The sequence below is a fragment of the Elaeis guineensis genome, chromosome 2, assembly GCF_000442705.2.
Source record: "Elaeis guineensis isolate ETL-2024a chromosome 2, EG11, whole genome shotgun sequence".
In the NCBI taxonomy this organism is placed as follows: Eukaryota; Viridiplantae; Streptophyta; class Magnoliopsida; order Arecales; family Arecaceae; genus Elaeis; species Elaeis guineensis.
The window spans coordinates 106805039-106877127 of record NC_025994.2 but is presented as its reverse complement, the minus strand read 5'-3'; the positions used below and the strand labels follow the sequence as shown (position 1 = coordinate 106877127).

At 40.8% G+C, this 72089-nt stretch overlaps 4 protein-coding genes and 1 pseudogene across 16 annotated transcripts in view; 3 read left to right on the top strand and 2 right to left on the bottom strand.

Annotated features, from left to right (window-relative positions):
• The window catches only part of LOC105047041 (uncharacterized), a 30558-nt gene extending 9905 nt beyond the window's left edge, over positions 1-20653 (bottom strand). For 3 of the 4 annotated variants that reach the window (XR_012139026.1, XM_010925828.4, XM_010925836.4), the window contains exons 1-5: positions 20321-20647; positions 5092-5201; positions 4895-5005; positions 4729-4786; positions 3873-3962 (exon numbers count right to left, since the gene is read on the bottom strand). Coding sequence is in view for 3 of the 4 variants with exons in the window: in XM_010925828.4 (XP_010924130.1) it covers positions 3873-3962; positions 4729-4786; positions 4895-5005; positions 5092-5201; positions 20321-20492 (541 nt within the window). In the remaining variant the exon portion in view is untranslated. The other variant, XM_073252566.1, reaches the window with a different exon arrangement.
• Positions 20654-22964: 2311 nt separating this feature from the next.
• LOC105046991 (adrenodoxin-like protein 1, mitochondrial) lies at positions 22965-33239 on the top strand. Of its 6 annotated transcripts, none has more exons than XM_010925753.3 (8): positions 22971-23095; positions 23195-23266; positions 24641-24705; positions 30885-30952; positions 31818-31924; positions 32212-32261; positions 32351-32433; positions 32983-33239. In XM_010925753.3, the coding sequence occupies exons 2-8, from the start codon at positions 23215-23217 to the stop codon at positions 33095-33097; spliced, it is 540 nt and encodes a 179-aa protein (XP_010924055.1). In that variant the 5' UTR covers positions 22971-23095; positions 23195-23214; the 3' UTR covers positions 33098-33239. The 6 variants fall into 6 exon arrangements, with proteins under 6 accessions (XP_029121773.1, XP_010924055.1, XP_010924070.1 ...); XM_010925768.3 differs by having other exon boundaries at positions 23007-23095; positions 23205-23266; XM_010925761.2 differs by having other exon boundaries at positions 23047-23095; positions 23198-23266.
• Positions 33240-47195: 13956 nt separating this feature from the next.
• LOC109505910 (uncharacterized) lies at positions 47196-50324 on the bottom strand (annotated as a pseudogene).
• A 6329-nt stretch (positions 50325-56653) lies between these two features.
• Positions 56654-57528, top strand: LOC105046976 (uncharacterized). The gene has a single exon (XM_010925733.4). It carries the CDS (start codon positions 56753-56755, stop codon positions 57281-57283), a length of 531 nt encoding a protein of 176 aa, XP_010924035.1. The 5' UTR covers positions 56654-56752; the 3' UTR covers positions 57284-57528.
• A 3206-nt stretch (positions 57529-60734) lies between these two features.
• Positions 60735-71729, top strand: LOC105046957 (uncharacterized). 5 transcript variants are annotated; one of them, XR_012139024.1, is made up of 8 exons: positions 60735-61123; positions 64758-64886; positions 66525-66737; positions 68175-68271; positions 70457-70560; positions 70634-70823; positions 71039-71090; positions 71293-71447. XR_012139024.1 is itself a non-coding variant. In XM_073252563.1 (7 exons), exons 1-7 carry the CDS (start codon positions 60903-60905, stop codon positions 71503-71505), a joined length of 1029 nt encoding a protein of 342 aa, XP_073108664.1. In that variant the 5' UTR covers positions 60738-60902; the 3' UTR covers positions 71506-71729. The 5 variants fall into 5 exon arrangements, 4 of the variants coding, with proteins under 4 accessions (XP_073108666.1, XP_073108665.1, XP_073108664.1 ...); XM_073252563.1 differs by lacking the exon at positions 70634-70823 and having other exon boundaries at positions 60738-61123; positions 71293-71729; XM_010925714.4 differs by lacking the exon at positions 70634-70823 and having other exon boundaries at positions 60740-61123; positions 66525-66722; positions 71293-71729.
• The last annotated feature ends 360 nt before the right edge of the window (positions 71730-72089 follow it).

The following is a 72089-nucleotide window of genomic DNA, read 5'->3' as shown; positions in this document are numbered from 1 at the left end:
ACCCAATCTCAATTGGTGTAACCTCAAGATGAGCAAAGAAACAAACCCTTTTTTTTAAAAAAAAGAAGGGGTTATTAACCACAAAATGGAAATATATTGGAATGCGAGATCACAACTTAAATCCTAAAGAATGATGTGGCACAGCAACATCAACACAAATATGAAGGATCAAAAACAAAACGGATCTCCTGTATGCATACTAACAAGTGATAAAAGCCATAAAATCATAAGGTGCATGAGAAAAGTGTAATGAATTGGGATGTTGGGTAACAAACAACCACAAGTGTGAACCAATAAACCATCAACCAGCCACAAGTGGCAATGTTTAGTGGATCAGAATATGGCAGAATAAAAAGCTATTTAAAACCAGCTTTGGATGACTTTGGGAGAAAAACAGGTATTAGAAACTGAAAAAATGATATCTCCAATTGGCAAAAGAAATCAAGATCAATGCAGAAAGATGAAATTTATAAGAATTTAGCAAACAAGAATCACAATTTGGGTCTACAATCTTCACAAAACTGAAACTCAAATTGATCACAGGCGGTAATATGGTTTTTCTACAAACAGATCATATAACAGCAAGGGGCATCTCTATTAATTCTCTTAAAGAGTCTAATTTGAAAGATAAAAGTGTAGTCAATGGATACAAAAGATTTGCCCAACTTACAAGAGACAAGAAAAAATAGTTGAAGAGACAAATTGAAGAAGAGTGATAGTAGGAGATAGAGAAGGGGAAGAGATGAGAAAGAAAGGAACAAACACACTAAAATATGAATGGATCGTGTACCTTGCCGATTTGAAGCATCCATGCCTTTGAGGAATAGCAGTATAAAGTCTTCTTGGCTGTTCAGGAATGTTTTAAATAAGGAAAAAGAATAGGTTTTGCTAGGAAAGGACAAGAGGTTCTGTAGTTTAGCTAAATTTGTAGAACTCACCTTCACATTCCCTTGTCCAACCAGCAGGAAAATGTGAATTTCTCCAAATGACCAGAAGGGCCTTTTCCAAGCAATCAAAAGACCCTGGGGAGAAAAAAATTGAGAGGAGAAGAGTTCCCCAGCTCCATGCCTTTGCATAATAGCATTTAAAGGGTAAAACCATAGAGGAAAAGGGCTTCTCAACAGCCAAGCGAGGAGCTGGGAATCAGAGAAGAAAACAAAAAAAATTGAGAGGGAAATTGGAAATGGAAGAAGATAAAATGTTTGAAGGTTCACCATCTTGGCACTGGACACCATATTAGTATCGTCTTGGTACAGTGTCGGTATGCCCGGCATGGGGGTCAGTTTGGTATACCGAAACTCATTACGATCTTCATATCAAGTCTCGGTTCAAGACCAGTATGGTACATGATGTAGCATAGGGTGCAGCCAACAAGTACTATAACTAGCTAGACCATGCCAAGCATGGCAAGAGCCAGCAAATTCACAGGCGAAGACTTCCAATTGGGACATTTTCATATTTGTAGTAGATTAATTCTAGAATATTTCCTTATTATCGAGTCCTATTTTGAGTATAATTCTATATCAGGTTTAATGCCTGAATTAGGGTTAAGGAATTGTGTCCTATAATCTAATACATCGGAGGTAGCCTTTTGACATGTCGATATAATTTTTCAAGAGAATTTCCTTCACCATGTCAATCCAATTTACTTCTATTTGAGTGTTAATTTTTGAAGTGCAACCTCATTGATCAAATCACCCGTTCTTCCTTTCCCGCGATGTTAGTATGCTCAGTACAGGATAGCATACACTGATACAACAAACCTTGGTCTGAAGTATAATCCGATGACTACACCACGGCCTCAAAGACAGAATCGACATAATGATGAGAAAAAGAGGGGTCGCCTGTTCTTCCAATTGGACAATTGGACAACCCCTGTTTCAGGCAATGGAGGCTGTGAGTGTTGATTTAAAATTTGAATGGAGCATGGACTTTGTTATTGTGCCATTATGTAAACAGATTCCTTTTTACATATATGTAAAACATACATAAATCTATTATTGTATCCTAGCCATATCATATCTTCTTTTTTTCCCCAAGTCTGTTAAACTAAATATTCATGTCGACTGAAATCGGATAGGATACCAGCATATCCATATTATCTAACAAATACAAATATGGAAATGAATATTATTCGGATGTAAAAATTCATATCCATATTTGTTTTAAACGAATACAGATACAATTCGAATACTAGAAGTATGGATATAATTATAGATATAAATTAGATAATGTAACTTCATGACTACAGAATCAAAGATATTACTAAATAGATGATAAATCAAGATAATAGCATGCTTCTATTGTTGTATATTTCTTAAAAAAAAATAATAAGTGCTATATAAAGTTATATAGGGTTATAGATAGATTCGGATATTCTAATACGGATCAGATAGTTGTCTATCTATATCCATTTTTCTTTGGCAGATATGGATACGGATACGTATATTAGTATGACCTTCAAATTTCTATCCATATCTGGATTGATTCAGATACAAAAATAAATCCGAACGGATATTATCCATACCACTTTCACCCCTAATGTCATGCAAAGATCCCTACGATGCATCTATTTCCATGCTTCATAGGCATGCATTCCACCGTACCAGAATTCACCATCGAGTCTTCAGTTGGACTATCTCAATTGAACAATTAACCAGAGGAATTGAACTTTATTCATGATGTTTACTAGCAACAACGCTTAACATATGATCAAATTTCCAATTAAGTAATTTCCTAGAATATATGTATATTTTTGATCCAACTCACTTGGCTAAAAAATCAAGTTAATATGACTAAATTTTAGTGCAAAAGAAAAGATCGGAAGAGTTTCTGGAAAAGAGCAATTCTCCTACCCACCCCGAAAGAAAAAACCTAAACTCTAAATAGGTTAAGTATATCCAATTATATAGATGCAGTAAATGTTACATTGGTGCCATTTGAATAACCCCACAACATAATATGTATTGTATGGTAAATATGGAACATGCGGGGCCCCATATCCTTGTCTAGAGCCCACCTATTAATGATTGGGTTTCTGGTAACTAAGCTATGTTGTAGCCTTGTAGGTCCCCTGCTAGACAAATATTCAGTTATTATGTTGCTGCATCTCTTCTATTTCTCTTGAAATACTGACCACATAGGTACAGGACCACAATGGGTCGCAAATCCATGTGACCCTCTTCTTGCCTCTTTCCGTTTTTACCCTCACACTCAATCTATATCTCCTCCAGTTTTTCTGCATTCATTATTTTCTCTTCTTATACTTTTTATCCCCATAAGGATATTGATACGGTGCTGTATATGCAGTATTAGTATACCTTTAAAGCATTCCTGGTATCAATCCATACTACTCTTCTTGAATCAAATCTATATTAAGAAACCAATATTCAAGATCTCCAGGAAATGAACACATGCAGAACCATGTAAACAGGATTTCTGGCAAATCATACTAAGAATCAGCATCATTTATCATGTGTTTCACTACATAATTATTATGCATTAAATGCCCCTCAAGTTTCTTGGGAACCCAAAATAGGCAGTTACGAAAACTTGTTTCTCAAAACTTGTGGTAGCATGAGAAACATGTAGGATGGTAGTTATGCCATAAAACTTTATCATTGTGATATGCCTTCATAAATAAACAATCGTAATAGATTCATATGCACCTCTAATCAATTATAGGACTGCAAATTTTACTAACGATTTATACCTCAGCTTGTTTATGTTAATCCATGATTTTAAAATATAACAACATAATTCTTTCCATGCTAAAGGGTGTTCAACTGTTGATCACAGCTTGAGTGCCACCTGCAAATTAAAACATCTCCAAAGTAATATTTTCTTTGGATCAAGTAGAAATAGAATCTTACACCAAGAATTCCCATCCTTGATATCTAACATAACTGCTTCTTTGGCATGCTTAATGCTTTCTTCGACTAATTGTGCTTGATCTTCAGTGCCTACACAAAAAATACTAAACATATTATAACAGAAAATATTCAATAAGGATTGTTTAATGTAAATATAGTAAGAAAAGACAACAGTCTTGCATGAAATAAGTGCATCAAGAAATGTTCAAAAAATCAGTTTCTGCTTCATCAGAGTGAAATGAATGTTGGTTTCAGCTCCAGACCAGTACTTTCTTGAAAATTTTGGAAAACAGAAATATTAAAACTAAACTTAGGAAAAAACCAGAAAAATTAAAACGACCATACCTAGAAACATTTATAATAATTTAGATATTGTTTCAGGGCATATTTCAGTATTTTGAACCTTTGGATGTATCATTCTGATGGTTATGCATAGAGACAGTCAGAGAATTATCCTTAAACAAATGACGTTAAAGCAATATTCAAAGTATAAGATATCATTTTATTGTTTGATTTCAATCTGTGGAGGACATTCTATATATGCCAGTGAAAATTAGATGTCATGTTGCCATGCTTCTAAATATTCCCAATACATAGTATCTAAATTTGATCTCCAGAAAATGCTTCCAAGATTGAAAGAAATAAAGAAAAGGTTAAAAATTGGCATAAATAACTCATATATACAATGAGTTTCTCTGAAGCTATGAATCACGGGATTGCAGTCAAAACTGAAATTTTTACTTCTCCTTTTCAAGTTCTGATTCAAATTCCAAACTACATTCTCAGTACATTTAGCTCAAATAAGTTAGGAACTTGAAATGTTTAAAGAATTGTAATATCAATGCATTTTCCTCACCTTGAGCCATCTTTCTTTCTAGCATGGACAGCTGAGAAAGTATTTTTTTGTTTGCACCCTGCAAAATTTTTGTATAGTCACGGTACACAATTTTTGAATACCAAAATATGTAACTAGTAGATTCAACTAAAGTTCTGAAGAGTAAGGTATATTGATTTTAAATTACCTTGCTTAGTGCTAAAGAAAAACAGTTCCTTGCTGAAGGCAGATCTCCCTTCTTCCAAATGCAATTACCTAAGCATAACCATGCATCTGCAAGAGATGGGTTCAACTTGACCTGAAACAATCGATCACTGATTTCAAAACATAGTCAAAGCTTAAAAAGATGTTACTGAAAAAAGAAAAAGATTTGTTGTAACATACAGCTTTTGACAGATGGTCTTCTGCTTCTTTGTGATAATCAGGAAACACATCCAGTATTTTTCCCCTCAAAAATTCATAAACTGCACGTTGCAATGGTGACTTCCTTTGTTCTGTGTGAGATAATTTGGAAACAAATACAAGAGAAATACACCTCATTGCTTCAGAAAGACGTTATGAAATTGCAACAGAACCCTCACAGCAACTAAGCACATTGAATTTCATGTGTAGAGTTCAGTTAAGCACATCAAACACACTATATGCAAGTAAATGGTCAACTTGATGATAGAGAGAGGTGATTGCAATGAAGTCACACTACATTCATGTTACATCAATCTTGTGCAGTCCCATCTAGCATAAATAAAGAAGGGTAAATAACAGTTTGGGACAAAATGTCTAAATGATATCATCCAACGCAACCAAGAGAAAGACATTCATCTTACTTTGATGTTCCATGACAGCATATCTATCACTTTACTGAACTGATCCCTCCAAAATCACCAGTTTTATATGAAGAGAACAATTTGTAGACATTCTTAGATACATCCATAACACACATTGTTGGGATAATTCAATCTACTTCCCTGATTCACAGTCGGCCGATCGGATATCTACTGATTATGGACGACGAACCATCAAAGCTACATCATAAAACAAGTTCCGCCTCAATTACAACACATCATCCGACTTTCAATCGGCCTGATAGGCACAGACCACCAACTATCAGTCAGTAGGCCGACCAATAGTTGGCTATTCTCGACTTTCCAGACAAATACAATTCAACCATGGCAACTTAACCGACTTCATGACCGATGACCATCGATATATCAGAGTTACCGACCGATGGTCATTCGGGTTTCTACAATTGCCGACATACAGTCGACATACTCAGACTACCGACGTATATTCAGTATACCGAAAACCGTCAGCGTAGAAAGCGCATGATGGCCACATACTATGATCAGTAGTAGGTATAACCGTCCATCCCACGATCACATAGTGCCGAAATAAGCGAGACCTATGTGTCTAACCGTTACAAGCAGTTATCAACAACTCGTCTATAAAAAAAGATAAATGAACAGCATTGGTAAGATACTTCTGGGCTAAGACTCTGCCTCTCTGAAAATTTTATCTGTTGTTCACCACTCCTCACTGACTTAAGCATCAGAGGATCCCTGCTGAACACAATTTCGATCGGTGCGGACTTCTTTTGCAGATGTTTTTCTCCGACAACAAGTACAACAGGAGATTGGCCGCAACAGATTGACACGTTAGGTAGGAGAAATAACAAGAAATCATGGCAAAAACTAGAGCTCAAAACAACTCCATAGGATCTGCAAGACAATCTTCCTGTTGGAAAAAGGACAGGGAAAGAAACCTAGAAGAAGGAAAAAAAAAGGAAAACTTGACCTGGAACTAGAGGACAATGTGGAGATTGTGGAAATACAAAGAGGACTTGAAGAACCCTAAAGCTCTCGGCACCCAAGATAAAATCCTCAGTTGCAGGAGAAGATGGCAAATACAGAAATGAAAAATCCAAATGAAAACGATATTGTATATATAGGGCCCATCAACGGTCGAAATGAAATTGTTCAAATCAAGATTGCTCCAGATTTCGATATGTGGCTACATCAAAATTGACTATCGATCGGACGGTTCGACACACCTACCACCAGATCATGCCACCTCACCTCTATCCGCGTGAACGGCTCGGAACCAATGACATCCGGATACGTTGTCGAAATCGACTAGTCAGAATCAAATCAACCGGATTCTCCGGATGCCAAATCATCTTCTCGAATCGACATCCTAATGATGAGGTCACGATTATCGAAACGACAAAACGGCTAGAGACTCTTCATTTTTTTGAAGAAATCATGAATGTTTGTAGTCAAATCGAAGCTCGAGACAGCACGTGATAACTCCCTTCGTCCAACGTGTCAAGCCACGTGCCAATCCACATGTCAAACCACTTTGAACTTGAGAGTGGGAGGCAACTATTGGGATGATTCAATCTGCTTCTCCGATTCATAATCGGCCGATCAGATATCTACCGATTATGGATGACGAACCATCAAAACTACATCATAGAATAAGTTCCGTCTTAATTACAACACATCATCCAACTTTCAATCGGCCTGATAGGCACAGACCACCGACTATCAATCAGTAGGCCGACCAACAGTCGGTTATTCTCGACTTCCCAAACAAATACAATTCAACCATGGCAACTTAACCGACTTCATGACTGATGACCATCAGTATATCAGAGTTACCGATCAATGGTCATTTGGATTTCTATAATTACCGACATACAGTCGACACACTCAGACTACCGATATATAGTCGGTATACCAAAAATCGCCAGCGCAGAAAGCACATGATGACCACATACCATGATCAGTAGTAGGTATAACCGTCCATCCCACGATCATAGTGCCGAAATAAGCGAGACCCACGTGTCTAACCGTTACAAACGGTTACCAACAACTCGTCTATAAAAGGAGGTAAATGAATAGTATTGGTAAGATACTTCTAGGCTAAGACTCTGCCTCTCTAAAAATTTTATCTGCTGTTCACCATTCTTCACTGACTTAAGCATCGAAGGATTCCTGTCGGACACAATTCCGATCAGTGTGAACTTCTTTTGCACGTGTTCTTTTTCGACAACGGGTGCAACAGGGGATTGGCCGCAACACACATAATGCTAAAACTGGTAAACTTTACTATTCCTACATCCAATGCATGTCACTTCATTACTAACCAAGAAAACAGTGCCACAATCACCATTCCCACTGATGCAAAATGAAAGGAAACATTCATGCGACTTGTGGTAGGAGGTGATGGATGATGGCCACCAGATACACCATTTCTCAAACACCCTGTCTGGTCATGCTATAATAGAATACTGAAAGACTAACTGTCATGATAACCCCATGAATGAAACATAAGGCAGGTCGATCTAACATTAAGCAAACAATTACTATAATTTATAAATTCCTTAATTATGTCTTTCCTCCATATTAAGTTAGTATGTTCTAAAATAAAGATTACTTTACCTAAATAATGCAAATAAAAAAAAATTTAATCAAATGATGCATCTTTGAACTTATTTACCAAACTGATGTAAAAGGTAAAAATCTCATTTGGAACGACGTTTTCTGCTAAAAAAATATCATTCCAAATGGTATTTTTTGGCCCAGTCAACCATCCTTCCGCAGCCTACATGGAACCTAAAAAAAAATTTTAAAAAATGTTTTGAAAGCGCCATTAAACCAAACGCTCGTTCCCGAAAGCACTTTTTTCGGTGGGAGATAGAAGTCGGACGGGCGGGCGTTGGTTTAACGATACTTTCAAAAGTGCCATTTCAAATGGTACTTTCAAATTTTTTTTTTTTTGTTGGTTCCATGTTGGCTGTGGAGGGGTAGCTGACTCAGCAAAAAAATGCCATTTAGAATGGCATTTTCTCAGGCAGAAAATGCCATTCCAAATGACGTTTTACCTTTTGCATTAGTTTGGTAAATAAGTTCAAAGATGATTTTGTTGGGATAAACCGACCGACCCCTGTACACCGACTTACCTTCGGACCGATCCGACCGACGCCCGACTCTACCGACTGGACCGACGGACGACTCCGATGACGACTCCAACGATGACTGCCGACAATAGCTGCCGACAATATCCGACCGAAGGTATGTCGGCCGAACAGACCCATACTATTCCCGACCGGCCAAGCGGCCGAACCCAAATCACCAACTCACTGTCGGGGGTGGCAGCCGACGTCCGACTTCCACAAGGCACCAGACCAGCCGACAGTGTCTCCGGGTCATCACCCGACGTCCCGACAGCCGAATACCGACATATAGTCGACCAGCCCATCCAAACGTCGTACGACCGCTATGGGCAGTTGTCCTGTCAAGGACATACGGTATGGCTGCCCTGGAGCATTGTCCTGCCAAGGACATAGATTAATCCCAGTGACTTGACAACCCACGACGATTTGACAGTCCCAACGATTTGACGACTCCCCAGTTGTCTGCACCTTTAATGACGGGATCATACCGCATTCTACTATAAAATGGGGTAAGGCAATAGTCTTGGTAAGTTTTGAGCAAGCTTCCTCAAGCTCTCTGAAGCGCCTCTAAGCTCTTGAGCTCTCTCTCTCTCCCGTTGAGCCCCTGATTTTTCACTGTTGCCTAGTCTCCTCTCTGACTTGATCGTCGGAGGATCCCTGCCGGAGGCATCTCCGGTCTGTGAGAACTTTTCTTGCAGGTGCGCGACACCGACGATCGGGGGATTGGCCGCAACAGATTTGGCGTGCCAGGTAGGAATATTCGACAGAGATAAGACAGCGAGTTCCACAGAGCTTAAAAAAAAAATCTCTCGAGATGACAAAAATCAAGGCTCAGCGATCGAGAGCTATCGGATCGGCGAGGTGCTCTTCCCGTCGGGAAGAGGCCCCTCCTTCACCTTCCATGGCGGAGCCCAGCTCTCCGCATCCGGTGGTAACTATGGAGGCGCAAATCGCGGCGATCATGCGGCAAATGACCGTTATGACGGATGCGGTCAAAAACCTCCAACAGCAACCGACTCAGTTGCCGCAACCGCCGGCGGAACAACCGACGGCGCACTCTATGCCGTCCAGAAGCAGCCACCGACGTCCGCGTCAACTTCCGTCTCCTCCTCAAGAGCAGCCGTCTCAGCACTCCCATCGAGAAGGGGCGAGGCGGCCACGGTGCGACACCCACCGGTCTCGACGTCCTTCTCCTTCTCAGCTGGAGCGGGCAAGGAAGGAGAAGCGGCCGCAGACACTGTCCACCTCACTCTCAAGTTCGTCGGGAGATTCGACCCCTGGGGTTTCACAACACCGACGGTTGGACGACTACGAACGTAAGTTCGAAAAAATTGACCGTCGGCTTGCCCAACTCCAGTGGATGGTCAGAAGTCTTCGAATGACGTCGACTTCCGGACCACCCAACCTCTCTCCCGATTTGTCCTCGACGAACCGATCCCTAGTCGGTTCAAGATGCCTCACGTGGAGCCTTACGACGGCTCCACCGACCCAGTTGACCATCTAGAGAGCTACAAGGCTCTCATGACAATTCAGGGGGCAACCGATGCCCTCCTCTGCATCGGCTTTTCCGCCACGCTTCGTAAAGCTGCCAGGGCCTGGTACTCCGACTTCCGCTTAGGGAGTATCCACTCCTTCGGGCAGCTCGAGCATTCTTTCGTGGCCCATTTCAGCACCAGCCGAAAACCGCCACGAATCTCGGACAGTCTTTTCTCCCTCAAATAGGGAGAAAACGAAACGCTCCGACACTTTGTGGCCCGATTCAATGCGGCCACACTTGAGGTCCGGGACCTCAATGAAGACATGGCTATCTCGGCCATAAAGAGGGGGCTAAGGGGGTCCCAGTTCATGTATTCCTTGGACAATACCATCCCCCGAACATATGCCGAATTACTGGAGCGCGCGTACAAATACATGCGCGCGGACGAAAGAGCTTCCGACCGATGCCTGACCGAGGACGCGGGCCAGAAGGAGAAGCGGAAGAAAAATTGGGCTGCTACTGAACCCAGCAGGCCCCCGACTGATAAACGGGTCTCGCCCCGACGATGGAGTCCGAGATCGCCCTGACGCCGGAATTTGAGACCAACGCATCGCAGGTATGACTCCTACACCCTTCTCTCCGCTCCTCGCGCGCAGATCCTGATGGAGATCGAAAGAGCGGAATATCTGTGACGGCCTCCGCCTCTGAAGGCAAAAGGCCTCGATCGGAGAAGGTACTGTCGGTTCCCTCGGAGCCACGGTCACACCACCGAGCAATGCATCCAACTCAAGGATGAAATAGAGGCTCTCATACGACGAGGGTATCTCGAAAAGTATCGAAGGAACCCGTCGGCTCGGCTCCTTCCCGACCGACAACCCCAACCGACTGAAGAGGCAGCAAATAATCAGCCTACGGCTGGGGTCATCAACATGATCTCTAGACGACTGGATCGGGGGACGACTGCTAAAGGGGAGTCGACAAAGAGGCCACGCCAGGACGATGTAATCATCTTTACAGATGAGGATGCTCGGGGAATCCAAACTCTCCATGATGATACTGTTGTTGTCTCGACGATGATAGTGAACTATGATGTAAAAAGGATTCTTGTTGATAATGGAAGCTCGACTAATGTTTTGTTTTACTCGGCCTTTTCTCGAATGCGACTGTCGACCGACCAACTCAGGAGAGTCTCTACGCCCCTAGTGGGTTTTGCCGGGGAAGCCATCCCGGTGGAAGGAGAAATTACTCTTCCTGTGACAGCTGGGGCCGAACCGCGATAAAGCACCGTCCACATGACATTCACGGTCGCCCAAGTACCTTCGACCTACAATGCCATACTTGGAAGATCCGGACTAAACGCCCTCAGGGCGATAGTCTCGACATACCACTTGCTGGTCCGGTTCCCAACTAAAAACGGAGCCGGAGAAATGCGCGGGGATCAATAGCTCGTCCGACGATGCTTCCAAATCTCTACTCAAAGCAATAAATCGAAGGACTCCCTAACGGTCGACAAGCTGGACCAACGGGAAGAGGAGCGGGGTGATCGGCTGAACAGCTGATTTTCTTCCCGATGGCAAAGAATCCTGAACAGGTCGTCTGGATCGGGTCGCAGCTGTCCGATCCGAAGCGACAGCAGTTGATAAAGCTGTTGAAAGCTAACGCCGACATATTCGCTTGGTCGGCAGCGGATATGTCCGGCATACCTCCGAAAACAATAACTCACCGACTCAACATCGCCCCTGGTGCGAAGCTGGTGAGACAGAAGAAACGGGCTTTCGCCTCCGAAAGACAGAAGGCCATCGATGAGGAAGTGGACAAGCTACTCAAGGCGAGCTTCATCAGAGAAACCACATATCCCAATTGGCTCGCAAATGTCGTTATGATGAAGAAAGCTAACGAAAAGTGGAGGATCTGTATCGACTACACCGACTTGAATCGGGCCTGTCCGAAGGACAGCTTTCCACTGCCGAAGATCGACCAACTGGTGGATGCGACGTCCGGTCATCGACTGCTCAGCTTCATGGATGCCTTCGCCGGATATAACCAAATCCGGATGGCACCCGAGGACGAAGAGCATACGGCCTTCGTGACCGCCAAGGACCTTTACTGCTACAAAGTGATACCCTTCGGTCTGAAGAATGCCGGAGCCACCTACCAATGTCTCGTCAATAAGATCTTCAAAGATCAAATCGGGCGCAACATGAAGGTGTACGTGGACGACATGCTGGTAAAGAGCGCACAGGCTTCAGATCATGTCCAAGACTTGGAAGAAATCTTTCGCACTCTTCGACGACATCGGATGAAACTAAATCCGACTAAGTGCACCTTCGGGGTAGCTTCGGAGAAGTTCCTCGGGTTCCTCATTTCTCAACGCGAAATCGAGGCCAACCCCGAGAAGATAAAGGCGATCATCGACATGCGGCACCCGAACACAAAAAAAAAAGTGCAGCAGCTCAATGGAAAGATCATCGCACTCAGCCGATTCATCTCTCGGTCGGCTGAGAGGTGCCTCCCGTTCTTCAAAATTCTGAGGCAGACGAAGGACTTCTCTTGGCCGAATGAGTGCCGGCAAGCCTTCGAAGATTTGAAGTACCTGGCTTCTCCGCCCCTGCTTGCAAAGCCAGAGGTCGGAGAAATATTGTACCTGTATTTGGCCACCGCCCCAGAGGCTGTTAGTTCGGTACTCGTCCGGGAGAACGAGAGTCGAACTCACCAGCCCGTATATTATATCAGCAAAGTGCTCCACGGGGCTGAAACTCGGTATTCAAGGGCGAAGAAGATGATATTTGCCTTAGTCATATCCGCGCAACGACTCCGTCCGTATTTTCAAGCACACACCGTCGTGGTCCTCACCGACCAACCCCTGAGGGCGATCCTCCACCGCCCCGACACATCAGGACGACTGGCGAAATAGACGGTGAGGTTGAGCGAGTTTGACATCCAGTACCGACCGTGACCTGCTTTGAAAGTCCAAGTCCTGGCCGATTTTATTGCGGAATGCCCGACAGCCGACCAAATGTCGGAAGGCGGGGGAGCTCCAAAGAAGCTGCGACCTCTGAATATGACCCCAGGTCAACCTGGGTGTTACACATAGATGGAGCTTCCAATGCCCAAGGGAGTGGGGCCGGGTTCCTGCTCACCAACTCGGAGGGAGTGGTTACCGAGTACGCCCTTCGATTCAACTTCAAAGCTTCCAATAATCAAGCCGAGTATGAAGCGCTTCTCGCTGGCTTGAGAGTGGTGAAGGAGCTCGGGATCAAGTCTTCTCCGACTCCCAGCTGATTGTGGGGCAAGTCAAAGGTGAATTCGAAGCGCGAGACCCGACCATGACGAAATATCTCCAGAAGGTGAGAGATCTCGTGGCACACCTCAAGTATTTCGAGATCTCCCACATTCTCAGGTCGGAGAATGCTCGGGCCGACGCACTCTCCAGGCTTGCGACGTCCGCCTACGGCACCTTGGGCCGAACTTTCGTGGAGAGTCTCGAGCAATCGAGCATCGACAGGGCTAAGGAAGGTACTCCAACTGACGACCGAGCCAAGCTGGATGGACCCGATCGTTCAGTATCTGACTGATGGAACCAGCCCCGAAGATCCCGCGGAAGTCAAGCGACTCCGGTGAGCGGCCTCCTAGTATGTAATGATGGACGGACGACTCTACAAAAGGTCGTTCTCCCTTCCCTTGCTACAGTGCCTGAGACCGACGGATGCGGACTACGCACTCAGAGAGATACATGAAGAGATCTACGGGAGTCACCTGGGGGACAAATCCTTGGCCTACAAAGTCCTGCAGCGAGGTTACTACTGGCCCACCATGAAGAAAGATGCGACTGACTTGGTTCGGAGGTGTGAGCCGTGTTAGAAGTACGCCAACTTACAACACCGGCCCGCCAACCAACTGACTTCCATTGTCGCCCCATGGCCCTTCGCCCAGTGGGGGATCAACATACTTGGCCCTTTCCCTCCGGCGTCTGGCCAAAGAAAATTTATAGTTGTCGCAATCGACTACTTCACCAAGTGGATGGAGGCCGAACCCCTGGCGCAAATCACTGAGCGCAAGATGGAAGACTTTGTCCAGAAATCTATCATCTCTAGGTTCGGACTACCACACACCATCATCACCGACAATGGGCGACAGTTCGACAACAATGATTTCAGAGAGTTCTATGCGAGATTTCATATCACGCACAAGCTGACCTCGGTCGGCCATCCGCAATCCAACAGGAAAGTCAAAGTAACCAACCGAACCATTCTACATGGGTTGAAGACTCGACTGAATGAAGCCAGAGGCCTCTGGGTCGAAGAGTTGCACTCGATCCTGTGGGCATACCGAACGACACCCCGGGTCCCGACCGGAGAATCTCCTTTCAATTTGGCCTATGGGACGGAGGCAATGATCCCACTAGAGATCGGACTGCCATCGACTAGAGTTGAGCAATACTGTGAACCGGGCAACTCCGAGTGTCGGAGAGCTGATTTGGACCTCCTGCCCGAGCTCCGACGCGAGGTTCAACTCCGCATGGCTTCCTACCGACAAAGAGTGACCCGATACTACAACACTAAAGTTAGGCCAAAGTCTTTCAGACCCGGAAACCTGGTTCTAAGGAAGGCGGAAATCTCGAAGCCTCAGGATCAAGGGAAACTATCCCCAAACTGGGAAGGACCCTACAAGATAGCAGACATCTGCAGGCCGGGCGCCTACCGACTTAAAACCCTGAAAGGGACGGCCATTCCCCGGACTTGGAATGCTGACAACCTGAAATTGTATTATCAATGAATTCTGTATGCCCTTGCTCAGAATACAATACAATTTCAAAACTCCAGAGTCTACAAAGTTTGGCTCTCCGCTGAGGGTCGGCCCTCGCCAGAAGTACGAGCCTCGACGCCCCGACTTGGGCCCAACGACTCGATCGCCGAATCTACGACTCGATTGCTGACTTTATGCCGAGTCTACGACTCGATTGCCGACTCTACGCCGAGTCTACGACTCGATCGCCGACTCTACGACTCGATCGTCGACGACACATGACTCTTACGAGAATCGTTCTGTCTACACTAATGGAAGGCCAGCACTAACGATGAAATCTCTCTAAATTGAAGCCGCGCTCCTTCCACAGTCGACTCTCGAGCAACGCGGCTGGCTAACTTGCCGACTTAGCTTTGATTAAGAAGGGCAAGACGCCAAGACAACCGCGACGTACCCGTCCGACTAAGGTACGGGCAACGGATATTCGACTTACGACATGCCGACTTAGTTACGACCGGTCGAAGGATATTCGGCTTGCCACCGTTTATCACGCACCGCGACGTACCCGCCCGACCAAGATCCGGACAACGGATATTCGACTTACGACACACCGACTTGGTTATGACCGGTCGAAGGATATTCGGCTTAAAACCGTTTACCATGCATCCCGACGTGCATGCCCGACCAAGGACCGGACAACGGATATTCGACTTGTCATCGTTATCCTATCCGAATACGTCGGACACTACTCGACTATCGGACTCTACGGAATGATCGTGTCGACGAGCTACGTTCGGTGATTGGCCGACACTCGGCCTGACGTACACGCCCGACCAAGGTCCAGGCAGCGGACACTCGACCTACAATCGGTACGGCTCTCGACCATCGGATCCTACGCTATCTGTATGACGGTCGGGATGCCGGCCTGCGATTGGGGCTTGCGCTATCCTTGGCACGGCGCACGCTACTGACTACTTTGATCGGCTATGCTAGATCCTACCGAACGTCCTAACGAGGTATGTCAGAGCTACGACCTATATTCTCATGGATGGCTCGGCAAATCAAACACATTGAACCGCACGCGGGGAAAAGTGTGAAAAGTCTTTGATTTTGTTAAGTTGAAATGACTTACAAAACTGGGCCGAAGTTCGATTACAAAATTGGGACGAAGCCCGATTACAAATATCAAAGACTAAGCAGAAAGAAAAGAATACAAAGATAACAGAGCAGATACTCCGACTATTCGTCGGTGTCGACTTCTTGCACCGGGTAGAGTTCAAGAGCAACCGGCGTGCCCGCTCGGGTCGGGGAGGGATCGGAGGTTGTAGCTGCCTCACCTTCGGCAACTCGTTCCGTCAGCAGTGGGTCGGCCTCTTCCTCTGCGGCTTGGTCCTCCGACCCTGGGGGACGATGCCGCTCAGGTCGAGCTCCGGATGCAGACTCTGAATCGCATCCCGGGCGTCCTCGTACCCCACCCGATAGGAGGCGAAGCCGCTCTCGAGGAGCTCCTCCCGATACTCGTCCGAGCCACGAAAGTCCTCCACCGCCCGGATCAGCGCCTCCTTGGCCGACTCCGCCTTCGCTATGTCGGCGTCAGCTTGGGCGGAGGACAAGTTCTCTTCAGCCTTAGCCAGGTTCTCCAAGCTAATGCGAAGCTGTTCGCGCTCGGCCTCGAGCTCCCTGACGCAGCCATCCCGCTCACGCCGCAGTCGGTGAACGGAGCGGGTCTTGCGCTGGATCTGCTCGCGAGCCGACTGAAGTTCGGCCTCCGAGGCAGCTAGGCCGTTGGTGAGTCGGGAGATCTCCTCCTCGAGCCTAGCCTCACGGTCGACCGACAACTTCAGCTGGTCCACCAGCGTCGCCTTCTCCACTTCGACGGTTTCGGCCCGATTCTTCCAGACCGCCTGGACGTCGCCGAACCTCCGATACCCGGCCTCCAGCTCGGATATGCTGTAGATCAGCTGCAAATAGAAGGCCGATCGTCAAAAAAATAAAATGATAAAAATAACAATGAAGGGGAAAGGAAAAGAAGAACTCACCTGGATCATGGTCGGGTAAAAGGCAGAAAGCATGTCGGACACCGGCCGATCCTTCAAGAGCTCCCGATCGGCCGGGAGGATGGTCGCCTGACACAACCTCCTAGCCAAATTGTGGTTGGCCAGGGCCGACGCTCCTTCGGAAACCTGAACGTCGGACGATGCGACGCGGCCCGCCGATCTTGTGTCGTCCGTCGGTGCCATCGGTGCCTTCCCCCGATCGGTCACCCAGGCTCGAAGGTCGGAGAGAGACGGAAAGCTCGAGCTCGACTGGGTCCCTCCCGAGGGCACGACGGGGGCCGCAGCAGGTCGTTCGGGCTCACGTACTTCGGTCCGAACCTCTTCCGTGGGTGGGGGAGCCGACACTCCTTCGGCTGCCCCCTCAGCCGCCCCTTCCTCGGACGGCGCCTCGAGTGGCACCGCCGGCGCCGACAGGACGATGACCGACTCGTAGCCCGATGCATGTTTGGTGTCAGGCTGCGCTGCCGCCGTCGTAATGTCGGTCGGCGATGATATCTGAGGCCTCTTGGGAGGCCGCGAAGGTCCGGTCCCAGGCGCCGGTCTCTTCCTCGCCGTATGTTGCCGAATATCGGCATCCGTTAGCCTCACTCTCGGCGGCATGCCTGCAATTTCAACAAAGGATCAGCACAAGTCCAAAGATGGATAAAAAAGACAAAAAACGACCAACAGACCGAACTGTACCTAAACGGGGAACCGAACTCAGGCCGGCGTCGTACAAAGCTTGCTCGGTGACGAGCTCCCTCTGCTTCGGCACCGACACATCCTTCAGTCGGTGAAAGTCCTCTCGGTCTCCAGCCTCCACCCGACTGTTTTCGTTCGGCTGAGTCCAAGGATCGTCCCAGCGAAAAGGAAACCCCCAAGGTAGCGAAGAAGAAGCAAAGAAAAATTGGTTCTTCCACCCGTAGATCGACGATGGAAGACCGGTAATGAACGAAAGACCCTTCCGGAGATTGAAGAACCACCACCCTCGAGCTTTCGGGTGGGGTTGGAGGATGAAGAACGCCCGGAAGAGAGAAATGCGGGGAAAGGTCGGCAAAAGCCGACACAACAAAGCAAAACTGATTATTAATCAGACTGAGTTCGGCGCCAGTTGCGCCGGACAGAGCCCGTAATAATCCAAGACGTTCCGGACAAACTCCGAAATCAGGAAGCGAAGAGCTGCCCGAAGGTCCTCAACATAAAAGGCCACCTGGCTCGGAGGCAGGTTGTTATTCGACCCTCAGCTCCAAGGGCGAAAAGTTCGAACTGCTCCGGGATACCGTACTGCTCCCTGAGCCGTTCGACGTTTGCCCCCGAAAGTGAAGAAGCCTCCACCTCCGAGGTCGATCGAGAATCGTCGATCGGGTTCTCCGACTGACTTCCTCGAGGAGAGGTTCTAGCCATAACGCTAGCCCCAGAAAGGAGAACAAAAAGAAAATGACAAAGGAGAAAGGATGCAAGGAGACAGGAACGAAAAAACTTCAAGAAGAGTTTTCAAAGGAAGAGGATGGAAACAACTACCTGGAACTGGGGGACAACTCGAAAGAGCCTCAGCGTCAGGAACAGATTTGCAGCAAAAAGTAAAGTTTTGGATGTAAGTGGCCGCATATATATATAAGGCCCTTCAACGGTCGAGATGAAAGCGCGCCGAACGAGAGTTTCCCGGATGTCGACACGTGGCAGCACCTGGACCCTTTCTCGGTCCGACGGTTCGACGCACCTGCCCCCAGATCAAGCCACGTCGCCTCCATCCGCGTGAACGGTTCCGGCCCAATAGCCTCCTGACATGTGGCGGAAAAATCGCGTCTCGGGATTCATTAACCGACGGCAGTTCGCATTCCCAAAGAGACGGCGGTTCGTGTTCCCAAGGAGACAGCAGTTCGCATTCCCAAGGAGACGGTAGTTCGCATTCCCAAGAAGATGGTGGTTCGCGTTCCCAATGAGATGTCCGACATCGGATCGTTCATTGGTACGGTCGTCAGAGTCAGAGCATGACGTGATGGAAAACCACTCCTTTCGTCCGAAGCCGTCGTCCACATGGAAACGCTGGCCAATACGACATCCAACTCAGGAGTGGGGGGGCAACTGTTGGGATATACCGACCGACCTCTGTATGCCGACTTACTCTCGGACCGGTCTGACCGACGCCAGACTCTACCGACCGGACCGACGGACGACTCCGACGATGACTGCCGACAATATCCGATCGAAGGTATGTCGGTCGAACAGATCCATACTATTTCTGATCGGCCAAGCGACCGAGCCCAAATCACCGACTCACTATCGGGAGTGGCAGCCGACGTCCGACTTCCACAAGGCACCAGACCAGCCGATGGTGTCTTCGGATCATCATCCGACGTCTCGACAGCCGAATACCGACATATAATCGACCAGCCCACCCAAACACCGTACGACCGCTATAGACAGTTGTCCTGTCAAGGACATGCGGTATAGCCGTCTTAGAACATTGTCCTATCAAGGACATGGATTAATCCCAATAACTTGACAACCCACGACGATTTGACAGCCCCCGACGATTTGACGACTCTCCAGTTGTTTGCACCTTTAATGACGGGATCATACCGCATTCTACTATAAAATGGGGTAAGACAACAGTCTTGGTAAGTTTTGAGCAAGCTTCCTCAAGCTTTCTGAAGCACCTCTAAGCTCTTGAGCTCTCTCTTTCTCTCTCCCGCTGAACCCCTAATTTTTCACTGTTATCTAATCTCCTCTCTGACTTGACCGTCGGAGGGTCCCCGCCGGAGGCATCTCCGGTCTGTGAGGACTTTTTTTGCAGGTGCGCGACACCGGCGATTAGACGACGGGGGATTGGCCGCAACAGATTTATTTAGATAAAAAAAAATTATTTGCATTATTTAGGTAAAGTACTCCTAAAATAAATCCTACTTAATATCCATTTTATTTTTCCAACAAAACCTTCAAAATCCCAATAGGATCAATTTTTCTGCTCATCAAAATGTTCCGGTACCATTAAACTGTATTGTAATTCTTCAATTCTAAAATCTGGCATTCTCCTAAATTTTTCCCAAATTCTGCCAGATCACAAAATTTCTGTCCTTGGTGAATGCCCCCTTATTTCAAGATCAGAATCACAATTCTTGGCCAACCAGAAAACGACAATTCAAATGGAATCTTCACCTGATTTATCGTTCAAGGATCAAGATTTCATTTCACGTTCGATGTTCAAGATTTGGGGTTACTAACAGAACCTTACGCACATTAGCCACCAAACAAATAAGAAACGAACTCTATTTGCTGATCTAACTGTCTAAACACGTCTAGCGATCGATTTCGATTACGGCGCATGACAACGGAACATGTAAAGATCTTAGAGGGAGAGGGAGAGGGAGAGGGGAAGAAATGGGATTTGAAGCGTACCGGGGGGGACGGAGTCGACGATGCTGAGAGCAGCGTCGGCTAGGGCTTGAAGCCTCGAGATCTTCTCCGCCGGGTCCTGGGGGAAGTAGGTGTCGCGGACGCGGTAGAGCTCGTCGGCCGCGTTCGCCGCTACCGCGATCGCCGGGCTTTCTTGGCCTTCGCCGCCGCTCATCTCCTCCGGCGGGAAGGAGAGGTGGAGAAAAGAAGAAGAAAAGGAAAGAAGCGAGAGGGGTGGAGAGAACAGGAAGGAAGTCGCCGGCTAACGGCAAAGTCCAAGAGCAGTGCCAGACACTGGTAGATTAACAGAGACAGAGAACATTATGTCCCCTTGGTTTTCATGCTTTTATATTAAAATAGCGGCTGTTATAACATTACAAATGAACCGTTTTAATGTTTCTTGGTTCCGTTTATCCTGTACACAAGAACAAGTAATACATAAATAACGGCCGTTATTTAACCATTGGCCTTTCGTTCGTTTTATAGTGGGAAGAGATAACGGTTGTTATTTGTCATTTACATTGTTTTCTTAAATATTTTTTTTCCAAAATTTGGTCGTTTACTCTAATTTTCCTTCCAAATGTGTCCCATAAAATAATAATAATAACAATAATAATAATATAATGACTAAAATGGTTTGGTGTTCTTTCATTCTTCTTCATTATTTTTATTACGATATATGGGTAATGGCCATCATGCATTATTTTAATATGGGATAGTTTCAAGTCATGCATTATATGACCATTGATGGCCATTACAATTTTATAATGGTTAATAACAATTTTGGTGGGGTTACAAAAATATTGGTTTAAAATTTTGATCATGAATAATTAGGTAAAGCATTGCTATATGGGATTAAGTATTGTGAGGCTCTTTTATTCATAAGCTATGAAAGAATGAAATAGAAAACTTGCGTTGTCAATCCTATTAGGACATCTTAAATTTTCTCAATTCGAAAGTATGTATGAATAATTAATATGAGCAAAATCCATTTGCAATCAGTACTTATATAAAAAGAGAAGTAAATCAGGTTATGGACCTTATAAATATTGGTACAAATTTTTTCTCTTTTTAGATGATGTAGCTCCGACTTTTCATCAAATTTCATATATTTTGTCACTATGAGTAAGCTAATTATCTCAATTTGTCATTTGTAACTATCATTTTCTTTGTTTGTAATCAGATTTGCTATGCAACCAAAACAAGCGTACTATCATGAAAAGACACATAATATGGATGCTCATCGGCATGGTATATTAGAAGTCCAAGGCTTTCATTCATATAAATTTAATTGTAATCCTTAGTATATAGGTTTTTTTTAATAAATAATTATAAAATATATTTCTCTTGTAAAGCATATTTTATTTATTAAAAAAAGGTGGAAATTGTTTTGGAATTTTTATTTTTCATGTCCAGCAACTTGCTAGTTTTCGCAAAATAAGTTAGAAACAGCCCCTTTTTTTTTTTGATTTAGGAAACCAAATAGTTTGCAATAAAGATCTCATAATTCAACATGCTTTGCTTGCTAGACTCATGATTTTTTCATTGTATATGGTGGATTAATATAAGATCTATATAAGTCCCTATTGAAACAGTCCTACGATGGAGAAATTTACAAGCACATTACTTAGCTATTGCACCTTATCATGGTGAGCACGCACACATGTAGATCATGCATTAAAAACATCGTGCATAGCGTTCCATACTCCACTGATTCAATAGTATTTCTTTGTCTTTTACCTTGCTTGTCTTCTTTATCTATTATTATACTATTATTATACAGACTCCCCTCTTGAAGTCTCTTCAAGACCATTTCTTTTCCATCATGTGTGGAGCACATGCAAAATTTTAGGGCCTTCTAAAGTTTTAATTTGCATATGAGTTACAACCATCGCTTATTGCACAATAACGTCTTGGTTGAGAGTTTAGGAAAGAAAAAAAAAATATTAGTAAAAAAAAAAGAAAGTAAGTATATTATTTTTCTCTTAATTGAAAGTTTAAAGAAAGAAAAGAAAATAATTTCTTTCATTCTTGATTGGGAGTAGAAAAGAAAAAAAAAAATAAAACTTTACAATTTTTTTTTATTATTATATCTTTAAAAGAAACCAACAAACTTAAGAAAAGATCCAAAAAAAAATTTTTTTTTAATTTTTTTTAATTTTTTTTTGTTTTCGTAGATTTTTCTTATCCATGAAAATCTTAATCATATGGAAGATTTAGGTAGAATGGTTGAAATAAGTCTTAGGATTGAAATATAATATTAATTTTATTTTTTATCATTAAAAGGGTAGGATAGAAATTATAAAAGATTCATTAACTCTCAAATTTTTTCTCTCCAATTCCGTTTGATTCAGAGAAGAAAAAGATGATGAATTTTAAAAATTTATATTTCTTTGGTTGTTCTATTTTTTTTTTATTTTTTTGATAAAAATTTTTCAATCAAAAAAAATAATAATTTTTTTTTTCTCCCTTATTTTTCCCACCCAATTAAGGCGTAACTTTCATGTATCTAAACGCTTGCTTTCAATAAAACCACATACCGAAATCTCGGTACATGATTGCGGTCTGTCGAGATCACGGTTGACGCTTTTAAAATAGAAAAATTGGTTCATCAAGAACCGATATTTAGCATCTTCCCGATATTTTTGCAAGCCGAAATTTCGGCCGACACGTAAACATCGAATACATCTCGACATCCCTCTCGGTCATCATAAAATTCTGGCTTCTTCTTCTCCCCGCAAGGGTGGAGTTTCTTTCAGCAGAAGGGAAAAAGAACGGGTAAATTCTTCTCCTTCGCTCATCCTTAGGTTCGAGTACTCCTTCTAGTAATACTTCAAGATTATCCTGCTCTAATGAAAGAAAGAAATTAAATTCCAGAAGTTGGCAGGTCCAATCCGATGTTTCTGTCGAGACTCTCACGGCTCGGTCTCCGGATTGCAAAAGACTCAGGTTTCATCTTTTTTCCACAACTTAGAATCGTTGTTGGTTTATGATAAAAGTGAGATGCATGGTAGCTAGGTTTATTGGATTGGTGTGCCTGTGAAAAACTTTGGAATATGGTAAAAATTCGGGTGGTAAATAATTTTTAAGAGCCTGCTTAGAATTTTGTTATTTATGTTTTCGTTTCGCTACAAATGAGCGAAAATGGATGAGTTAGTGAAATACCAAATGGAAATTGATGTGCTATTCCTTGATTTTGTTTTCACTCTTTCTTGAAAGCAACATGTCTTTGATACCAAAATCCCTAATATTCTACAAACAATTTCATTTCAGGGAACAGAAGAGTTTCATCATATATGTTGCTCGCTTTACTTCATTTTTCTTCTTCGATTTTTTGAAACAAAAACAGAAAACAAAGACCCTAAAATTGTGGACATTTGATGTCGGGTAATAGGTGTAGGTATGTGCTACAGTTATGTCTATATCAATGAATCGCCAATGCTGTTTATACAGAAATTTTTTCTGGATGCTGACAAAACCTTAATATAAAATTACAATATCACAACCTTTGACTCTTAATACTTTATGGGTCCAAGTGGTGAAACAAGTTGACGAGGCCTCGGGTCTATCTAAAACTTCGAAAATTAATTTTCTTCTTTAAGTGCAAGGACGATCATTTCCTAGTTGTTGGATAATTGATTGCTTTGAGATTAATGGTAATGCCAAAGAACTCTGATCCTATATTTTGAATCTTCTTGTCTCACTTAGGTTGCCAATAAATCAATGAAGAATCCATATGAAGAACAATGTGTTTTATAGTCATTTTATTGTGATATTTAAGATGTATAAACCCTTTAGGTTCAAAGTTTTCCATGAATCTCATATACTTAATGTCTACCATTGGATGAGTTATGGATGCTGACATGATTTTAACACAGATTCACTTGTAATCTGCAGCTTTCAATAATCTTTGGGCTCCTTGACACACAATAAGTTTATTAAGTTTGCAGTCTATCTCAACCTTTGGACCTTAATTTTCTACTCTCAGCCTAAGGGCAATTATTTCCTACTTGTTCACTGATTAATTTCTTTCAATTTAATGATAATACCATGGAACTTCCATCTTGTATGTGAAATTTCTCTTCGTATTTATGTCTCCATTACATTGAACTAGGACCTGCTGGAGTTACAAAGTGCTTTATACGTATTTTATTGTATTATTTAAGATGTACAGACCCTTTAGCATAAAAAATGCTTCCATGAATCCCCCATTTCTTTACAGTTGGCTTTATGCGTTATTCGGTGCTGTACGCCCTTGACTTCTTGCCATGTGTTATTAGCTCTCTTTGAGATTTTGTTTCAAATATGCCTTCTTTTTTGCAGGTCAGTTTTCTGCAACTAAAAGAGGCTACTTTAGTAGGCATTTCAGTCACAATTTACACCTCGTGGTTAGTTGCTTTTCTTCCTGTCCCATAACTTTTCCCATCTAAAATGCGGGCCATATTTTGAAGTCGAAAATGTTTCATATGACAACTTTGTATCATTTTCTTTTCACCTTTTTCACCGCTATTTTGAATTATCAAAAATATTTCGCAACTAATTGGCCTTCTTCTGCTTCTTTTTTTTTTCTTTTTAGCTGTTTCTTGAAGAATAGGTTGCATTAGTGAGATTTTTCCCCGCTGCCAAGGCTATAGATAATATCTCATGTTATTTGTGCAAAAAAATTACGTAACATGTGTTAGGATTTGACGTCTCGAGCTTCGGTCCACATTGAGCCTACATTGAGGTTCGCGATGAAAAACGGAGTCCAACGAGATCAAGATCACCTCAAACGGAGCTCGGACAGAGGAGATACGCATGTTTGAAGTCTGCACGGAACTCGAGGTGGCGGAGGACCGCCAGCAACCGACGGTTGGCGGCGGGCCGGCAGAGTGGCAGTGGCGTGGCCGCGCATGGCGGGGCGTGGCCCAAGCGCGGCTAGCATATGGGTTGGGTGCGGCCCAGCAAGCGGACCCGACCCAGGCCCGGGCACACGGGGCGCGACCCAGGCCCAGGCGCACTGCGCGGGCGCGGCCCAGGCCCACGCGCGCCCTGGGAGCCCATTTTTCCGGTCCACCGTGGACCGGGCGGTGCATCTGGAGGTCTGTGGATCGCGTGGGCGTTTCTCATGCATTTCGTGCGTTCCACGATACTATTCTGTATACCGATATTGATCGGACGGCTCTAGGAGGCATGCGGTGTTGATCCGATGGTTCAGGAACTTATTTGGGCTTGATTAGGAGTTCTAATGCTAATCTAACTGGGTTTAAGGCCTTTAAAAGGCCTTGATGCCCGACAGAGAAGTGTGTGGTGGTTTGGTTTTCACGGAGGAGAACCTTGTGGCTTGGTGACGTCGCGTGGTGTGGAAAACCCAAACCCGTGAAGAAGAGAGAGACACGATGCTGAGAGGAGAAAGAGCAGGAGGCTCTTTGACAGCGGGCCGCGATCGCTTCAGGGGTTCAGGAGGGGCTTCCTTAAGAGAGAGCTTTTGTTAGGGAGAACTTCCTGTGAGGGAGAAATTGGGTATACGAGGCTTGAGGGTGAGATCTCCTCTTGTAATATTTCTTTTTTATTGTGAAGTTTGCATGTCCCGTGGAGGCGAGTCTTTTTTTGACTGATCCACGTATTTTGATTGTTTTCTGTTTTATTTTTTCTTTCTTCCTGCTGCATCGTGTAATATCGAAAAGATCTTGGAAGGTGGTGTCCTGGCCAGACATCCATCCAACAAGTGGTATCAGAGCAAGGCAGTACAAGGACGCAGATTGCAGCAGTGGTGAGCAAGACTGAAGATGGAGAAGACGGGATCAATCAAGATGGAGATCAACAAGTTTGATGGAAAGAGCAATTTCTCCTTGTGGCAGGCAAGGATGAAGGACGTGCTCATCCAGCAAGGATTGATCGATGCTCTCTTGTGCGAGAAGAAGCCGACCATCATGGAGGTGGGGGATTGAAAACGGCTATAGACGCAGGCGGTGAGTAACATCCGCATGTACCTAGCGGATAAGGTGGTGATCCATGTGCTTAGCGAGACTTTTCCGATGGTGCTGTGGTCGAAGCTCGAAGAGTTGTACATGACGAAGTCTCTCACCAACACTCTTTTTCTCTGGAGGCAGTTTTACCAGCTGCGGATGGTTGAGGGACAGAGTGTGCAGGAGCATCTAAGTCATTTTCAGAAGATCCTCACCGACCTCTTCAGTGTTGGTGAGAATGTTGAGGAGAAAATCAGGACGCTGGTTTTGCTAGCGTCGCTTTCACCTTCGTACGAGTTTTTGATGACTGCTTTTCTAGTAGGGAAGAGTACCATCAAGATGGACGAGGTCACTGCGGCGATACTTCAAAACGAGGTTCTCAGGAGGGAGAACTCGATTTCGAGCTCAGATGACGGTAGCTCAGCATTAGTGGCTTCTGGAGGAGTAGAAGGTGGTAGATGGAGCGACAGAAAATCACGACGAGGGCGGTCCAAGTGCAGAAGGGACTTGAGCAAAATCAGATGTTACCGGTGTGACGAGTTGAGGCATCTAGTCAGAGATTGCTCTCAACTCAAAGATCGGACTATGACTGCTATAGCGAGAGTCAGTAGCTATTCAGAGAGAGATGTCATGGAGATATCTAACGAGGTATCTACTTTTTCTCAGTAGTGGATTTTAGATTCTGCATGCACCTATCATGTATGTTGTAGAGAGGAGCAGTTTGACTTATTGGAGAACAGTAAAGGCACTATTTATCTGTCGGATGGATCGAGCTGTGCGATCGGAGATATCGGGATGATCAGCTAGAGGACACATGATGGTGCAGTGAGGAGATTGGGGGAGGTCCGATACATATCCGATTTCAGACGGAATCTTATCTCACTGATTAGACTGGATTCGAGAGACTACAGGATGGTAGCTGGTGGAAGAATCCTGAAGGTGCTACGCGACGATAGGATTGCTCTGGAGTAGAAGAAGGGGAGGAGAGGACATTATTACCTGATGGGGAGTCCAGTGCGAGGTGGAGCTTCAGGAGCCAGATGGAGCTCAGAATGAGGTAGAGCTCCAGGTGGAGGTGGATCGAGCACGAGATAGGAGACTCGGGAGGAGAAAAAGCGACGTCGCAAGGTGAGATTTCTATTGTCGCAAGATGATGCCTCGAGTAGGTCTCAGGTCAGGAGAAGTACAGCATTTGACGGAGATGGGATCGAGCAGCCTGACTCGACTCCCATGTTTGCCCATCCATGATCAACAGGCGATTGTTCCAGGGCATGGGGGCGAGGAGATCCAGAAGCTCTCGAAATTAGGAGGAGACCGAATATTGAGTCGAGGCGGAGATTGTTAAGATTTGATGTCTCGAAATTCGATCCACATTGAGCCCACAGCGAGGTCCGTGATGAAAAACGAAGTCCAATGAGATCAAGATCACCTCAAATGGAGCTCGAACGGAGGAGATACGCGCGTTTGAAGTCCACATGGAACCCGAGGTGGCGGAGGACTGCCAACGGCCGGCGGTGGGCCGGCGGAGCGGCGGCAGCGCGGCCGCGCGCAGTGGTGCGTGGGCCAGCGGGCGGGCCCGGCCCAGGCCTAGGCGCGCGGGGCGCGTGGGCCGGCCCCGACCATACTCCCAGGAAATGTTCGAGCGACCTTCAACAAAAGGGTATCTGTATCCGAAACCGACACAGGTGGGTAGGTAGAGAATATCTAGGAGCGCGAGACAATTCTCTCTAAGGAACTCGGCAAAATAGCCCCGTAACTTCGAGAGAAGGGGTGCCTTGGCTAGATAAGCATCCTGTAGTAAGAGTAAGTTATGAACCCTGTAGACCATCCCCATGGAGGCGGTGAAGGGAGAGCCCCAATTGGTAGAAGAAAACCCACAACCCCTTTGGGTTATCCTGCGTTTGGAAAAAGAAGATTTTATCATTAAGATCTATCTGATTAAGATCTATCGGGTCGAAATAACTAAAAACTCCGAATTGAAATGGTAATATTACTGAATCGTCAGAACTATTTCGATATCTCATTTCCTACTACTTCCTCTCGAACCATACTATAATAAGTATTATTATAATATTTGATCAGATCATTGAATCATTTATTTTTCTTGAAATCTCTTTAATTCTTATTTCTACACATGTCCCTCATCTCCTAATTCCTTCCATTCTACCAATGAATTATCTATAATAATTCGCAAATCTGAATCCGCCGTGCAGGGAGCCCGTTTGCCCAGTCCACCGTGGACTGGACGGTGCACAGAGGAGCGCGTGGATCGCAGAGCCATTTTCCATCCATTTCTCGTGGTCTACGGCACTATTCCATGGATCGGAGCGCGATCCAACGATGTGGGTTAATCCCAGACTTGATCCAATGGTTTGGGACTTATTTTGAGCTTGATTAGGAGTCCTAAACCTAATCTAACACAGGTTTAAGGCCTTTAAAAGGCCCTGATGCCCAACAGAGAGGTGTGTGGTGGCTTGGTTTTTACGGGAGAGAACCTTTTGGCCTGGTGACGTTGCGCGGTGTGGAAAACCCGAACCCGTGAAGAAGAGAGAGGGACGCGACGCTGAGAGGAGAAGGAGCAGGAGGCTCCTGGACAGCGGACAACAGTCGCTTCAGGGATTCAGAGAGGTCTTCCTAGAGAGAGTTTTTGTGAGGGAGAACTTCCTGTAAGGGAGAAATTGGGTGTACGAGGGTTAAGGGTGAGATCTCCTCTTGTAATATTTATTTTTCATAGTGAAGTTTGTATGTCCCGTGGAGGCGAGCCTTTTTTTGGCTGATCCACGTATTTTGATTGTTTTCTGTTTTGTTTCTTCTTTCTTCCTACTGCATCGCGCAATATTGAAAAAATTTTGGGAGGTGGTGTCCTGGCCAGACATCCACCCAACAATATGCACTTATTATAAAGCAGAGCAACTTGGAGTTATCACTTGGAATGCAAGCTTTCATTGAGTAGCTATAGTATTCGAGTGCAAGCCTTTTTGAAACTGAAAGTGGGAGGTTTAGTAACAGTATGCAAAAAGATTGTTGAATCCACCATGTCATGTACAGCTAAGGCTTGACCAAATTTTAACATAATTTACATGCTGATATGCTTGTCTCCACTTGTATTTGTTAGGGATGCAAGTTTGCTCGATACAATTTAGAAGTTCTAGAAAGAGGTGGTTTAAATGGTTTCTCTTTGTGGTGTGGTGAGATTTCTGGATGGAGTTTAGTCTTTAAAAAAAGAGTTTTACATATTCATTTTTCCATTTTGAAGAAACTAAAATAGATGTGAATGTGCTAGTTTATTGGGTTTTAATGATAAGAATAGGCCCTATTGCTCCAGGAGAAAGATGTCTTGCAGCCAACTATTAGCAGTGATGAAAAGGCCATGACATTTATGACTGTTGTTAGTTCAGTTGAAAGGAGAAAGTTAGGTCGGACAAGAAAGAGATGGAAGAAAGAATAAGACAATGAGAAAATTTTTAGATAGGAGAGAAATTAAAAGAAAAAAGAGAAAGGAGAATTGATATGAGGACGCATAAAGAAACAATAGAGGAAGTACCATAAAGATTCAGCCATGCTACTGTAGCAATATGGCATTTTATCAGGACCTCCTTTCCAGCCAAACCTGTGCTTAACCAAATCAGCGGCAGCCTACCCCTTTTCCTGATTTCCTAAGTGGTGGGCCCCACCAGCATTGTTATTTGATAAGTCACTGATATGATGCTTCATTTGTATTAGGCTCTGTTCTTGCAACTAAGAGAGCATGATGGATTTCTATGAAATGCCCAAATATTTGGATTGAGGTATCATGAAATAGGTTGAAATGAGTAACTGTTTGATGGTTGCTAACTAAGGAAAAAAAACTTAATGCAACTTATTTCAAATAAGGAGGATGCCTTAATTTAAACATTTCCTTCATGATCTTGAAATGACAATCTAATCATAAAAAAACTGTGCTGCTTTCCTCCGTTCCAGGACAAGTTTTCTTGCAGTGCAGAGATAGATGTAGTAGTGCCCAACTCTTGCTGTGCAATCCACTAGCGTTCTTAAATCTTAATGCACTTACAACTGGCAGCTCAAGAGTTTGGAATTTACATTTTTGCTTGTGGAATTTACATGGTAATCTTCTTTTTGCTTGGGAATGCATTTTCATAGTGGTCAAATCAGAAAGGGATGTGTCAATTTGATTAAAAATCTTACAAATTCTGTGATGTTCTCCAGACGGTGATGTTCTTGGTTTTGTAAATAGACATATGGGGTGCACCTTTCCCGGTTCTTATTATTGATTGCTATTGCTATTTCATCTGTACAATTTGCCTAATACATTTTATTGATGTTGCATTAAATGTCAAACTGCGGTCACCATCTTTTATCACATCAAGCAACTCTCATCATTTCGTTGCATCAATTTGTAAGACTGTGCCCTTTTTAAGTCATAATGTATGCTAGATTTTCCATGACATAATTATTACTATTCTGCAGCAGATTGTTCTTTCATTTATATGCCACAGATGTATAAGAAAATCTCTCTGTTGAGATCTTATATGCACTTTTCTTAAGCTCCTTGTTTTGAAAAATATTTGGATAGTGCTCTAGGTTTTAATCACTGAGACTATTTATTTGCCATTCTCCAGAATAACTGTTCTTTTTCTACTACAACCATTGGTAACGTGCATGAGGAAGGGAGTGAGCAGAAAGAAACGTAAGTTCTTAATCTAGTCTATCATTGACTGATATAAAAAATATATCTTCTGTATTTTGGGATGTAAAGGCTTGATGATGTTCACATGCATTTTGGTTGGTAGCTGTCTTCATAAGCATGCAATGCTATCTTCTGACATATGCATAGAAATTCCTATGCTGCTGTTGGATTTGCTATTTGCATCCTTGTAAAACCATTCTATTCACTTGTATATGGTCTAGTCCAATGAAAAGCAAGGACCAGGAGTTACACCCTACTTGGCAAAGTAATACATTCCAGAGACAGCATCAGCAGTAGATCCAGGACCATCTGAGAATTTCTATGCTCACGCCCTAAAAATAGCATTGTCCCTTTGTAAGTCTGACTTATGCCATCCTTCCGATGTATTAGTTACTATTCTGGCATATCTCTGCTATCAAGTGTTCGAAACCTCGGAATGTTTATGTTTTGATTGTCACCTCTTAATAGGAAGCATGATTCCAAAACTTTTAATTTGTGTTTGTCTTTATTGATGGAGACCTTAAAACCTGAATATGTGCATTCTATTTGCCACTGTCGACATTCTCGCTGAATGCGACATCCTGCATGTTTAGCATTTGGCCTACCTCTGTATGTAGCAAATGAGGTCACCATTTTTAAAAACTTCAGCACAATTTTGGTTGTTCTCAGCATTCTATTATTGTCTATATTCATTTGATCGCTCTGAGAAAAGTGTCTATTTATTTACAGGTCTTTAAAACAGTTGAGACTGATGCCTTTCTTATAGTTTGTGAAGTAATGACAGATATAACTTCTTTCATTATTCAGACACTTCTGGTCTATCATTTAGGAGGACTTTCTTTATCATCTTTAGTTAATTATGCAGAATATCTGTGACATTTGTCAACAAAGATGGAGAAGAGAAGCTTATCAAGGTTCCTATTGGAATGTCGATGTTGGAAGCTGCTCACCAAAATGACATAGATTTAGAAGGTGAATATCTTGTCACAGTTGGACGATCAATTGCTATTTGCAACTTGTCATTTTTGTGATAACATTACTGAGTAGATTCTTAATCAATAGTTTTGAGTGAAAATCGGTATTCTAAATTTCTTTGAGGATTGAGAACAGTCATGTCCACATGATTATATCAATTCTCTAGTGCCTTTAAGAATCGATTAGATAAATGGATCATGAACTTGGAAGAATGAGCATGAAGTGTGTTGTTTAGTTTGTATACTTCACAGTTTCAGTAACATCTCCTGCTACTGTGATGTCAGGGGCTTGCGAGGGCTCGCTTGCATGTTCAACCTGTCATGTGATAGTAATGGTATGACAGGCATATTATTCATCTTGTATTTTTAGCTTTGAGATAGCTTATAGACTAGATATGGTGTCTGACTAGCAAATTGTTTATAGGATGTGGATTATTACAAGAAGTTGGAAGAGCCAACTGATGAAGAAAATGACATGTTGGACCTTGCATTTGGACTTACAGAAACGTAAACATCTCCCTTTGCCATGCCCTTTTGGTTCTTATCTATATTATTAATTAAATTGAACTCCTGAACTTTTGAGGCTCTGCTCCAGGTCGTCAGTCTCCACATTTTGTGCCTCACACATGCCAAATCCCAAACAAATTATATTTTAAACATGCTTTTGGCATCATGTCATTCCTCACCGCAGTTGGGTGATTCTTTGGATGTTCCAGCTCCAATCAGATACTTGCCATGCACTATTTGCAAATATGTTAAAATACATGAGTTGATTTCTATCCAACTCAATTTCGGAACTTCCCCAAATATTGGAAAAAAAGTACATGGATGACAATGCAATCTGCTTCTTATGTGTTTTAGTCATGGACCGATTTTTTTTTTTTTTAAAAAGGAAATGGAGAATGAAACAAGACAGAGGAAAAGGAAATTAGTTTTGATGCATAGTTGATTTTATTCCAGATTTTAAGTGTGTGATGGAAATGAATTTTGTTTTATTTGGGGCCCCAGCAATTTACTGTCTTAAATGTTTATGTGATTTTGGACCCTTTATTGCAGGTCTCGCCTTGGTTGTCAAGTAATTGCAAAGCCTGAACTTGATGGAATGCGCTTAGCACTGCCGGCAGCGACACGAAACTTTGCTGTTGATGGGTTTAAACCAAAACCACACTGAGTGTAATGTGTATCTTACCTTGCAGAGTGCAAAGGGGTTGCTATTCAACCTCAGTTTTGTAGCATATGCCAGCATGTATAATTCATACATCAAGATCGTGAAATAAAAAAGGCTTCGCCGCATCCATGCCATTATTATACAATAGTTGATCATTTTTTTCATATTATGTGGTGAGGACTTGTTGACAAATTTAAGTTGGAGACTGGCTCTATGCTCAGGGAGTGAGGCTGCCCATCGGTAACCAAGCGTGATTCCTTTATTTGCTCTCTCTTTTCTCTTTTGTTGTTCTGGCTCTTCTTGCTGCTTCAATTTCTGTTAATGACTACTAAATCACATCCATTGACCTCCTTCTCGAAATCCTATAAGACCATACCAGCTAACATGTGCATAACTCAGTGAAGCCATGAGGAGATGTAATGTGCTTCACAAGTATTAGATTGCAGTCTTTTTCTTTTTGAGAAACAGTGGACCAGTCTTAAAAAATTAGTGATTTCGCATGGATTACATGCATCTGTGTTTGTATTTAATGTTGCCTCATATCATTAGCCCATCAAGGAATCCCTTCACTGTTGTCGCCTGCTGTGGTTTCTTAACTTCTAAAAGCTATTGCTTGTATCTTTAAGAGGAACTAATACATCTGTTTTTTTTTTGGGTAAAGGAACTAATACATCTTAGGAGTTAGGAACTGACCTAAAAGAAGGAAAAATTTAAGTGTTGTGCATTTGTGCTGGATGCTTTTATAAACTCGTGACTTTAACTTGAAATATGTATGTCAGATAGGAACCTGATAATATTACAAAAATATCTGTGGCACCTTGCTCAATGCACATCTTATAACCAGAGTTCTAAATCACATTATTTTAAAACATTTGTATCTTGAGGTTTGTAAACTCTAAAGGATCTGATAAGCATCACATATATAGGAGCTTTGGGCTTAGTGTATAGGTCGTCTAAGATTCTACTGCAATCCCAATCGGTGCTGCTGAATGACACATGTTCCTTATTAAAATGTTCGACAAGAATAAATCTTGAAAAATAATAGACAAGATGCTAGTTAAAGTATCCAACACAGGGTTACAATTAATTAAGAATTAAATATAATACTATAGAACAATGGGGAGACATGAAACATGCTGTTCAAAATTCAAAAACCACACAAACAAATGGCACAACAAAATGTACTCTGGCTTCATAATTGGACTCAATCTAAAAATTTTGTTTGAGACCTTGTAAGTATTTTAAAATAGCATGCTGCAATATTTGCCCAATAATCCTCCAGAAATGGTGTGAACCCAGTTTGGGTAGATGATCTATTGGAGGTCTAAGTGCCAGTATTTTTTTTTTGGGTAGAAACCGTAAGCCTTCATTAAACCAAATAAGCAGCAACAAGTTTCATTACAACAGCAGCCTGTAGAGGGTTTAGACAAAACATAGTCCAACCAAAAAGAAATATACATAAGATGAACCAGCTACTCTGTAATACTTGCGAAGGTAAACCAAAATAGAAAAGATACAAAGTGTGAAGTTCTAATTTTTTGACATAAAAAGAAGTAAAAATAAGCTCTACAAAAGAAGTGTGAGTATCTGCAATGCATGACCCTTGGATAGTTGAATGGAGTGTGTTATGAAGTACTTCTTTGTTGCAGGCAAGTGTGAGGAACCAATACCCATCAAACCTGAAACCCAATAGATTGTAGAAAGAGATATAATACCATTCTATAAGTCCATGCTCCATATACCTGTGTAGTGTTTCACAGACATCCATGAAGGTGTATGAAGGAATTAAAGCATATCCATGAACCTGTATCGATCTCCAGAATTATGTACAGAACCATATAGGAATATGCATTTGCTGCTGAAGTATGTGTGGTCTATATAACTTGAAAGCAAGTTTTTGAGCTAAAGCCTCAAGTAAGTAAAGTAAATTAAATATGTGCCCCTTCCCATCAGTATCAACTATCATTGAGACATCATTTGGGATATAGTAATAACAGCAGCAAAGGTCAAGTAGGGAGCAACTCCCATCAGTAATGAAGATATGAGTTACATCATTTAGGAGGTAAAGTGAATGCCAATTTAGTTGCCAAAGCTTTTGAAAGAAGTATCTTGTAAAGTATATCCCAGCAGGTCGGACATCATTTATAAGGGAGCAAACCACTATGTACGCATATAAAAACCATCCCGAAAACGTCCAGACAGAAAGAAGACCATATTTGCAGCAGTGCATGTGACGAAAAATCTGTGAAGCAGTGAAAGAGATAGGCTGCAAAAGATGTAGCCCATGTAACCCCTGTACATTAATCCAGAATTGCAGCAGCATGAAGATTCGTACCAGGTAAGAATGCACATTATTCATTAAGGATAAACAAAAGCAACCCTTGAGCATAGGCATTGATATGTATCCCAGGTCGTTGAACAGTATGAAAGATCTCTGTAAAGAATAATGCAACTGATGGTAGTGAAACAAATGAACCCAGGTAGAAATCATGAAATAAAGAACAGGGACGGAACAGTTTAACACAGGAGAAGTATGTATAGAAAGATCGAAGGGAAAGATCCTAACTGCAGTCATGCCAAACGCCAGTACCCTGCACAAAGAAATAGAGAAATAGTTAGTGAAAACACTCAGAACTTTTTCCACTTTTTCCTTTTTCCTTTCTTTTTTCTTTGTTTCTTTTTTCCATTTTTTTTTTGGATCTCCTCTCATTTTTTTCCTCTTGAACAGTGTTTGCTGTACGTATATTTTTGATTTCATCATCTGAATACCTTTCTGAGATGCACCATCCATAACATGAAGGAAGAGATGACACTGAAACATATGAGTCCAGATAAACCTCATGATATAAGGAGAAAATACCGAACAGTTTAACCCAGAAAAGATGAGTGTAGCGGGTTTAAATGAAAAGAACAAAATTTTGAACATGAAGAACAAAGATACTCTGCACCAAGAAATAAGGAACAGGTTAGTAATGACACTCAAATTTTTTATATTTTCCCTTTCTCCCTTCATTTTTCCTTTTTTGTTTCTTTTTCATCTTTTGGTTAACTTCTTTTTTCCATATTTCTTTTTGATCTTTTTTCTCATTTTTTCCCTTCTTTATCAATCTTTGTTGTACACATTTCATCATCATAACTGCCCACTCAAATGCACCATCAATACAGAATATAATCCAGGAGAAACGGCAATCATACATCATACCAGCAGATCGAACCATAGATTTAAAGCAGTGATCAGATTGAAGGAGTGCAAAAAGCTTCTTCGAGCTGAGATAGAGAATGAAGGCATTAACCAAACGAAAATTTCAATACGAGTGTTAGATGCCATGCCTCGGAAGTCCAACAGAATATGCATCAGCAGCCAGAATATGAGTAAATGACGGGTACATATGCAATTGAGCAGTAGAGATAAAAAGATCGCCACCAAGATCTTGGTTAGCAACCCAGTCTGCAGCTCGGTTTCTTTTTCTAAAAATATGAGACAAGAAAAATTCATGGAAGGATGCCAGCCAGAGGCGAATGTCCTGCATCCAAGGAGAGAGGGAGTTCCTATTGTCCGATAGATGACGGATCCAATTTAACACCACTATCGAATCATCTTGGATACATACATTTCGGGCTATCATTTGAGTAACTAGATAGTGAAGACCCAGCCACACGCCAATCATCCCAGCATAAGGGATCGAAGAAAAGCTGAGCCTTTTACCACCAGCAACCAACAACAAATTATTATGATCTCTAATGACATACCTTGCAGTAGCATTATTGGATCTCATTGCGCCATCAAAGTTTAACATGAGTGTCCCAAGGATAGGGGGCCTCCAAGAAATCAAGTCGTAAGAAAGATAATGCTGATTTTTCAGCACAGAAAGACCCCAGTTCCTCGATGGAAAAGTAACAGTAGAAGATGATGATGATGGCACACTAACGTCTGTGGAGATAGACATACATTGTCAAAAAAGATCAATAGGTTGGGAAAATTTTGCTTGAAACAGTCTTTCATTCTTGTTCTATCAAAGAAGGGAGACCATGAATGCTAGGATAGCTTTCCCCTTCATACCTTAAAAGGAACTTGAGAGGAGAGTTATAAGCATTGTTAAAGAAGAAGGGATTGGACAACAACAATTAAGGTTTAACAAGGTCCAACAATGTTTAGCAAAAATACAGTCAACGAAAACATGCTGACAATTTTCAACATATCCTAGGCATAAATCACACTCAATAGAATCAAATTGAATAATACCTCAGTAAAGCAAAAGTTCTTTTGTTGGCGGACGTTGCCAAACCAATTTTCAAATAAGAAAACTTAACCTCATCGGGATGGGAAGGTGCCATACCCAAGAAAAATTGTACATAAATGGCTGTAAGTAAGACGCATTAAACACCCTAGCAACATCCGTCGAAGTGATGGAGAGAGCCTTTGAATGAGTCCATCCTAGCTGATCAGCTCAATGTCCATGTGTAATAGGCATGGAGAGAATTGTAATTATCATATCATCGTTGCAGAATCTGGCCAACAAAGATGCATTCCAAATATTATCAAGCATTATCAGATCAGCAGCAGTATACTAAGCCAAGTCATGATGAACATTGATAAAAGAAGACCAACAACTAAGCGGCACACTTGAGATCCAAGGATCATTTCAAACATTGACCGACAAATCATTCCCAATCAACCAAATAAATTGATTTTGAATTTTGGAGCCAACAGCATATATTTTACACCAGATAGGAGTACATTTAGGAGGTGGTTTATAGTGGATCCAAGAATGATTGAATCAGTATTTAGCAAAAACCAGCTGAGCCCATAAAGAGTTCTGATTAAGAACAAGGTTAGCTGCCAACTTTTCGAACAAAACAATTTGACGTTGGTGAAGAGATTGAAGACCAAGTCCACCTATAACTTTCGAGGTATAAATAGTCTCCTAAGATATCAAGTGAAGTTGATGCTGGTGTAAAGCATGACCCCAAAGGAAAGAGCGAAACTCATGCTCAAACAAATCCACAATAGAAACAGGGATGGTAGTTATAGACATTATGTACAGAGGAATGAATGCAAGAACTGATTATAATAAAGTAAATCACCCAGCGAAGGAGAGATCTCTCCATTTCTATGATTGAATTTTAGAAAAAAATTATCAGATAAAGATTTAAGATCCACAAGGCGAAGTTTAGTAGTAGAGATTGGAACACCAAAATATTTTCAAATATCCCTTTTCTGGGACATTCCAAAAATTGAAATTATAGTATGCTTGATATTTGGTGAAACAGAAGGACTGATTATAATAAAAAATTTACTAAAATTAACAGACTGTCCTGAATAATGGCAATAAGAGTCCAAAAGAAGTTTTAAATAAATCACATCACGAATCGTAATACGAGCAATTAATAGACAATCATTAGCATAGAATAAGTGGGAGATTTGAGGTCCACAACAAGAAGGCTTATAAGGGTGAAGAAGCTTAGTTTGAACTACAGAGTGTAAAATAATAGAGATCTTAGAGCATAACACAAACAAGAATAGTGATAATGGATAACCCTGATGAAGACCGCACCCTGCAATAAACCATTCAATAGGGGCCCATTGATAACGAGAGCAAAATGAGGGTTTAAAACACAAACCAAATCCAAGCAATGAATAGATCATGAAAGTTAAAAGATTTAAGGATCCAAAAATGAAAACTCTATTGAATTTTATCATAAGCTTTCTCCATATCCATTTTAACCATAAAAAGCCCTTTAGCCGACGAAGCATGAACTAAAGAGTATGTAACTTCTTGCGCAATAAGAATATTTTCCACAATACTTCTTCCCGCAACAAAAGCATCTTGGGTAGGAGAAGTGATATTAGGGATTAAGGATTTGATTTGATTTAGTAAAACCTGGGCCATAATCTTATAAGTTGTATTGCAGAGACTGATCAGACGAAAATCAGCAGGAACCATTGGGTTTTTAGATTTAGGAACCAAAGTAATAAAGGTATCTTTCTAGGATGGTATCAAAGTAGATGTACGAAAAAATATTGAATATCCCTTATGACATCCTGACCCACAATTTGCCAGTAGTCTTAAAAAAAAGAGACAGAAAATCCATCAAGTCCAAGAGCTTTATCAGGGTTTATAGATCGAACAGCATGAATAATTTCATCCTTCGAGATCTGAAAAATTAGAGATTCTTTTTGAGCATGAGACAAAATATGGGGTATGCACGAAAGCCAAGAGTCATCAGCAAATTGGTTACTTATCTATTACAATCGAAAATGTTGAAGCAAATCATCTCGAATAAGATTTTCATCAAACACCCAGTGGCCAACCTTACTCTTAAGAGACAGTATACGATTCTGATATCTCCTAATAAGGATAGCTTTATGAAAGAATTTAGTATTCCTATCGCCCTCCCGAAGCCACCTCACACGAGATTTCTGTTACCAAAACAACTCTTGTATAGATAAATTTTGATTATAATCATGAAGAAGTTTAAGCAGGAGAGAATGATCAGCTTGAGAAAGAGGACCCACTTGAGATTCAAGCTGCTGCAATGAAAGGATACTATCATAAAGCACAACACCATTCCTAAACAAGTTACCAACTTTATACTTATTCCAATAATAGATCCTTTTTTTAATTTATTAAGGAAAAAAATTAAGCACTCATCAGGCAGCAAGGAGTTAGCCCCAACCCAAGAAGTTTGAATCAATCATTGAAAACTAGGACAAAGCTTTCAAAAGTTATGATACCAAAAAGGAGGACAGGACCTAGACAAAGAGGCTTGAATCAGAAGCATTAGAGGACAATGATCAGATGCAAATCTGGCCAAATGTTGAAGACGTGATTCGGGAAAAGTTTGCAGTCAATCATCATATACAAAGGTCCAATTCAAACGTTGCCAAACTCTGGAAGAACCAGATTGATTATTACACCAAGTAAATCTAGGACTCTCATAACCCAGATCGATTAAACTAATTGCAGATATAAACCCTCAAAATTTTCTAACGTCTCTATTCATATGAAAAGATTTACCACCCAACTTATAATGAGGAGATAAAATACAGTTGAAATCATTCAAAATTAGAGTAGAAATATGTAAGTTTAAAACCTGAGAGATAGCATGCCAAAGAGAACGGTGAGTAGGGCTATGAGTGCTAGCATACACTACACCAAGAATTCAAGGTGAAGATCCAGATTGAGAAATGACACAAAAACTGACCTGTCTATCCTTATGAACAAAAGAAACAGCCTCAATATTTCGATACCAGGTCACTATAATTCTTCCAAATAAACCCTCTGAAGGAACCATATAAATCTTCCAAAAACAACCAAAACTATGCTGAACTCGTTCCATGGAGTTCAGCCCAAAGATGAATTTTCATAAAACCCCATATATCCGGTTCATAAGTACGAAGCAAAGACTTAGAATACTTGATAAAAGATGGCTTTGTAGCCCCTTTACAATTCCAAACAAGCACTCTCATTATGAAATAGATGGATGTTCCCCATGCTCCCCTGGCATAGGGTTGCTGGTCAACAAATGATCAGTAGATTTCTCATTACTTTTAGATGAAGAGCCTTTAGCATCCAATGTAGTTGTAAGCTGATTTAGGATTTCATCATGTGTAACAGTAAACTTAGTAACATTGGATGTAGACATGGGCAAAGCCTCCCCAACTGGAATGGCAATCGATGGAAGGCCATCCAGCTGATTAGGGTTAGCCAAAATCGATCGCCAAACTTTCTTAATGGCAGGATCCCTTGTGCATAAAACCAAAGCCTTTGTATCATTCCCTGTCAATTTTGCCTGGGGTTGCTTCTCTTTGATAATTACTTTTGATTGCAGAGATGAGTCAAAATTAAGAGATCATGTTATTGATGGCACCTTTACCGATGACCACTTTCGCTTCCCTTTTTGTCCCCCACGATCTCCTGCCCCCATAGGATCAAGCACTTGTAGCTTTATTGGAACAGTATTAGAATGAATTAAATCATGTGTGTCAGTTAGAGTATCAAACTTTGAACCACTTGTTGAGCCTACAGGAACTTGCTTTACTTGACGATTTGAGGCAGTCTTTTTAGGGGTAATCCATGTATCATCTGAAGAACCCACTTGAGGTGATGTAGCAGTTGTCTCAGTGGTTACTTTTCGTTGATTGGGGCTTGCAATTGGGACCCTTGCAGCCCTAATCTAAAGACCAAAAATAGGATTTTTATGGGAGGAGGTTTTATCCTTATATCGGGCATAATTGCGAAGAAGAGATCCTATATATCCACATCCATAACATATATCTGAAAGGTCTTCATGTACGAACTATTGCCAGACAACTTGATTATTTATAAGCAGTTTTGTACCAAGACAAACTGGACAGCCCAAATCCATTTGGATACAAACCCTAGCAAATTCCGAATGCGAGGAATTTACTGTCTGGGGATCAAGGAACTTCAGTTTACCAGCTTTAGAGGCTATCTTCAAGATCATATCCCTTTTCCAGACATTCAAAGGTAGATCTGGTAAATGAAGCCACACATTTATCTTTTGAATGTAGTCCTTTGATGGCTTGAAAGTTGGCCTCCAAGTTTTCAGGGCCAATAACTCTCCAGCCAGAGTCCAGGGTCTTTTTTCTAAAATTCTACCCCAAACCTGCTCAGATGGTAAGGAGAAAAGTAAGAAGCTCTTAGATAGAAGACTTACCTGAAAATCTTCCTCGATTAGCCACCTCTTTTTCATCTCATGCTAGACGAAATTAATTGTGAAGCCTGATCTAAGGAGCTTTCCAATCATGGCAGCTTGAAATTTTTGAGCAATCCTCTACGTTCTTCCTCAGAGAAGACTAACCAAGTCGTTGAAGCATGCCTTTAAAGCCGAGATGTCCTCTTCAGAAGGTTTAGGCATCTCCCAACGAAATTGACGGTGGCCTTGTACAACTTGATCCCAAGATCTGTCTTGTTCCAAACTATGGTCAATAGGAGAAACAAAGGCTCGATGAGATGGAGCCGAGTCCACCCCCTTTTCTATCACAAACGCACCATTCGAGGGCCGAGACCCACCATTTGATGAAACATGCAACAGAGAATCCCTATGGGACCTTGTCTGCAACGATCTCTCTTTCGAAGAAGGGTTTGACAAAATCCTAGCTTCCTTCCCTTTGCCATCCAAACCATGTGAGGGGCTAAACCCACCAGCCAGTGATTCGACCGATGCTAGATTCGTCGGAGATCTTGTTGGAGACGATCGCCCTTTTGGAGAAAGGTTGGACGAAATCCTACCTTTCTCTTTCTCACTATCACTCAGAACACTCATGTCACTCAGAACATCTAAGTCTAAGTGCCAGTTTTGCCGTGAGAGTTCCGAACAAGAATATATGAGTTGAATAAGTTCCAGGGATATTGAAGGAGATGATGCAATTTCATTTTAGCTAAGTGCTCGAAATCATGACAATTCAAGCCATTTCCATTTGACAAATACCTTCATAAAAATTTCATGATTGATATTGAATTTTTTTTTTAAAAGACGCATATCAGCAACATATTCAGGCAAATCCATCATATTATACGCAATGAAACCATCAATTTTTTCCATTGGACTGCAAATGCAATAGCATGTGCCCATCAGATTGAGTCCTCTCTCGAAACTTCGAAATCAAATGCATGGTATTAATGCACCCACTAGATTGAATACTCTCTCGAAACTTCGAAATCAAATGCATGATATTAATGCACCATGCACCCATTGGATTGAGTCCTCTCTCGAAACCTCGAGATCAAATGCAAGGTATAAATACACCCATCGGATCGAGTCCTCTCTCGAAACTTCGAAATCAAATGCATGGTATTAATGCATCCATCGGATTGAATCCCCTCTCGAAACTTTGAAATCAAGTGCATTGCATTAATATAAAATTTATTTGAAAATTTTTCTAAAACTTTGAGTTCATAAATAGAAAGCATTTGTGGAAAATAATCATCACAAACATTATATTTTTATATATTCATCAAAATTTTCAAATAAAACAAATGGAACTGCTAATTTTATAGCCCACAAGTGCATTGATGTGCGACCATTGGATTGGATCATCCCTCACACCTTCAAAACTGAGCACATAATATTGACATAAAACCAAATCCGAGATCCTTCTAGAAACTGAAGGTTCATGAACATGAATTAAATGAGGGACATATCATGAGCTTATAAAAGGCCATGGAGGAGGAATCGCAGCCTACCCAGAGCCATTCACAAAGTGATATCCCCTATGAGATCAAGAGAGTCCCCACCATGCCCTTCAAAGCCATCAAATGGGATGCCTTTGATGCCTGCACTATGACTCTATGAGTTCCATACCACCCATACCTAGGTTCTACTCCGTGCGGCCTCCCACAAGCGGCGTTATCATCCTCTCATAGCCTTCGAGAGGGTGGATTGTCGGCTCCATCTGTAGAACAAGAAGGGGGAATCGGCGATACCCCCAACGAAATCTACAGTGAAGGAGACGGGAGGTGCTGCTATCAGCAGCAGGAGCTCTTGGGGACGCCCATGGCATGCCAAATCTGCCAACAACACCTCCATGAGGCTACCGGCGCTTCCAAGTGCCTCCACAGTCTCCCCTGCTTCTTTTGATCATCCAGGAGTCTTTGCCACCATCACCAGGTGGGCCATGTGGCGGGCGATGGTTGGTCATGTTCTGGGCGGCACAAGAATAGCAACTTATATTTTCGCTGGGTACCTGCCGGACCTGAACCATGCTCGGAACTGGAGGGGGCTACGGCTCGCGGCTTGGCAAGAGTTTAAGGAAGCCATTGTGGAGGCGCAAGATTGGAGCCATGATCGACTTGGCACCGGTTTTCTTTAGAGAAAAAAAAACTATGTATTAATAAGATTTATACTTGGTATATGTATTTCAAATGGCAATTTTGATTTTAAATATAATGTTTTACATGCAAATGGATGTGTATTTCTGAAAATGAAGGAAAAAATATATAAATATCTCATTTTTTTTAATCTTGTTGGTGAAATTTATTTTTATTTCATGGGCACAAAGATGTAAAACTATGTACGATATAAGATTGTGTAGGCTAACGGGTCGGCCACCAGAAAACTGGAGAGAAAAGAGAGTATGAAAATAAATAAAATAAAAAAAATCACAAGAATGTTTGTGCAAAAATTTTGCTATCAGTCATCATAGTATGAATGGCCTTGATTGATTTTTCTGACCGAAAGATGAAATGCAGTGGTAATGCACTAGGCTCTTCAGCACCTCCTGCCGTCTGATCCTCCGCTTTCATATTTTCTCCACCATCGATTCTCTCAAAATCCTTTCGTGGATCGCACGGGCACTTCATCAACGTGAAACTTTCTAACCCACTTATTTTCCTTTGCCTCTGTGCCGCCGCATTAATCCTTCCCATCTCCGGCCTCGATCCCACCGACGACCGTGGGGGACAAACCCTAACCTTGGGTCGCATCCTTCTGCTGAAGTTTTTAAAGCCTAACAGATTTCAATCTGATCAGCATGATATAATTAAGAGCTTTAGGGTAAGTGGTTCGGTCGTTTGAGATTCTACTATAATGGATTGGAGAATGTCAGTGTTGCGGAACGACACATTTCTCATTAAAATACATGACAAGAATAAAATTTGAAAAATAATAGACAAAATACTAGTTAAAGTATCCAACACAAGGTTACATTAATCAAGAGTAAAGTATAATACCATAAAACAAAAGGAAGACATCAAACATGTTGCTCAAAATTCAAAACCCATCCAAACAAATGGCATAACAATATGTATTCTGGCTTCATCATAGGATTCAATCTAAAAATTTTATTTTATACCTTGCATGTATTTTAAAATTGGATATTGCTACGTTTACACTATAATTCCCCGGAACTGGTGTAAACCCAATCTGGGCGGTGATCTGTTGGAGGTCCAAACGCCAGTTTTGCCCTCGGAGTTGGGGAGAAAAAAAGTTGTGGGCTTATTAGGTTGATTAGATTCAAAATCCCATGCGATTCATAGGTCAGACCAATACAATCATTGAAAATATTAGATTATAGATAGGACTAGGCTTATATTTATAAATATTCAAGATTACTTTTTGAATAAATTGATTCCAATCTCGTAGGAAGAAACATAGGCTTAGCTACTCAAAAGATAGTCTTACCTACTTGTAAACATAAGCCTGACTGAGCCTATAGTCCAATTCTTTTGGTAATTGTACTAGCCAGACCAAGGAATCATATAGGATATTGGGTCCAAACAGCTTAATAGGTACTGAATAAGTTTTAGGAAGAATATAGGGAGATGAATCGATTCTATTTAAGTGATCTAAGTCATGACAAGCCATTTCCTTTAGACAAATGTCTTCATAAAAAGTCCATGCTTGTCACCGGATTTTTTTTTTTTGGAAAATGATACATATAAGTAACACATTCATGCAAATCCATCATATCATGCAAGACGAACCCATCAATTTTTCCATTGGTTGCTGCAACAGTGTGTGGCCATCAGATTGAGTCATCTCTCAAAACTTCGAAATCAAATGCATGCTATTAATGCACCTGTCCAATTGAGCCTCCTCTAGAAACTTTGAAAGCAGATGCATGGCATTAATATAAAATTGATTTGAAAGTCTTTCCTAAAATTTTGCATTCATGAATGGGGAACATTTGTTGAAGATAATCATCACGAATATTATTTTTTATATATTCATCAAAATTTTTGAATAAAATAAATGAAATGGCTCCTTGTAATGTTAACAAATGCATTGAAGTGCGGCCATCGGATTGAATTATCTTTCAAACCTTCAAAACTGAGCACACAACATCGATATAAAACTTGTTGATGCAGAAATCGATCTCAAGATTAGATTTGACTGGAGTTGGATGGTGACGGCCGGACGGCAACTATAAAATCTGCAAGAAAAATATTCGATCAAAGATGACTTCGACGGAGACTCTCCGATGTTCAAGTAAAAAATCTAACAACAGAAAAGAAGGAGTGGAGAGAGAAGATTTCATACTTTGAGGATCCCTATAGATCTTTATTTATAGACGGAGGCTGAAAAACCGTAAAGACGAAAAAGAATCAAACGGTTAACCTTGACTTATCCGGAAAGATGTGGCTATTATTCTTTTCTTATTTGGAGAGATATTTTTGTTATTTCTTCCTTATCTTTTCTGTGACCAGCTATCATATCGGGATCATTTGAATTTTGAAAGAGAATCAAATAGGATCAGCTTCTTGCTATATCGACTAGCATCAAGGATCGGTGAAGATGAATTGTCGAAGTAAGGACCGCAACTAAAGATTTGGATCAGTAGCTGGAGCAAATAAATCAAAAGAATTTGGTGGGGCTCGAGGTATCTTTGTAAGTTTCACGTCTTCGATCAATACGAAATTATTTCCAACAAAACTGAAAGAGAGATCCTTTTCGAAACTGAAGCTTCATGAATATAAACTAATTGAGGGACACATACAATGAGCTTTATAAAAGGACACGGAGGAATCATGGCCTATCCAGAGCCATTCACAATGTGATATTCGCCGTGAGATTAACGGACTCCCCACAATGCCCTTGGAGGGAAAAATATTCGTTGCAACAGTGATACAATATCATATGGGTCACAAACTAATAAAAATCTCTATATTTCATCGATTCTAATATATTTTATTGATTCTTGTGATTGATACCCATGCTATCCCTTTGTATTTCACTGATTTCTGACTTCTTATTGGTTTGTTGCAAATATGACATGGTATCAACGTTGCAACGAATATTTTGTTCCTTGGAGGGCCTCTGAGATGTGCAGAGCCGTCAAAGAAGATGCCTTTGATGCCTGCACCATAAGTCCCATGTATACCATCCATACCTAAATACTATTTTGAGCGGCCTCGTCCAAGCAGTGTTGTCATCCTGTCATGGCCTTCGAGGGGGTGGATTGCCATCTCCACCTCTAGTATTAAAAGGGGGAACCGGTGATGCCCCCAACGAAATCAGTGTAGAAGATAGGAAGCACCACCATCAGCGAGGCCCTCGTTACTGCCACCATCTCCAGAGGTGGTGGTGAAAGTCAGGCAGGAGTCCTTGGGGATGTGCATGACGTGCCAAACTGACATCACCCCTCCATGAGATCTGTGCCTCCATGCTCTCCACTGCTTCTTGGATCTAGTCTCATCTCTTCTATGGCCAGCGCCTCCTCCCAACTAATTGGATCACCACCTTCTTCTTGAAAGCTTTTGTTACCATCACCAAAAGCAAGCCTTGTGGTGGACGATGTTCTGACCGACACAAAAACAGCATCTTATGTTTTCGCTATGCGCACAATGGATCTGAACCACACTGATCAGAAATTGAGAGGGCTACAAGCAAAACTGACGGCTTGGCAAGAGTTCAAGGGAAGCCATCCTAGCTGCGCAAGACTGGAGTCATGATTGACTTGGCACGAGTTTTCTTTAGAAAAAAATTACACGTTAATGACGTTTATACTTTGCATATGTATTTCAAATGACAATTTTGATTTTACATACACAAGTTGTAAAGTTTTACATGCAAATGGATGTGTGGTTCTGAAATTTTTTTTTTTTTTTTTAAATAAAAATTTTATTTTTTTTATCATGCCGATGAAATTCATTTTGATCTATGAATCATCTGTAGGACAGTGCGCAGGGACGGCAAACCTATACAACACAAGACAGTGCAGCCCAATTAACAAGCCACGGCAGGCTAGGAAATTAGAGAAGAGAGAAGGTGGAAAACAAATAAAATAAGGGATTTGTTGTGGTGTTTTCTAAAATTTTTGCGGAAATTTCTGCCAGTACTCGTCATAGAATGAACACTTCCGATTTCTTTCAAGAGAACTGGTTATAACCGGTCGAACGTAGAAAGCCTTGCAAGTAGCCAGAAATATAATTTAGGAGAAATTATTGCAAGGACCAGGTGCAGATGGACCAAGGCAAAGCGCAGAGCATATGGACGGTGCATGGCGCACCATCGGGAAGGGATGACGTGGCGTGTTATCCACCGTGGGATTGGCATTGTCCTTTGGACCTCGTACAGGAAATAGTTAGACAAAACCTGGGAATGGTATATATAGTTTTGCGGCTTTCGGGGATCACAATTGAATATCACGTGAATTAATTAATTTCGCTGCGGAATGCACGGGTGAAGCGTATTTGGCGAGGCAGCACGCCTGCAAGCTCTCGAGCTCCTCCGGCCCTCCGATCCCCTTCTCCCATATCTTCTCCACCACTGATTCTTTCAAATACTTCCGCGGATCCCACGAGCACTTCACCACCGCGAAACTCTCCAGCACACTTTTTCTCCTCCGCCTCGCCCTCCTCCACGCCGCCGCCATCGCCCTGATCTTGCCCATCGATGCCACCGGCGGCAGCGGGGAAAAACCCCAACCTTGGGCCGGATCCTCCCGACGAAGAACTTCCGCGCCTCTATGCCGCCACGATTCTACTACGTCGGATCAGGTTTCCTGGCCAGAGGAGGCTTCCTTTTCGGCGCCGGAAGCCCCTTCGTTTCCTTCGAATCCCTGCCGCGTTCTCTTCCCGCCTTGCTCCTCCTCCTCCTCCTCCTCCTCCTCCTCCGCTGCCGCCACCGGCGCACCCTCGCGGTGTCGCCTCAAACTCCTCGAGAAAGGGATCAGGTGGCCCACAGGCTGCGACTTGGCGACGTGCAAATCCGATCGCGGGTCGGAGAATAAAGGTTGCGGCCTGAACTCGGGCTGGCCCACCGTGTTATGCCGGGCGGATCGGGCGATTCCTGCAGGTGACTCGTCCCGTCTCGAGCGAGAAGGCGATTCCACCGTGTTATGCCGGGCGGATCGGCGGCGGGGGCCGTTGCCGGCGTCGTGGAAGGAGGCGAAGAATCGGGCGATTAGGTGGTCGAGGACGGCGGGGCAGAAGGAGAGATCAAGTATGACTAACAAAAAGTGAAAAAACACTTTTCTATCTGATTAAAATTTTCAAATAAAAAATTTATAAAAAATATATTTTTAAATAATTTTTTAACTATCAAAAAATTTATGATTAAAAATGAATATTCCTTCCAACACAATGCTCTAAATCTTTCTCCATCGTGATCTAAGATCAAAAATATTTTCAACAATTAGTTATTATAATTTTTATTTATAAATAAAAATAATATATAAAATAAGATAAATTTTTTTTATTAAAAATAGAATAGGTAGTTTACAAGATATTTTCAAAAAAATATATATTCAATTAAATATAAATTATTTTAAAATCAGTTATTTTTGGCAACCAAACATGTTAAAATTAATTTTTTAAATTTTAGCTTGATGTGATATTTATAACAATTGAATGTAATTGTCCATCGGAAACTAATTAATTAGTTTTGGACTACGCACTCATAGCTTTCAGATAAGTAAATAGGTTACTTAAAGATATATTTGATTCGAGATTGAAATAAAAATTCAAATAGATTAGGATGAGAATCAGAATGGATCATACTTTTTGACATTTTTGGCCCACAATGAATCGAGTAGCTGATTGGAGCATTTTTAAAAAATCAATTAAATAGAAAAATATTTTTAAAAATTTAACTTTTAAAATAAATTTGAGAGAATCTGATTTGAATATTTGGAGCACAGTCAGAATTGAATTTTAAAAAATTAATATATTTTTATTTTTTAAAATAAAAAAATATAATTTATTCTAATCAAATAATTAGATTAGGAGCCACCCATTTAATTTTTATTGTATAGGCCAACTCCTTCCAAACAAGCAGTTCTACTGCAATTAATTCGTGGATGCCAGTGCTTTGGAATAATACAAGTTCCTCGGTAAAATGCATGACAAAAATAAATGTTGAAAATAATATATAAGATCCTATTTAAATTATCCAACACGGGTTAATCCTACGGAACAAACGGAAGATATGAATCATGTTGTTCAAAATTCCAAACCCGCACAAACAAATGACATAATAATTTGTATTATGGCTTCATCGTTGGACTTAATTTAAAATTTTGATTTTATTCCTTTTATGTATTTTAAAGTAGGATACTGCTACATTTACCTCTCATAATCCCCCGGAAGTGGTGAAAACCCAGTTTGGGTAGGTGATTTGTTAGGGGACTAAATGGCAGTTTTGCCGTGAGAGTGCAGACAAAAATATAAGTCGAATAAGTTTCAGGCAGATTGCATGGAGACGAAGCAATTTCCTTTAAGCTGAGTTCATGACAATTCAAGCCGTTTCTGACAAGTATCTTCATGAAATTCCATACTTGATGCCAGTTTTCCTTTGTAAATGATACATATAAGTAATATATTTATGCAAAACCATCATGTAATATGAAATAAACCCACTAGCTTTTACCACTCGCTGCTATAATAGTGTGCGCCCATCAGATTTGAGTCCTCTCTCGAAACTTCGAAATCAAATGCATGGAATTAAGATGCTTGTGGGACTGAGTCTTATCTTGAAACTTCGAAATCAAATGGATGGCGTTAATATAAAATCAATTTGAAAGTCTTTCCTAAACCTTCGATTTCATTAATGGAAAGTATTTGTTGAAAATAATCATCACTAATATTATATTTTCATGTGTTCATCAATTTTTCAAATACAGCAAATGAAACATCTCATTTTACCATCAACAATTGTATTGATATGCGACCACCGGATTGGATAAACTTTCAAAACTTACCGAAGGCGAGATCGATCCTTCTGGAAACTGAAGGTTCATACTTCATGAACATGAACTAAATGAACGATATGTGATGAGCTTATAGAAGGCCATAGAGGAATCATGTTCTACTCAAAGCCATTTACAATGTGATAATACCCATGAGATTAAGAGAGTCCCCACCATGCCCTTTGAGGGCCTTTGAGATCTGCAGAGCCCTCAAGTGGGATGCCTTTGATGCTAGCACCATGAGTTCCATACCACCCATACCTAAGTTCTGCTCCAAGTAGCCTCCTCTAGAGCAGTGTCATCCTATCTTGGCCTCTGAGTGGGTGGATTCTCATTTCCATCTCTAGAACTGGAAGGCGGCACCGATGATACCCCCAACGAAACATAAGAGTGCAGAAGGTGGCAAGCTCTGCCATCAATGAGACCCTTAATCTTAACCACACTCGGAAGCCAAGAGGACTACAAAAGAGTAGGAAAACAAATGGAATAATGGATTTGTTATGGTGTTTTCTGAAAGTTTTGTAGAATTTTTTTCTGTTATTATAACGAATGATCCTGATATTTTTTCATGGCAACCGATTGTAGGTGAAAAGTCCAAGTATGAATAGTAAGTACAATAATTTGGGTAAAAAATTTGGAGATAATAGGTGTAACTTTTACAACTTCCAATTACGGCAAGGGTGGTAAGGTTCTTGGTCTGGTATCATGCCAACATGTTTTAGATGCAGATGGCAACGGGTCAAGTAAGGATCGGATCAGTCAATATTTATATTTATTCTATAATAAAAAAAATTTATATCCATTTCCGTCGGCATTCATCTTAGACCTATTCGGATCGAATCAAATAGAGATGCGAGTCGGATCGGATCGAATAAAGAAGAGGTGTTGGATTGTATCGGATATATATAATTATTATAAAATAACTATAATTTTGAAAGAGAAATATATATTAAGATTATATCATATTAGATTCGAAGCAGGACATATCATTATCTGTATTCAGTCTAAATCTATATCGAATATTTTTTTAGAATTCATATCTATTCTGGATTCTAATTGAATTGTGTAAAACTCATCTATTCAAATCGATTGGATTGGATACTCGAAGGATCCTTAGCTCTAGGACTCCTCTGGCCATCTGATCCCATTTCCCATCATCAACTCCCTCAAATCTTTCCATGGATCGCATGAGCACTTCACCATCGCTAATTAAGCTCTCTCTCACCCACTGTTTTTCCCCCACCTCTACCCTCCTCCACGCTGCCCGCCACCTTAATCCTTCATATCTCGAGCCTCGATGTCACCGGTGGCCATGGGGGACAAGCCATAACTTTGGCCTAGATCCTTCTCATTGAAGAAGTTCCACGCCTCTCTGCCACCACGATTCTACTCCATCCGATCAGAATTCGTGGCCAAAGGTGGCTTCATCCTCAGCATCGGAAGCCCCTTCATTTCCTTCGAAGCCCCGCCGTATTCTCTTCTTGCCTTGCTCCTCCTCCTCTACTACCAGTAGAGGTGGAATAGTCCTGACGGCCTGTCAGAGGTCTGTGGCTTGGCTTGCTATCGGCCTGGTCTAACTTATTTATCTAAATTAGCCAGACGTAGACTTTTAAAAATATCTGTTTAAATAAATAGGCCAGGTCTAAAATTTCAAAGCCTGGTCTAAAAGCCTGCAGGTTGGCCTATATAAATTTTACAAACACGCGCACACACACATATATATATAACTTATTTATTCAATATTCAGGTGCAATTGTGCAAGTGCTTTAGCTTTTTATCGAGAAAATAATTTTTTAGTTAGTTATGTATATTTTGGCTATTGGCAATGTGTGACAGCATGAGTCTTTGCTTTGGTTATTTAGTTATGTATAAGAGTAGCATAGTAAAAAAAAGGAAAAAATCTTTAGCTTTTTATTATGAAAATGGTTCTTCAGATACTACTTTCTACTTTCCATTTGGTTCAAGTTATATTTCCTATAATTTGAGGCCTATTAGAGATAGAAAATTATTATGTTTGATAGGCCTTTGGGCCTGTATTGAGGTCTTAAAGGTCTACGCCTGTATTGAGGCCTTGACTGTTGATCTATTTAAAGGCTTTAATATTTATAGGCCTTGAAATAGGCTTTCAAGCTAGGCTAAATTTTTTTATTTTACAAAATAGATCAGGTTGAGTCTCGTTTTAAACCTGAACCAATCCAATAGGCCAGGCTCAGGCTAGTATTTTATAATACAAGCCTGGCCTATTTCCACCCCTAGCTGCCAGCGCACCCATAGGGGATAGCTCTCGGACTTCTTGCTCTCTAAAGGGGGCTCGAGATTGTGGGACCATCACCTAGAAGACCTTCTCGAGAAGGGGATCAAGTGGCCTAGCGACTGCGACTCAACGATGTGTAATTCTGATCGGCCTGAACTCGAGTTGGCCCATCGACTAGTCTTATCTCAAGAGAGCAGGCTATCATCTCTCCAATGGATTGCCAATGGGCGAGTGTGCCGGTGTCATAGAAAGATGCGAGGAATCAGGCGATTAGGTTGTCAAAGAGAAGGCAGCTGTGACGGAAAGGAGACAGATGCAGTGCTTCGCTTCGGCTTGGAGGACGGGGGCTGGGGCTTGGAACTCGAATTCCTACATCAAGCAAGAATGCCAATGGGTTCATTGGGTAAAATGCAACCTTTCTTGGTAATTGTTTATCATTTTTTTTTTCTCCTTCTTTTTGAAGGAAAAAGTGCACTATATAGTTTTATTAGATTTGAAGATTTTTCTATAGTGGGCCTAAGGATATTTGAGTCTTTTTATATGTTTATCCTTAGCCACGATTTTTTTCCCCTTCTTTTTGAAGGAAAAAGTGCACTATATAGTTTTATTAGATTTGAGGATTTTTCTACTGTGGGCCTAACGGTATTTGAGTCCTTTTATATGTCCTATCCTTAGCCATCCAATTGAATGTGGATGATTTAGATTTGCCCATCGGTGACTGATTGCAGTTAGTTAAACACGTGGTTGGGGTGGTAAGTATATCGACCTTTAAGATTGTTTTAGTATTGAAGGGGATAACAAATCCAATAATTCTGTTGAACTTCATGGCTTTTTCTTGAACACCATTTTCCTCGGGCCTTATTTGCCAATGCTCTAGGAGGCTTGTAAAGGGGGAAAGAAGAGGAGCAGTATTGTCGCATAAGTGATGGACGGTGGCTGCATCGTCATTGGAGAGGAAGGGCAAGGAGGAGGCAAGCGAGATGGAGGAAGAGGCGGCAGTGCTAGAGAGGGAGTGGAGGTGGCGAAAAAGGCAAATAGATAGAAAGCTCTTACCAAGATTAATATGCTGCAAGATCTACTTGCTAGAGAAGGGTAGAGAGAGAGAAGACGTTGCTCCCAACCTACCATCATTGAGCTTGCGCTCTTATCCTATTCTCTTATGAATATCTATCATTAATGTGCGATGAAGTTATGATTCGAGGATCTCACAATCCTCAACTTCCTAATACACAAGCAAATTTTTATTGGTTTTCTTGTCCGCCACCTCCACTCCTTTTCTGATGTCGTCGCCTCTTTCTTTTTCTCATCCTTCCTTTCTAGTACCGCCACCCACCATCTACTTTTAGAGCACAATAGGGCATTAAGGCTAAGATAGGAGAAAATAATAAAATAATATTTTTAGATAGAGTAATAAAAATAAAATCTCCTACTAACCTACTAACCTACTAAAAATGAAATCTCCTAAATAACCTCATTTATTGGATGGTAGAAATGTCTCCCATTTTTTTATAAAAAAATTGTAAGGGAAAGTACCATAGCATCTCCTTTTTAACTTGGTATGATATTCATGATAATTGACCGCAACTTTCCCTCACAAATTGATTAGCTAGCTTTGGACCATAAATACATAGCTAAGATGAACTTGATTGCATTCGATCTAGGTGCAATAGTCCAATTGACGGACTCAAAGCCATGTTCAATTTAAATCTAAGTCTAGCTAAACCAAGTGTAGTGCAACTTCCTTGCAACCTTGGTCAATATTAACCATTATATATTATAATGGCACGGAACACCTTATAATAGTTGGATTGTAATGGCATTAGAAATATCTAAGATGTAAAGACGTTGCTTTGTATGTGGATAACATTATTATACCACACATATTATAACATTCAATTAGTCATAAATGTGAAATTGTGCTAATTCAAAACCTTGATATGAATATATGTAGCATTATAGATGAAAACTAACTACACTAAATTCCTTCTCATCATGATCAAACATCTAAGCTTTATGGTCTTGAACATATTAATAATTTGATTAATTTGTAGCTGACATTTGTGTCTAGTGGGGCAAGTCACAGTTAAATTTATATAATTATATCCTTCAGATGAGAGCAATAATAAGTGAATGAAGCTGATAGAAATTTAGCATGAATACTGGGTAATAACCCAGTGATCGCTCGGATGGTTATATTTTGGTCTTGGGCATCAAATTATGGTGGTCCCTCGGGGTCATGCTTTCAAGTTAAAGCAACCGAATCAAGGATGCTCTCCTCCCTGCGGTCTGCGGAAAAGAACCCAACGGCCAGCAGAACACCCGTGATCCCAGTTATCGTCTGAGCAACAACAATGAGTGACTCGTCAAAGTGTCATCCACTCGGCTTAAGAGATCTAGCATGAAATATCGACGTTTTCTCTTTAAAAACAACGAAAAAGTTCCAGAAACATCGCTTTAGATATTACCAAAAAAAAAAAACATCGCTTTCTTCGCTTTAATGAGTAATAAATATTAAGACACAGGCGGATGAGATGGTGGAGCGTTTGTTGGTAAGTCAATTAGCGGGTGATTGAATCATGGACTTGCCATGTCAATTGTCAACCACTAGTAATTAAGTCAAAACCTTCGTATTCATGAGTGTTTACTGTTGATCTCTAGATTTTGCATTAACAAGTCAAAGTTTTCATATTACTTATCTAATTTCACCAATAAGCTATCTATCAATCAATATTTATATAAACATCCATATTCTTCAACTTTGTTAATATCCTGAGCAATCATATGCTCAGGAAAAAAAAAAAAAAATCAATACAAGAATACTAAATATGACTTACGCAACATACATCATAGTTTAACATTACATGCAAAGTACATAATCGTTGCAATCAACAAATATTTTTTTTTCTTTCAAAGTCGGCTTAGGAGATAATTCAACTTAGATAAGAAAGATGATTTCTCGCTCATCAATGTATTGCATGGTCCAAACACAAATTATGCAACAAACTCATCTTCCACTCCAACTACTTCACACATTTTACTTCCAATTAGTTACTTGAATACTTGATCCCTCACAAGCCAGCAAGATTTCACTAAAAACTCTTAAATAACACCTCAATTTCTCACTTCCATTTCGTCTCTCAGAAAGATACCTACAGACAAACACGTCAACATACTTTTTTTTTTTCTTTTTCACACGTGTTTCGGCTTTTCCTCCTACCGTCGCCGCCCTGGCGCCCGCCAACCCGGAACCGCGGTGGGCTCCACGCGTAATACCAACCATGCGGTCCGCCCAGCCTCCAGCAGGATCCATTCGAGAGGGGGCTGCATCTTTCCGCGAAAAAGGGTTTCGACTTGTTTCTCCCGAGTCCACCGTTGGATCACCCGTCGCACATATCTCGAAACACTCCGAGCGCGTCATTCATCTGCCTACACGGTTGTCACAGCAATCAGTGGATGATCCAACGGTGGATCCGCGCGAAGGAAGGTGAGACTCTCTCTCGTTCGAAAGTTCCAACCCCGACCCGACCCGACCCATTCCCCCTTTCCCATTTCTCCTACGCGTAACCATGCGTCCACGCAAGCTCCAACGTGAACCTTTCCTCCTTTCCCTTCTTTCTTATTCTCCTACGCGTATCCTGCCAGCTGACCGCCCTTGCCTTTAAACCAATCCCAAATCTCTCCATCTCTTGCTCTCTCTTCCACACGAATCTTGGCTACTTCCTTAATTTCATCTTCTTCTTTGGACCTCCCAATGGGCAACTACATCTCCTGCGCCATCTCCGCCGTTCCCGGCGGCAGATCAAGAGCCATCAAGGTTATCCTGCCAAGCGGCGACGTCCGGCGTATCGTGGACGGGACGGCAAACGTGGCCGAGCTCATGCTCGACACCCCCGGCCACTTCCTCGTGAACTCGCGCTCCATGCAGCTCGGTCGGCGCTTCGCAGCGCTCTCCGCCGACGAGGACCTGGAGATGGGTGAAGTTTTCGTCATGATGCCTATGAAGAGACTCAACTCTATCGTAATGGCGGCTGATATGGCCAGATTGTTTCTGGCTGCTAATAAAGAAGTCCGGAAGTCGAGAGTCCTGCCGGAGTCTTCCTCCTCCTCCTCCTCGCAAGGGTCGCCGGCGAATCCAGTGGTAGGGCCGGAGTTGGATGATGCGGGCAACGACGTTAATCCGATGGCGATGGGGACAGGGGAGTTTAAGTACAGGTTGAGCATGCGCCGGTCGAGGAAACCGACGTTGGAGACGATCGCAGAGGAGGCCATCGGCTCAAGATGAGAATTATATGGTGCCTCTTTATCATGAGTTTTTAGTGATCAAGGGGAAGAAGATTTCAGACGTAGCCTCTCTCTTTTTTTTTTTTTTTAAGATTATTTAGTTGGTCAGTGATGGGGTGATTCTGTGACATGGTCTTATTCCTTTTTTTTTTTTTTTTTTTGGGTAAGTGACATAGTCATATTCCTTAAAATCACCATATATATACATCCAATGAATATTCTAAAAAGATTTGGTATTTTTTCTAATGGACTTGGAACTTTGCGATTTGAGAATGACGTTGTTAGCATCTTAGAATGGTCAGAAAATTAAATAAATGTGGTATATTACCAATTTGCTGGACATTTTCCTCAACGGCGTAAATTAATTAAGGGTGAAATGACCTCCTAAAATATCTCGCAGGCTTATTCTGTGCGCTGCCCCTTGCGCGTATTGAAAGTTTCAGCTTTTTTCCCGAACAAGAGTTCGTATATTTGAAAAGGAAAAAAGATACATATATTTTGAGTATTTTAAGATTATTGGTGTAGATTTTTATGTCTGAACTAAGATATTTTCTCGTATATTGAATGAATTGATGCGAAGAATTTTATCCAAAAAAAAAAGAGAATATTGATGTGGGAAAGATTCTAACCTTAGCCCACGCCAAAAAGAGTCCAGCTCGAACGGTCGATCTATGCAGATGGCCCAAAATAGCAATCCCACCATTCGTGATACTTGATGATCATTATGCTCGAGATTGATATCCGATCACAATAGCATATATAAAGTGCCCAAAATTATCATGCGACAACTCACTCCAGCCATGTGTTGCATGCGGAGGGCATGACCTTTACGTATATGATTGTTGCTTACCGTGAAAATGATCACCGACCTCGCATATAAATAAGGAGAGGCAAAGGGGCTCTTTGATAACTCCCGAATCTCTCGGGCCTCTCTTATTAATTCTCATTATTGTTTCTTTTTTTTTTCACTATATATTCATTGATCCTTAACTAACTTAAGCATCAAAAGACTCTTATTGAAAAATTTTCAGCAAAAAACTTCTTTTGTAGGTCCATCCTATCATCCTCGGATCGGAACAAATACCGTGATCATGTATTCTTATATGTATAGGGTTTTTATGTTCATTTCAATTGTTTCTTTTTTAACATTAATTTTTAATATTTAATAGTCTGTTTGCTCCGTGTATTTCACACCGAAAGTTCCATATATTGGTTTGTCGTGAATAAAATTTTAAATATTTGATTGATCCTCCGTTACTCATATCAATCCTAGTGGATTGCACCAACCTCGTTGCGCCGACTAATCAACAACCATTAGTAATATTTCTAGAATTATTTTTTTAGCTTCTTATAATTAAATGTATTTTTTTTAACACTTTTTGCTATAAGTATGGTGCGGCCCTCTTTTTGAAAATTTCGATGATGTGTTGTTGATCAAGATTGCTAACAATCTTGATCTTTATTTGAATCTTAATAGTTTGATTAAGATTTTGAATGGCATCTTGAATTTCAAGTTTTAAGTATATATATATATATATATATATATTTGTTTTGGTATTTTAGATCAGTTTATTCATGAGCTTAGCCATAAATAAATTTTTATGTTGTAGTATTAATACTATCTATGTATAAGCAAAGAAGGGGATACCACGTACTAGTCTAGATTTGTTCCTCTAACCGTAAACCTTCGTAGAATCTCTAACATCATGGATTCCTTATTTGTTCATAAACAGTCCAAACCATTAGTTATCAACTTTATATATATTTTATAATAAAAAGTTGGCTAAGATTTTTGTTTGACTATGCCATCTCTCTTCTCTTCTCCCATCTCGCCCGTTCCTGCCACATAATCTTACTAGAGAATTCATGCGATCCTCCATGCAGCATTTTTCTTAGACATCTATGATAGATTGTACTGCAATTTAAGTATAAAGCATGACAAAGGCTATTTTGGGCAGCCGTGATATTAAAATCATAGGAGTGTTTTGTCAATTCTTCTTAAAGCACAAATATATGGATTTTATTAGGTTTTTATGAAAAATAAAAATAGAATTATTATCTCATAATTTTTCAAACTATTAGGGATTATCTATTAAAAATGATATTTGAATTAAGTGGAGGATATAGCTAGTTTATTCACAAATTGGAATAAAAAAAAATATAATTTATACCTTATATTTGGTGCTAGAAAAAGATTTGTGTGCTTGCAATCATGGCCAGGTTACACCAAATATAATGCTCCGAAAATTTAGAGATGATAACATCTTGAAAAAAAATTATTTAGTTATGTGGGAAATTGAATATAAAAAGGACAAGCAAATATTTTTTTAGATGGTTGGTTGATTTTAAGAGCTGTTCTAGACGTGGGAAAGAATTATTTTGAAGCTGACATTGAAGTTGAATAATACGTCTAATTATTTCTGCGGAGTTGAATTTAAGTATTTTAAAGCTTACTTTCCATATCAGCAGATCAAGGTTAATATTGTCACCAAAACCATTAGGTAAATTATCGCAGGTCAATATTGGAGCCACTAAATTAAGCAGACACTGAATATTTTAGCATCCAAACCCTCTCTTGGCCAGCCACGCACGACATCAGATGTCTTGACTTGGATGATGATATGGTGAGACTGCCATTGCTGCACAGGAGACTGTGACGTACTATGACATGCAAGAGCATCAAAAAGGAGAAGATACCAAGAAGATTTAAACTACAAAATAAAAAAATATTATTAAATTAGCAGATCTAAGTGAATAACGACAAAATATCTCTTGCGCGTGTGTATAGATGAGGAAATACCATTTTATATCTGAAAAGGCCTATTTTATACGCATGGATGTATTGAAACCCAATAAACCAAAGAGATATTTGGTTGAAAAGAGTAAGGATCAGAAATCAAAATCGAAATAGGTGACTTTCATTCCAATCGTTTGGTTGGAAAGAGTCCCATTTCGATTTCGATTTCAGAGTAGGATGAAAACGACTCAATTTATATAGAACTCAATTTCTATTTTTTTTTCTATGAATTCAAATTTTTATTTCGATTTCGATTTCGAATCAAATATTTCGAAGGATTTGACCATTCCGATTTCAATTTCAAACCATTCCATTTCGTATTTCCATTTCGATTTCGATTACGAATCAAATACCTCCTTAAAAGCTACAGAAAAAATCGATGGGAGGTAAGAATAAATCATGCAAAGTAAGAAGAAATTTGACCAAGAATATACATGATGATAGTAATACAGAGATGAAAGCTTCATCAACATTCCATCCTACGGTTCAGATTACCTAGAGCAAATTTAATTTGATTAAATTTGGCCAGTTAAGATTAGTATGCATATACATGCATGCATGTATATTCATAGGTATAGCGTAACGTACAAGGCCCCGAAACCGTTACAACTGGCTTTCAAAGTCGGCAGATCGGGTCTGTGGTACAAGGTTAATCCGTCCATAGTCCATACCCACGGGAAAACTGCATTCGGACGTCTGCGTTCTTCTCTTCTTGCCCCGCTCCCCGCGGTCCACCCCTTTTCCTCCCCACTTCTGTCTCCCCTCCTAGGGTTTTTCCGGCTCCGAGCTCCCACCTCCAGCGAGCGGCAGAGATTTGCGCCCCATGGCCGGAGTTCGGTGGCCTCCAGAGGAGTCCGAGCTGCTCCCGCCACGCCAGCTGACAACCGCCGATTTGATCTCTGACGACGACCGGTCCGTGGCCGCAGACTCCTGGTCCATAAAGAGCGAGTACGGGAGCACGGTCGATGACGAGCAGCGCCACGTCGACGCTGCCGAGGTCCTCGCCGGTGGCAATTTCCCGGCCACCGCCGCCTTCGATTACAGGTTTCCCCTTTTCTTTTCCTTCTCTTCCCAGTTCTTGGAGTTTGGGGATCTGGGTTTCTTTTTGATGTTTTCTTTGGATTTCTTGATCTGTTTCTTTAAAGTAGCTTATGATGAATCGATTTCCCAATGTGTTTTGGGTGTCTGGGTCGGGGAAACTTTTCAAATTACTTAGATCACATCGATCAGATAGTTGATTAGATTAAGATTTTGGACTTTAGTGATTGTTTGGAGTTTAGGAATGATGATTGTCCTTTTTAGAAAGGAAAGAAAAGACGAATCTTTCCTTCCGGAAACTTCAAGAAAATCACCTCTTGGGATTTTGTAATTCTAATTGCTCGCCTGCAGAATACTAACATATCATTGCACAAAGGTTCTTTCCTAAATTTCTTGAAAAAAGAAAGAACCATGTTAGTTGGGTTTAAGATGGTGAATTTGGAGTAACTTTGGCGTCATGAATAAAAGTGACAGCTATCGACTGATCTGTTTGGCTTCAAGGTCGTGAATCACGATCAAGATCGTTTATGCTGACCAATTTGTAAATTAGTTTCGCAATACAGGAAGCAGAAGGAGCTCCTGATTGTTTCATTGATACAGGCGGGCCTGAGAAATGGTGTATGAAAGCAGTATCAGAAGTCATTAGACCTCTAAGCAAGAAAAGATTTGCACTTGGAAGCAGCTTGTGATGGTGAACAAGGCTGTGACTGCTCCTAGTTTTTCATATATCTGTGCTTTTACTGCAACAGACAGACATGGACCATGTTTTAGGCAGACTGTCACACCCCTCAGGCTGACCAAGACGATAACTATTTGGGGCAGCCATTTGATACAACATGAGTTCTTGACAATAATTTAAATGAACTACCTGGATGCCGGTGCTACAAGTCTAGGTATCCAAGGGTTCAAGTAAATGGTCAGAGCTGACACCTGCAAAACATAGAACCTATAACCCCCGTTCTACATAACTACAATCACGAATAATATCTTGAAATGCTTACGATCAGGACCTCCCAATAGTTCTTTGGTTATGCTCCCCCCATCACTCCGTACCACATTGTATGAGGGATCATGCATCATACTTTTTGGTTTCCTATAAAAGAAATATGATTATTGCTATTGATTAATAATTCAGCTTGTCATCAATTTGAAAGTTAATCTATATTGGATATGAATAGTTGACGACACCACAAACTTGATGGTTGCCATTAAAGCTGACATCCACAAAACCCCACACGCCCCCCCCCCTCCCCCCCGCCCCAACCCAAACCCAAAAGGAAAAGAAAAAAAAGAAAGAAAGAAAGAAAGGAAGGAGAAAACAAAAGAAAGAAAAGAAAAAAAAAAGAAGGTAGAGAAAAGTTGTTGGATCCCTAGGTTAATTGATAAGCATATTCAAAAAGGAGCAAAAGAATTGGCAAAGCAGGCTCTCTAATACCCACAAGGACCATTTGGGCTATGGAAAGGATGCCAATGTGTAGCACATATATTAGCAAATTGGCAAAAACTCCAAAACCGCAGTGAAAGAAGGATGAAAGAGAGCAAGCAGACTCATCATGCGCAAGTAGTGGGACATTTGTAGTGCAGTCCATGATCCAGCATGGTAGTGCGGATTATAGGTGGATGTCAAACACAAAAAAATGATGAATAAATCCAAAAATTCCAGCATAAAATGCCCATTGCTGCAAAATGATGTAAATTGGGTTAGGTAGGTGCATTATGTTTAAATCAGGGTTTGTAGGGCTCAGATTAATAGTTTCCAAGGCTTATGAGTGATGGGGGTGGGGGTGTGGAAGGAGGGGGGAATTAATTATGATACATCAATACAGGGAGAACCAGGATTTGATGTGTCTTGCCAAATGAATACATATAAAGAACAATTATCTAGATTTGATGGAAATTGGATACAAAAATTGAGATCAGCCTCAGTAGGGAAGGCAGTTTGAGATCTTGTTATTGTTCTCAAATAAGCAGAGAAAAAAATTAAAGAGCACAATGTGAAGAAGTGGATTGTTTGCTTGATATTTTCAGATGTTGGCTAGAGGTTAGAGGTGGGCAGAGGAAGAACCATTGTGAAAAATACTTGCATGTGCTGACTGCACTTGGATTGAGAAACATATGGATTTGCTGATTCCAATGATTCTTTAGCTGCTGCTAATGATTAGATAGTTGAAGCCTGCTGATAGTCAAACCAAACTGGCTTATGAGGGCATACAATGAAGGTTATGGTGTTAGGTTCTAATCTGGTGGCTGGATCATTGAAGATGACCTTGCTCTTTTGTTGGTAAGCTTGTGAAATTTTCAACTGAAGGTCATTAAGTCTATTCTGAAATTGGTATCATAAACTTGAGGAGCATATGTGTTGGAGCAAATATTTAAGTCCAATTCAAATATATATATTGCATAAAGTCATATAGGGCTGACCATGCTTCCACAAATAGGGATGCAGCATGCTTACTATCTAAATAAATTGCAGATACTCATGTAGTCTATGGACAAACAAAGCATACATAAAGTCATGCAGAGCTAGAGCTGACTAAGTTTCCACACATATGGGTGCAGTGTGCTACGGATACTAATGTAGTCTATAAATGAACAAAGCATGTGCATCATAGACAACATGCTGTACACATGAGCGCTTTTAAGGCTACTACTTTGTCTATCTTCTATAGTTATGAATTCTTTTGATTTATTAAGTTTTGCACTTTCGCCATTCATTCATCTAGCCCAATGAAGGTCAGAATCACATTGCATTGGTAAACTTTATGCTCTTTCCTTTCGATTATGGCATCTTGATTGCCATCTCCTTATTCGAGGTCTTAATGGAGGAGCCCACCACCAAGATACTGCTATATTGACACCTGTGAGTTTCCCATAACAAGAAACTTTTATTCGGTTATTCATTATACTCTATTTTGATGCATGATCATGCTTTTCTTAAGCATGCAAACTTAATCTAAAAAAATAATCCAGATCTTTTGCAAACCATAAGTAATGACATAAATAACTAAAATAGCTGATAACATTAAAACTTATTTATGGCCAAATGATTCTAATAAATAAGTCATTTTGCTAAAAATAGTGTTGCCAAAGTACTTGCAACCCATCTGAAATCATCCTTACTTTCGTTTGGCAATGCTAGTGGCTTCTGTAAAACCCTAGATTTTAGATACCAGAGCTGTGCTTGTGTTGATGAGCGTCGCAATCCCTTGAGGCAAAAAATGCACCACATGTGATCACTTGTTCATCCTTCCACTTAAAGCAATTCTGCTGGAGTATGATTTTCCTGATGGACATTTCTTACTTTAATTTTATGGTGTTGTCCTTTAGAGACATTGTTTTGTCAAGACAATTATGCTTTTCCTCTCTCATTCCAAGACTCGAAATTGGATGCCTTTGTCAGACAGTTGTTTCATTTCTATTTTTTAAGATCTGGCAAACTCTTGCTTTGGCATTCCATGTGGAGTTGCTAAACTACTTAGAATTATATTAGTCAATATATTGACATAGAAGGAATTATATTCATGATTCATTCTAAGTATTGTTGTAAAGTACTAGTCATTCGTTTGAAATGACCATGCTGAAATGTTACTGCTGAGTTCCCTGATAATTGGTTTTTAAAAATTATAATTTCTTGAAACAGTTCTGATAAGGATGAGCTGGATGCTAGTGAGGTTGAAGCATCAATGTTGGGTTTCCAGAGCTACTGGGATGCTTCTTATGCAGCCGATCTTGCAAATTTTCATGAACATGGCCATGCTGGTGAAATTTGGTTAGTAGTACTCAAAAATGCTGACTTAAGAGGCAGCTTCATAGTTCAAATAATTAATCTTATGATCCACAGATATGGACTGTTCTGTATAATAATCATCTGAATTTATCTATCTTTTATTGTTGGTTATTTTCAGTCTGTTTGGATTACCATGTGAACTGCCAACATATGTTAAACCTTTCAGTGATGGTACATATCCTTCTAGTTTACTTACGTGTAAAAGATGTTCGATTTACTTGTTATATATGAGTGGAGGAATTGCTATTAACAAACTAAAGGTATGAATGTATGATTATTTATAAAATAGTTCATAGCCTGCCCCATATGTGCAACACAAATTAAATACAATTTTTTGTTCAGGATGACCTAGTGCATGAGGCTCTTGCTATTGCAGAGTCTGGGAAGGGTAAGATGTATACGGCCTTAACCCACATGCAGAGAGACCGTTTCTGTGTTTTGACCTGTGACACCCAGCTCCCAATGGATCACCTATGAATTTATTACAGCATCCTGTATGCTGATGTGGTTGGAAGATCCCTATCAGGCCGAATTATATGTTCGGTCCTAGCCGGTGGCTGAAGTATGCCCCTATAAGTTGACATGGCTGATCGGCTTCATGCATTACTGATGGATTATGGATGTTTGCTCTATATATGGTATTCTTTGTTGATGACTGATGATAGGCATACTTCTTGATTAAAGTTGTCATAAACTTTATAAATTTACTAAACATATTTTGCTGGATCAATAGCAAGTAACTCTACATGTTTTAGAATATGTAGCTGCATTATTTGTAATTTGTTCAGAGGTCTATGAGAACTTGCTATGGTGCAAATACCTTTCACATGCAATCACATGAATACCTTTAATTGTATTTACTGGTGCCCTGTTAATCAGCCCAGTGGTTCCTATTCGTGCATCAATACCTTTAAGAATCTATTTATCTATGATATTGCAAGCAACTTATGTGAAAAAAATATAAGCAAGCTTTCACTACAGCAGTTTAAGCCAGTCAAGCCATAACATTTGGAATCCTTTGCCCAATTTGGTCAATTAACCTGTGGTTTGGATCTCACTTTCCCCTAAATTTTGTCATACAATGAACAAAATCCTTGTACATGCTAGTATGCTGCAAATTAATGCATCTTTATGTGATAATTTGAATACTGAATGAGCTATCTCTAAATTAGAAACGTGCCAAAATGTACTTTAATGTGCTAGCCTTTTTTACTCTCCCATATTTTGTAGCTTGATTTGTTTAAGATTGCTGTGAGAGAAATGAGATGTACAGTGACAAATTTAATCAGGGACAGAATATAGGTTGGCAAACTACAGGTTTTCTGGAAGCACAGACTGCCACTTGCCAACAAGTAAAGGATACTCCAGTCCCAGACCATACATCAAACCAAGCCATTTTTTCTATCTGACCACTTGATTATATAGGTGGGGGCCTTGAAAACATATTATTTTTGGGTTTTAGGTATTTTATATTCTAGATTTTCTGGATTCTCAATATAGATGGGCCATGTACTACTGGTAATACTTTGAGTTCAAAATCCCAAATATTATAGTCGCTGTTTGTCTTACTCGCCCTCTCTCTATGTAATATTGAGAATTTGATTCAACTTTCTGTTTCAGGTTTGGTGTTGAAGTCATGAATACTGTTGCAACTTGGACTAAAAACTTGTGTGCCAACATGCCCCAAGGTTGGAATGCAGCTGACGACAGCAATTTCAAAACTGAATCTTGCGAAGCCTCCAAAGACTTGTCCAGTTGGAGGGTGCTTGACATTGGAACTGGGAATGGTCTGCTTCTGCAAGAGCTTGCAAAAAAGGGGTATTCTTACCAAATGTTCGCTTTATGCTGTTTGATGACTCTATTTTGCACATAGACTTCACATGTTTTCCAGTATGTTTCTTTTGGTGCATAAGTTATGGAGGATGTTATGTCTTGCACTTCCTGGAATTTGTTGAAGTGGGTACAGGTTGGCTATATAATACTTGAAGTACATTGCAAGAGAAAGATATGGGGTTAAATCCAAGTGCACTCTAAGAGAAAGATATGAGGTTATGTAAAAAGTAATGCTTTTCTGTTCTCACCAATTTTTGCGACTGCAACACTTGTTTTGGTTTCATATGCAGCTTTGCCGCTTGATTCATTAAATTCTTTATATTCAAAGACAGATCAGATCAGATCATCATTATGACTATTTGCAGCAATTTCACCAGATACACCATTCATTACACGCTGTTTAGGCCAATAACATTTATGTACCTTTTATACTAGCAACATTACAGGCTGTTTAGGCCAATAACATTTATGTACCTTTTATACTAGCAACAATTGAAGTAACCAACCTTACCCCAAAAAAAAAAAAAAAGAAAGAAACAAAAGTAACCAACTAAAATTCCGGGGGAAAAAAATCTTCTTATAGACCAAAGAGAAAATGAATTAGTTAGATGCAGTCAAAACCATGTAAATTGTTGATGGTGAGTCTTGGCGCAATGATAAGGCTTGCTTCATTGTGACCTGGAGGTCACAGATCCAAGACATGGAAACAGCCTGTCCACGTGTGGTTGAGGCTGTATAAATCTGATGCCCCATAGACCCTGCAACGGTAGGAGATTCGTGCTCTGAGATGCCCATTTTTCTTTTTAGATCATGTAAATTATTGAGGCACAGAGTCAGGAACTGCAATGGGATTAGGCACTTTTGGCTTTTTCTTTTTATCCTTGAAGTATTTAATATCAACTTTATCAATATTTAATATCAAGGTGATGCGACCCTGCTGATCTGAAATGTACCAATGGTGTTACAAGACAATAGAGATAAAAAGGATATTAGATATCTGGAAAGGTCACGGGATGGTGATGCAGTACCGGCATATAGGCTTTTTTGTGGGCATTGGCTTCCAAGATATGTGATATGTCCCAACATTTGTCCTTTGTACTAGTGATATTTATCCTGTTAAATCACTAGATAGAAGAAATTGAAGGATTTTATAATCATCAATGTTTTGTGGTGCCTTCATGATAGGAACTGTCCTGTACTCTGAAATCTACCCGCACTTCCTGCAATTTAGTCAACAAATACCTGTTTCAACCAAACAGTATTAGACTGTGCATTTACTGCTTTATGTTATTTAGGATTGAAAAGTTACTAGTGAATATGTTTATAGGGACCAAGTAATGTATTGGATCTTTAAGTAGCAATTGGACCGAGTCATTCCACACTCTTCTCTTTGAATATGTGCAATATGTCAGAACTAATACTGATCTGAATTTTTAGGTTTTCTGATTTGATGGGAACTGATTACAGTGAAGGAGCAATCGACCTTGCACGAAACCTTGCAATTCGTGATGGATTTCCCCATATAAACTTCTTGGTATGTCGTAGTTTCAATATGTAGCAATGCTGCTGGATCATCGTTCTCATTTCAGGCTATCTACAATTTGTCCAATGCATGTATGCATACATAAATACACATAGATATGCATATGCAAGCATTCATGCATGGCAAATATTCTAGGTCTGTTACACACACACACACACACGCACGCACATATATATTGATAATTTCTGATCTTCCTTGGGCAGTTGAATAATTAGGGCCTGCTTGGTTGTCTAGGCCCAAAATCCTATAGGATTTATGGGATTGGGCCAGCACAATCAGAAAAATCAGCCCGAACTAAGATTCTGATTATGCTGATTCAATCCCATGAATCCTGTAGGATTTTGGGCCCAAACAACCAAACAGACCCTTAGTATTTTTTTTCTAAGCAATTTCTTGTTTATATGTTGCCTGGTTGGTATTCTAGTTTGACATTGAAAGCTTGCCCGGAGGTGTTGTGCCGTTCTTTCATTGTTATTGGAGATATCCAGCATTTTTAAGTTACTATTGTTTTTTGTTTCTACATGAATGATTTTTTTTTAATTTTGTTTTGTAAGCTTTAAATGTATCTGAAGGCCCATCATTGGTCTTACTTATGTGTAAATAACAATATGTCATTTTATTATATGCAGATATTGTTGTTATCTTTAGCCATGTCTTCTGACATCTTGCATCTCTATTTGCTAGATCTCTGGGTGAACTTTGTTCTAATGTTGTGTGGCATAACTGCAGGCTTTACATCTACTTGTTAATGCATCTTTTTTAAAAGTAGATCTTTAGCAATGAAAACAAAATGAGAAATTTTGCATGGTCATACGTACTAGTTTATTCCCCAGATATGAATATTATTCCTCTTATCACTTGCTATTTTCTTCCTTCTTCGTATGGGAACTTTCCAGGTTCAGTGAAATTGTAGAGGGCTGTTCCTTGTTACATGAGCTTAAACTGTTTAACCTATTAGGTAGTAGGTCTCTGTACCAATCAATAGCTTCCAAGTTTTCATGGAAGGATCCTTTCTTTCTGAAAGTTGTCATTTCTTGGAATTTGGCATCATTCAGAGAGGTATATTTGGTTGAAAGCAACCTGTAAAACATTCTCAAAATTGATGAACCATATCTTGATCCATAATGCGACAGCCAAATTTTTGTGGTTCAATCTTGGTGATAAATTTGTCTTCAACATTGCCCTTGGCTGTTGAAATGACTTGCATGCAGACTTCGCTGGGCAGTAAACTTCAGGGGCCATGAAGATCTTTAAACACTTGCTGAGGAAATCATGAGCCTAGTTGCTGATGACAGCATTTTCTCTCTGGCTTGTTTTGAGGGTGGACTAAATTTCTTGCTACCAGAATTTATGTAGAATGATTTCAGATGTGCATCACCTGGTCCATAGAGAAGCCAGGCAACCTACACCAGGGTGGTGAACCCGGCTAGTTGCGAAGTTAGATACATGACAGCTCGGTGCTACTTGAATCATCTAGTTCTGGCTGACATGTGAAAGACTAGTATTTGTTAAGTTTCACCAGACTAGTTATTTTGCAGTTTTTGCATGATATTGTTATACTCTGTAACTAAACTCATGTTATCTTAAATTAGTCTAGACCATGGTTAAAAATCTTGGAGTCAAAGTTGAGCCAGGATAATGCCTTGGATTTGATTCTGATTGGTATTTCCAAGAAATGTTGATTTATTGTAGCATTAAAGCGGAGCATTTCCTGTTTGTGCGCATCTTCTGTTTTCTTTCTTTAAATATTCCATGCTGAAGTTAAAAGACCACATGCATTTAATTTCAGTTAGGACCCAGCTAATTACCGTGGAGCACAATTTTATCATTAATTTGGGAAAAATGGCTAGGAATTCTTACTTTAGGATGCCTTCCCATCAAACTTCCTGAGTATCACGAGCAATACACACCACTGCACTGTTGCCTGTGTATGATCTTGCTATGGTAGGTTGCATAAACTTTGAAGTCTTTTAGACACTGACAAAATAGAAGTCTAGTATCTTATTTCAGTTTATGGCACAAGTATGACTGAGTAACTACTCTGCCTATCATCGTGCTTTCGAAATGCTATTGGACTTAAAAATTTATCAAGTGTTACCATCATCTGTTAAGATTTTGTCTTTATGTATATTTGCATGATTTGACTTGTGGGTTTTATTTGACACGCTTCTTCTAGGTTGATGATGTTCTGGAGACAAAATTGGACAAAAAATTCAATGTTGTAATGGACAAAGGCACGTTAGATGCCATTGGATTACATCCAGATGGCCCTGTCAAAAGGTAATATTGCTTAGAAAGTTAAATTTAGGTACTTAATTGCTGGATATTGCTTTGGTTATGTTTTGATTTTCAGATTACATCAGAATGTTCCACAATTTTTGAATGAATCAAATTTACCTTACAAAATGGGAAAAAGATTGAATGATTGTCTTCATCACAACTGATACATAACCGCATAAAGGGCTGGATGAATTATGTGTTCATGCTTTTCAGAACTACATATGTCCCCACTGTCTTGACTTGCTGTTATGGGGTGAGCAATGGTATGAATCAGGTGTATCTACCTGAGGTTTTGATTAATGCTGCTGTCATTTCTTACAGTATTTTGGTGCAAATTTTGTGTTTATTAGAAATAAAGAATAATCACATGGTGGATATGATATTAATATTATCTGGCACTTCTTAATTATTATTGGTCTAGAAAAAAAAAAATTTTATTTGAAGTCATTTCATGGTCTTTGTAAAATCATTTTTTCAGGACAATATATTGGGAGTCAGTATCAGACTTGGTAGTGCCTGGTGGGTTACTGGTTGGTACTCTATATCACCTGGACTGTTTTCTGAGATCTGAATGCTCTGTTATTATTACGCTTACACCTTATGTTCAATTGGCTTGGAAGTCAATATCATGCCATATTCTAATTATGCTTTAATTATTCATCATAGGTCATCATATTTGTTTTGTTTTTTTTTGCTCTTTTACATTTTGATGGAGCTGTGTACGTATTTCAGGTCATTACATCTTGTAACAACACAAAAGATGAGTTGTTGCAAGAGGTGGAAAAGTTCAACAAAAGAAGGCATACCATGCAGGACCTGGACCAAGGGGCGGGAAGCGAGCCTTCTGTTTTCCATTACCTTGATCATGTCCGGACATATCCTACCATCATGTTTGGTGGTGTGGCAGGTTCTCGTGTGTGCACGGTTGCATTTCTTCGAAATTGAATTTTGAAATTGTTTATAATTATTCATGGAGCAATGTTGGTGGCTAAACATTTTGTTGACCGAGAGTTCCCTGTAATTTTTTAGTCGAAAATAGTTGTTATTCTATGATTTTTTTTTAATTTTTTTTTTTTGTAATATTCACAATCTCAGTACCGAATCTCTTATTAGTATTGTACATTAGTATGCTTGGTACCTTAGTCTATTTAGCATGATGAGATTTGATACATTTTTTGTACCAAGTCTTGGCCTGGTATCAGCACGGGGATGCATACATCTGGTGCAGGGTAATGTGCACCGGTACGGTGAATTTTATTTTAGGAGATAACTGTTGAATGAATATCTAGTCAGGACACCACCTCCCAAGATCTTTTCAGTACCATGCGATGTAGCAGGAAGAAAGAAGAAACAAAATAAAAAAAAAATAATCAAAATACGTGGATCAGTCACAAAAGGGCTCGTCTTCACGGGGCATGCAAACTTCACTATGAAAAAGAAATTTTTACAAGAGGAGATTTTACCCTCAACCTTTGTACATCCAATTCTCTCTCACCTGAAGTTTTTCTCACAAAAGCTTTCTCTCTCTT

Excerpts from the sequence above, each read along its gene's own strand:
- LOC105046976 (XM_010925733.4), top strand. The coding sequence starts at position 56,753 with ATGGGCAACTACATCTCCTGCGCCATCTCCGCCGTTCCCGGCGGCAGA.
- LOC105046957 (XM_073252563.1), top strand. The coding sequence starts at position 60,903 with ATGGCCGGAGTTCGGTGGCCTCCAGAGGAGTCCGAGCTGCTCCCGCCA. Across the intron at positions 61,124-64,757 it reads ACCGCCGCCTTCGATTACAG|TTCTGATAAGGATGAGCTGG; the intron begins GTTTCCCCTTTT and ends TTCTTGAAACAG. Across the intron at positions 64,887-66,524 it reads GGCCATGCTGGTGAAATTTG|GTTTGGTGTTGAAGTCATGA; the intron begins GTTAGTAGTACT and ends TTTCTGTTTCAG.
- LOC105046991 (XM_010925753.3), top strand. The coding sequence starts at position 23,215 with ATGTTTCTGTCGAGACTCTCACGGCTCGGTCTCCGGATTGCAAAAGAC. Across the intron at positions 23,267-24,640 it reads CCGGATTGCAAAAGACTCAG|GTCAGTTTTCTGCAACTAAA; the intron begins GTTTCATCTTTT and ends TCTTTTTTGCAG. Across the intron at positions 32,262-32,350 it reads CCTGTCATGTGATAGTAATG|GATGTGGATTATTACAAGAA; the intron begins GTATGACAGGCA and ends AATTGTTTATAG.